This window comes from Notolepis coatsorum (genome assembly GCF_963971535.1).
Source record: "Notolepis coatsorum genome assembly, chromosome: 18".
NCBI lineage: Eukaryota > Metazoa > Chordata > Actinopteri > Aulopiformes > Paralepididae > Notolepis > Notolepis coatsorum.
This window is the reverse complement of record NC_140182.1, coordinates 15210251-15282339: the sequence shown is the minus strand read 5'-3', so window position 1 is coordinate 15282339 and position 72089 is coordinate 15210251. Positions and strand designations below refer to the sequence as shown.

The 72089-nt window shown below is 44.1% G+C and overlaps 1 pseudogene across 1 annotated transcript; it reads right to left on the bottom strand.

Moving 5' to 3' along the window:
• Positions 1-16542: 16542 nt before the first annotated feature.
• On the bottom strand, positions 16543-53165 carry LOC311244844 (annotated as a pseudogene). The gene is made up of 4 exons: positions 53106-53165; positions 51214-52004; positions 49609-49753; positions 16543-16691 (listed from the first exon to the last, which is right to left on the bottom strand). The product of its transcript is annotated as an uncharacterized misc_RNA (transcript).
• Positions 53166-72089: the final 18924 nt, after the last annotated feature.

Genomic DNA, 72089 nt, shown 5'->3' with positions numbered 1-72089 from the left:
GAATAATCAATGTAGCGCATATAGGATTTGACATATTTCTCAAACGGGTTATTATTAAAAATGTGATCCAATTCATACTTGGACATATACAGGTTGGCTAGGTTCACAGCGGCTGGCGAGCCCATGCTGATGCCTCTGTTTTGCAAGGAGTATTTATCTTGGAATTAAAATAATTCCTCGTTATAACTAGGTCGGCTAGATTAACTAGCGCTTCTGTGGAGGGGAGTAATACCTCCCTCGATTTTAAATAAAAACTCAGTGCGTCAAGCGCGTCAGCATGTGGAATGCTGGGGTAAAGACTGACTACATCTATGGTAACTAATAAGTCAGAGGGACTAATGTTACAGGTCAATAACCTGCTCAAAAAAGTAGTAGTGTCTTTTAAGTAACCACGTTGAGAAGAGGCCAAATCCTTAATATGCGTGTCAATAAATTGAGATTTTTTTTCTGTGGCAGAACCAATACCAGAGACTATCGGTCGACCAGGAGGGTTAACCAGATCCTTATGGATCTTAGGTAAGGTGTAAATAATAGGAGTAACCGGGTACTCTACAAACGAACTTAAATTCGTTTTCTGTGATTACCTCTGCCAATCTAAGGCTTTTGAGGATTGTTTTGATTTCCGTAGAAAATCTAAACACTGGGTCTGAATTTAAAAGGGTACCTCAATGTCGTTCAATTGTCTATTGATCTCAGATACATAAGTACTCTTATTTTGGAGCACGATTCCAGAACCTTTATCGGCTTTTCTAAAAATTAAATCATCATTCTTTATGAGTTCCTTAAGTGCTGCAGACTCTGATTCAAGTAAAAGATGGGCTTTGTGACTGGTCTCACATAAATTAAGCACATCATTTTGTACCAATCTGCAAAAAGCCTCAACTGAGGGTGGGTTGAGATGGGGGGTAAAAGCTACGTGGTTTAAATACTTTTCTTTTAGGAAAAAGGGGGTTATCAGGCTCTGTTTCAGGCCTTGCATCAACATCATCAATTGTGGGCACATTTTCATTAGCAACATATTGAGTTCTCTTATCAAACCCTCTGGCGTAAAAGGCTTAACTTAATATTTCTAAAAAACTTAAAGAGCTCTACCTTGGTAGTAAAAGAGTCCACCTTACGTGCCGGGACAAACGATAAACAGTGTCGACCTGAAACACTCCCGTAGCTCCTCCTCGATGTCGTCAGACCACTGTGGGACAGACCTGGTGGTCGGTGGCTGTCTCTTAATGATAGGCCTGTATGTAGATGCAAGCCTCACTAGATTGTGGTCTGACTGCCACTGGCCAAGGGGGGGCAGGGGAGTCGTGCTGAAAGCCTCCTTTACATTAGCATACAGTAGGTCCAGTGTTTTGTCTCCCCTGGTTTTGCAGGTTACATACTGGGTAAAGTTTGTCAGGGTCTTGTTTAGTCTGACATGGTTGAAGTCCCTGTTGATAAATAAATGCGTCCAGGTGTTTTGTCTCAAGCCCCGCGACTGGAGTGTATGACGTCACTTGCCTGCACCGCCACCACGCTCGGTGGGATGTAAACTGTCAGAGCCAGCACATGTATTATTTCTCATGGTAAATAGTATGGACTCAGTGCCAATAGTTCGATGTCGGGGGAACAGATGCGTTCCTTAACGGTGATGTGCCCAGGGTGGCACTATTTGGAATGAACGGACAACAAGCCCTCCGCCTCTCCTCTTGTCGCTTTGTTTACCCCTGTTGATGCGCACCGCCGTGAAGCCCTCTTGTTCAATGATACTGTCCGGTATGTTATTCATTCAATCTTTATTTATACTCGATAATACACTTGAGTAATTAAACTCATTTACAGTGCCGTCGAGATGTTACATACACAAGTGTCACAGTGTGTTCATAAATATAAAGACATCAGACAATCAGAATAATTGAGAGCACATTTTAAAATACATTAAAAAAAAATAATAAAAAATATTTTAAAAAGAATAAAATAGCTCAATTAAAACGGAGGTAATAATTTAAAAACAATTACATATTGTGGTGACCTGATTGGTCATTAAGGTTCTAAACCGACCCATAGACACTAGAGTGTCTAGTTTCAGTGTTTCCTGCAGGGTATTCCATGATGTAGGGGCAAAAAAGCCAAAAGCAGATCTACCAAGTTCAGTACAAACTCTAGGCACTCTAAGTGTAAGCCAAAAACTGGATTGTGTACGACAGGGTCCAGTGGTCCATTCCAATAAAGAACTAATATAATTTGGACAATCTCTAATTATGGCTTTATAGATAAAAAGATTGCAATGCAACTTACGTCTCTCTGCCAGAGAGGCCCACCCGACCTTATTATATAGGATACAATGGTGAGTACCATAACTATCACCGGTGATAAATCTAATGGCTGAATGATAAACAGAGTCTAAGGGCTTAAGAGTGGAAGCCGCTGCATGTCTATAAATCACATCTCCGTAATCCAAAACAGATAGGAATACTGCTTCAACAACTCTCTTTCTACTAATCATAGGGAAGTTGGCTCTATTTCTATACAAAAAGCCAATCTTTTTCCGTAATTTACTGGCGAGAACGCCCACATGATATTTAAATGTAAGTCCTTCATCAATCCAAATACCAAGGTATTTGTATTCTGAAACTCTCTCGATATAAGAACTGTTCAGAGTCGATATATGCAAGTCACTATAAACAATATTTTTGGCTTTGGAAAACAACATGAATTTAGTTTTACTGGCATTAAGCACCAATTTTAGACTAATAAGTGCATCTTGCAGGGCGTCAAAGGAGAGTTGTAAATATTTAGTGGCCAGTTGCACAGAATCGGCAGTACAATAGAGAACTGTCATCCACGTAAAGGTGGCTTTGACAGCTGCTCAGAGATGAGACAATATTATTAATATAAATGGTAAATAAGACCGGGCCGAGGATTGATCCCTGTGGAACACCTTTTGTGATGGGTTGATTGATTGATTGATTGATTTTTATTGTGGAGTAAAAGACAGCATCCAAGGGATAAAAACATGAGAAAGTGCAAGCACTTATTTCCATCATGGTCCCTGATTTTGGACATGGACAGACATCATAAAACATAGAGCATCATAATAAAACATACTAAAACAGAGCATCATAATAAAAACATAGAGCATCATAATAAAACATAGAGCATCATAATAAAACATGGAGCATCATAATAAAACAAAGATCATCATAATAAAAAACAGAATAAAACATAATAGCAACCCCATACAAAAAAAGCACTTCCTACCCTCTCCTTCCTATGGCTATTCTATACTTCACTGGCTAGCCATTTCTTTGTGGCACGTCTAAAACTTCCCCCCTCTTCGATGTTTTTCAGGGCCACTGGAAGCTTGTTCCACTCCAGTGCTGCAGAATATAAAAATGTATTTGTGCCCATTAGGGAGTTAAATCGTGGCAGAATAAAATCCGTACTGCTCCTTCTAGTGGAGTATGAATGATTGTCACGGAATCGATTAAAATAATTAGATAGATATTTCGGACCTGTATTTTGAACTATCTTGTGTGTGAGACCTAATTTGATGTGAATTACCCTTTTATTGACCGGAAGCCAGTTTAGTTGCCTAAAGAAAGTTGGCCCTAGGTGAGTGCGTGGAGGTAGTTTAAAGGCCAACCTCTAGGTTAAACCCTACTGATCAATTATGGGTAGTTTACATCATTGGTATATAATTTTATTATTTATTTATTTCCATTTGACACCGGAAATGCCACTCTGAAAGAGTTAAAAAGGTCCACGCACGAATAACATGCACGCGCGAATCAAAAAAGCTTATCAAAACGCCGACGTCACAACAGGTGTGGCTTGCATATTAATGAGCCGAATCTAATGTTGCTTTTCCACTAAAATAAAGTACTCAGTTTGTCTCCGTGTGGGGAGGCGGGGCTGCTGGTGATCAGCATGAGAGCTCCAGAAATGACACGTGAAAAACTGCAGACCACTGATTGGTCAGAAGAGAGACGCGTGACGTCACTGTTTGGGGAGTCTGAGCGAAAACAGAATGTCCGCGCCGCCATCTTTAATGTCTCGCGTAGGATATCTTTTGCATGTTTGCAGCAAGAAACGAGTGCAATAAAAAAGGATACAGTCACTGTGTATTCTGCCTCATTTATTGATGAAACAAAACCGACATCAACACAATTTGCCACCGAGCGGAGAGTTTAGTCTGACAAAAAGATCGCTGATTAGTTACGCTTGTTGTTGGGGGTTAGGGACGTAACGTTAGTTAGCCTAATGCTAACGTTAGCAGATAGACACGAGAGGCTATCTGTGTAGAATAGACACAATGAGGTAACGTTAGCGTTAGCATAATAGACACAACGAGAGTCTGGTTAATGTTGTTATTGATTGATTGAATGAAAACTGTGTTTTACTCTGGCTTGCCAAGCTCATCATAGCCCCTTTCGTGACTGATGCACCGAGTGAAGCTTGTGGACTCGACAACAGCGGCGGCCGCAGGGCGCCGGAGCCCGCAGCGCTAGTTAGCTCATAGCTATCGTGTAACACTAGCCTTTGCGGGCTCGGGCGCCCTGCGGCTGCCGCCGCCGTCGCGTCCATGGGCCCCCCGGCAGGGCACCCGTGGGGTCGGGTCGGGGTGTACAGAGAGGAGAGAACCATTTTGGGTCGGCCGTTCATGCCGGCCAGCGAGCCGGATGTCGGGATATGTTGTTAGCACAATAGCTACCAAGCTAAGCTATGTTATCTACTAACGTTATAAACACAATGTGTACAACGACACAATGATTTACATTATTACAAATATGGTAACGTGGTTAGCTTTAGAGATGGATGGATGGCTATAATCACGGAGCAATAGTGAGGTGAAACAGATACATTTCCATTCGGCTAGTAGTAGCAAGCATATATCTATGGTAGCAAGGCTCTCTGCCTGCCACTAGCTGTGTGACTATCAGCGCCGCCTGGTGATACCCCTGGTGACCAATACCTGTTGTGACGACATTACACGTGCACGTTATAAACCATTGATTAAAATATGCAAGTGCATGTTGATTGTGTTGGGCAGACAAAATGTTTTGATAAAAACGCTAAAACTGGGTCAATTTCAATACTTTTTTTTACAATTCTTCATGAAAGTCACTGTTGGCCTAGTCCACATTGTTTATTGAACAAAAATACAACGTGGAGGTTGACCTTTAAGGACTACTCTAATTAATTTGTTTTGAGCTGTCTGAAGTTTATTTTTCAGGACCTGTGGAGCGCCACTGAACCAGGAGGTGGCAGCATAGTCAAAGTGACTCTGTACTAATGCGCCCGCTAGCATTTTAAGTGTTGCCTGGTCCAGTAGTTTCCCTTGTCTAGCTAGGAATTTCGTTTTCTGGCAGATTTTAGTGTGGACTTTTTTAGCCATGGCCTCTCCTGTAAGATGTTTGTCCAGTATGCAGCCTAGATATACAACAGAATCCTTGTTTGTTATTTGCTTTTCACCTACTCTTACCTTCATTTCAATATCTTTACCAAGCCGTTTCTTTGATCCAAACAGGATGGCCTCTGTTTTTCCTAGATGAAGAGATAAGTTTGTAGAAGCTCTGATTGGGCATTTAAATAGTTTTGAAACCAACTGCAAGCACCTGTATCAAAGCCAACACTCTGCAATCTTTGTAAGAGGAGAAGGTGGTCAACAGTATCAAACGCCTTAGACAAATCTACAAACAGGGCAGCACAATGCTTTCCTTTGTCAAGGGCTGATACAATGTCATTTATAACTACAGTAGCCGCCGAGATTGTACTGTGTTTTTCTCTAAAACCAGATTGGTGTGGGTTTAATATTGAGTGTTTTGTGATGAATGTTTTAAGTTGGTTGTTTACCAATGACTCCAGGATTTTTGCTAGACAGGATAACTTGGAGATTGGTCTGTAATTATTTAGGTCACTTTTATCCCCCCCTTTATGCAAGGGGGTCACATGGGCTGTTTTCCAGGCAACAGGAACCACACCTGTTAGTAGTGAAAGATTAAATATGTGTGTTATTGGCTTTGAAACCAATGGTGCAGCTAGTTTGAGGAAAAAAGGATCCAACCCATCCTCTCCAGTTGATTTCCTGGTATCAATGGCTTGAAGTGCCTCAAGAACAGAGTTTACAGACGAGGGTGAAAATCATGTCCTATCTGCACAGGGAATGTACAGGGCTCCTGATCCTGTCCACCTGGTGGCCCTACATGGCTATTCTCAAATAGATGACCAGCTTCAATAAAATGTTGGTTTATGGCTAAACAGACCTATTTTTGTTCCGAGATCAAGGATTCACCCTTTCTAATCTCTGTAGGGAGGGAAATTGTGGTTCTGGTCTTATTTAAATTCACTGCCTTCCAAAATTTAGCAGGATCTGAGTAGGAGCTGGTTACTAGTTCTAAGTGATACTCAACTTTAGCCGTTCTCACAGATGCTGTACATTCATTTCTAAGCCGTCTAAATGCTGCCCAGTGTGACTGATCACCAGAGCATCTGGCAAGTGACCAGGCTCTATCTCTCTCCTTAAGCAAGGCAGATAATTCAGGTGTGAACCAAGGGATTAATCTATTTTTTATTCTAAGCCTTTTATAAGGTGCATGTTTATTAGCAATTGAGAGAGGTTTTTGAAAAAAAGTTGAGTGCTACTTCGACATCGGGAATCTCCAATGTGTAGTGGATGTCGCTATGGAATAGGTCAATTAGAAAAGCCTGATCACTAAAGTTTTTCATATTCCTTTTGTTAATAATGCGAGACTGTGATTTCTCTAATCGAGTTTCTAACACAAGCTATAGGACAGTGATCACTAACACCTAATTCAAAAACACCACAAGCACTAATTTTATCAGTCTTATTAGAAAACATTAAGTCAATTATACTTGACTTAGAATAATCTTTTAGATTTGGCCTGGTGGGTTCAGTAACCAACTGAGATAAGCGAATGCTACTACTAATGTCTCTAAGATGGTTTGAATCATTACTAAGCCAATCAATATTAAAATCCCCTAGAACTATCAGTTCAACATTTGAGTACTGAGATAGTAACTCTGCTATCCTATCAATAGAGTTAACATCGGCTGATGGGAGTCTATAGACTCCAGTCACATTAACAGAATTATTGGGTCCCAAATAAATGTTTAAAACAAGGATTTCAAAACATTTTGGAATTGTTAGTGTTTAAAATAGTCACAGAAAAAATAGACTTTACATAAATAGCCACCCCTCCCCCCCTCCCAGTCCTATCCGCTCTAAACGGGTTGTAATTGTCTAGAGTTACATCCAAGTCAGAATCACCTTTCTTAAGCCAAGTTTCACTTAAAATCAGGATATCGGGGTTAGACTGCATGACGAGTATCTTAATATTAAAGCCTAATATTCCAATGAATGATCCCTAATCCGTTTCTCTTTTTAAAAGTAAGTGGGCTGAATAGAGACTCTGAATTGGTGTAAAAATCAATAACATGATTAATAACAGGGGGCTGAATTTGTATTAAAACCAAGTTTGGAGTAACAGCAGTACGACCTAAATGATCAACCGGGGACCTGGTAGTGATTTGAACAGGAATAATGGCAACAGAAGGATTTGGGACTATGCGTAGACACAATATTGGTTACACAAAGAGGATTAAAAAAAAAACATAGATTATTTAAACTACTTACTGATGTGGGTAGCTGTCGGGTCAGAGAGGCATTAATACATGATTTCATACAATCTAATCTTAGTTTCTCAGCCCCCAGATCATTTGGGTGAACCCCATCCACTTTGTATAGGTTCACTCTATTCCAAAACGTGTCGAAGTTGTTAATGAAGGTATGGCCAGTGGCAGTACATAAAGTCTGCAACCAGCAATGCAGGCTAAAAAGGCGACTAAAATGCTCAGAGCCATGTCTTAAAGATGGAATAGGACCGGAGAGGACAGTGTTTTCCTAGGCTCTCTATGGTTAATGCCAGAGACATAAGGTCAGATTGAAGCTTGGTCGATTGCCTGGATAACACATCATTGGTCCCAACATGTAAAATCACTGTGAACAGAGGGATGATTCTCAATGATAGAGGGCACCCGTTCCATAAGATCAGTCACCTTAGCACCAGAAAAACAGTATGATATGGCACAGGGAAGTTTAATAGACCTGATGATGGAGTCACCAATCAAGAGGACTTTGGGTTTGCCCTCATGGAAACCTCCATCATAGATGGAAAGCCTTGGGTGATTTTCAGCTGCCACTGGGACGGTGCGAGTGCAGACCATGAGGGTTGATGTACAGGAGAGCGCTGCCGAGGTGAACTGGGGGAGGAGTGGTCCCTACGAGCTCTCTTATTCCCGGGCTGGGGGTCAGATGGAGAGGATGAAGAGTGGTCCCTACAAGCTCTCTTGTTCCCGGGCTGGGGGTCAGATGGAGAGAATGATTGAAGAGTGGTCCCTACGAGCTCTCTTGTTCCTGGGCTGGGGGTCAGATAGAGAGGATGATCCGCTGCATGAAGCTGGATTGGCCGGTCGTTTCCTAAAGGTTGGGATGTTAGCATATTTAGCTGTTACGAGTGGGAACTCAGTGAGGTAATCCAAGTGCTCAGTCAGAGGAGCATAAGAATTATTCACTGGAATGTCAAATGAAATGTCAGGATTAAACGGGGGCAGAAAACATCTTTCCTTTCCTTCCATTTACTACGGTAGACCAAGTTTCATTTACTACATTTGTATTTTTGTCCTTCAATTAGAACCTTTTCGATCTCTGTAGTAATGAGTTTCAACACAAGTGTGAATGATGGATTCAAAGTAGGGATGTCCGATATTATCGGCCGATATCGGCAGTAAAATGTGATATCGGAAAATATCGGTATCGGTAAAAAAATTACCTTTATTTACCCAGGCAAGTAAGAACCAATTCTTATTTTATTTATTGTCAAAAGTATGCATGTTGGTTTAATTCAACAACTTGTATGTTAATTTTAACTTTTTTAATGATCATATTTTGCACAGATAATGCTTACATTTAGAAAGCCTTTTGAATGCATCCAGTGAAATTATTAGTTACCTGAAATGATTCCGTTTTTTGGGGGGGAAACCCTGCATATATCGGTATCGGTTGATATCGGTATCGGAAATTAAGAGTTGGACAATATCGGAATATCGGTATCGGTAAAAAAGCCAATATCGAGCATCCCTAATTCAAAGTATCTTTTGCTGCAAGAAGTTCCTTGAGGTATTTGGTGTTGTCTAAGACGGGCACATTGCCACTGTTTTGCTTAGAGCAGACACTATTTTCAGAAAATCCATAACAAGTACGTTCATTGTCAGAACTGTTAAAAATATCTACCAGCTCCTTTGTGAGGGAGTGCGTTCCCAGAGCATCCTCCATAATGGGTTTCCAGTCAGGTCCGCTTCAGCAGTGCCCCACACAGTAGAGAGGAGAGGTAACAGCCAGCAGCAGAGGTTCTCTTTGGGGTTCTCTGTAGAGTTTTATTTTTCTGGTGCAGGTCTGAGGCCTACCAGGCCTGGTGGTGGTGGCTGGTAGCCGGCAGCCTGAGGCTGGCCTGATGGTGATGGCTGGTAGCTGGTAGCCTGGGGCTGGCCTGGTGGTAGTGGCTGGTAGCTGGCAGCCTGGGGCTGGCCCGGTGGTGGCTGGTAGCAGGTAGCCTGGGGCTGGCCTGGTAGCTGGTAGCTGGTTGCTGGTGCAGGGCTGGTGGAAGCTCAGCTACAGGCCACAGTCCACAGGGCAAGTAAAAGCTCCAAAAAAGTCCACAAATCGGCGAATGGAAAAATTATAAGATCAAATGATGACTACTACTTACTAAAGGTAAAAAGGTTTTAAAAATGAATGTTTAAAAGTACTAAAAACCAACAAAGAAATACCAAACACTAACAAACATTCAGCACAGACAATGTGGATGCTGCCATCTTGGAAAGGGGCGTGTCATCATTCAGCCAGGATTCAGTAAAGCACAGTAGGCTTGCCTCCCTGTACTCACGTTGGTTGTTCAACAGGGCTGAGAGCTTGTCCGTCTTGTTGGCCAGCGATCGCACGTTCCCCATAACGACAGAGGGCAGGTAAGGCTTAAATCTCCTGTTATCTTTTCTCCTGTCCCTCACAATCTTGCCAGCTCGTTTCCCCATCTGCGTATCCTTATGTCGGTGGTAGATTCCTGAGTGGCGCTGCAACTCTGTCTCGAAAGCAGAGGAGAGCTTCCCGTGGGTAAACCAGCCCGGTGTTGTTGTTGTTGTCCATTGTTCGGCTGCGTTCGGCCTAACTTGCCTAACTTGGCTAACTTCATAGAAGTTGTTAACAATTTGCATTAACTTGGTGTAAAGCAACGCACAGTCACTTAGACGCCTATTAATAGAAGTAGAATCACAAAAAGAAATAAGTAAAAAGTAGTAAATGGGGATAAAAAGTAGAGGGGGGGTGGGAGCTGCTATGAAAGGCTGCCACTCATCTCGGTGCCTACTACATACATTGGGATGTAACAGCTCCGCTTGGAGTTAAGGGGCCAAGAAGAAACGAGATATAGCAATAGCGTTTGACTGAATGGTCAGCTTGGGTCGGGGGTCAGTTGGGCTGCTCAACCTTCTGGGTCGGGTCAGCTTGGGTCGGGGGTTCAGTCGGGCTGCTCAACCTTCTGGGTCGGGGGTCAGCTTGGGTCGGGGGTCAGTTGGGCTGCTCAACCTTCTGGGTCGGGGGTTCAGTCGGGCTGTCTAACCCAACTCAACTCTTGGGTCAGGGTGTTCAACTGCCAGAGGATTTGTTGGCTGCAGCTGTGTCAATTACGCAGGTATTCACCTTGCTGGCAATAGACTGTCGACTAAAGGCCTAGTCGAGCAGACTGTACACAGAGCAGACTCCGCGGAGGTCCGCGCGGACTCTTTGAGCTTTTGATCTCAGCGGACGTCCGCGCTTCAGAAAATAGGAGCTTCGCACTTTGCACTCTGCTGTGGGTCTGCTTTGACTCCCTTTGAGTCCGCGCGGACCTCCGCGGAGTTGCTCTGTGTACAGTCTGCTCGACTATGGGAGGGCCGTAAAGGTCTCCCCACACTGGTCACAGGAGTAGGGCTTCTCTCGTGTGAATGCGCTGGTGTTGATTGAGATTCTTCTTTGAACTGAAGCTTTTTCCACACTGGTCACAGCAGAGACCAGTGTTCTCCAACATAAACCAACCTAATCTATGGTAAAATAAATTACATTACCTAAACAATGAAATGGCAGCTCACCCCATCTGTGCTTCCTGAAAAAGAGAAAAAAACACACATTAGTGATGCATACAAGACGGGAAACATATAACCAAAACAATATCTTTGGCCACACACACGCAAAAAGGCAATTCACTAAAACAAAGGCACATTTCCAAGTACCAACAATACCAAGTTGCCAACAGGCCTAGCCTCATGCCAGAGAGAGAATGAATAAAGTGAACAGCCATGTCTTAAACGGGGTGTGGTGATCAGGGATTGGGTGTTGATTGGGTGAAGGAATCTTGAAACCCATCCACCAATCGGTGATGTGCTGCATAGTAGTCCACCAATGGAGGGGCAGGAAGGGCAGGGACCAATGGTGGAGGACAGGTTCTGGCTGGAGGGAGGAAACATGGAGACAAGACTAACACTGGGGAAGCAAATACATTGGGATGTAACAGCTCCGCTTGGAGTTAAGGGGCCAAGAAGAAGAAACTAGATATATCAATAGCATTTGACTGAATGGTCAGCTTGGGTCGGGCGTTCAGTTGGGCTGCTCAACCTTCTGGGTCGGGGGTCAGCTTGGGTCGGGGGTTCAGTTGGGTTGTCTAACCCAACTCAACTCTTGGGTCAGGGTGTTCAACTGCCAGAGGACTTGTTGGCTGCAGCTGTGTCAATTACGCAGGTATTCACCTAGCTGGCAAATCGCAGAGGATAGTTTCCCCAAAGCTGTCCAGCTCCGGGGAAATGTTGGCCAACATCAGCATCTTGCTGTTCCCTAAAAATAAGGAAGTTCCAGGCACTCTTCTTGTATATAAAAAGGCTTTAATAAATAGCTTAGTTCATTGTAGAACCATTAAAAAAAAACTGAATTCTCTGGAGTCTTTTCAGATTTCTTTGATAAATCCAAGAAAACGCCCACCCCACAATCGCCCTGATCAATGGAATCATGTATTTTTTCAATGAGGTCTAATATTGCCATGTATGTTGTTCTCTTTTTCCTAAAGCCTTATTGAGAACTGAGTATATTTAGCTTGACCAAGATTTACTGTGCATGGAGGCAATCAATATATTCCCTGTTCTAATTTATTGGGATGCACCTGTTGTGGGAGGGACGCCTACTGTCTGAGTCGGGAGACATGCTGCCTGCTGAGAAGATATAATGGGACAGGCCCGGGCCTGCTGGTCCTCCTCCAGTTGCCAGCATGTGTCTCGTGTGCTTTGCGATCCGGTGCTTGCAGGACGACTTTATGTTGACCCATTTTCTATTCACCTCGGTGGCTGTGCGCCCCTCGCCGGATACAGCGTTCACCCCTCCGGTGATTTGGGCCCATGCCTGATTGATTGATTGATTGAAAGGTTTATTAACAGATTGCAGAATGGGTACAGTACAGCTCAATACATACAATACATACCTCCCGTTTGTGGGTGCCCCTGTAACCGGAGCTGACACTACTGAAAAGCACCCCCTTATAGGTCTCTACTCCCGATAACAATACCTGAATTAATGAATGGAAACTTTATTAACGGATTGCAGAATTTACAATACAGTACAGCTCAATACACACAATTGTTAAGGGGATGCTGACCAGAGGAATACGTTTGTCTTGTTTACAAGGGTTCCCCACCTCCATTTCAGCATTTGTGAAATTATTTCGCCGTTGCTTCGCGGCAGGTGCGCTTCCTCCCGTGTCAGAGCCTCGCTTTGACGTTTCAGCGAGAATTTGCACACTGCCCATATTGACTGCCTTATAAGGAGTGTCAGGGCGTGGTTTGTATGCAAATGACTTGGACGGGAACGTGCGTTTCGAGTTAAGACAGAATGGCATTCGCCAATCGGGTACCAAATCTTGTCACAGCTGCGACAGTTTCAGCCACTTAAGACATATTACCAGCACGTTTAGAACTCCGAGTGAACTTTGATTATTGATTTATGTCTCAGTGGTTCCAAGATAATTCTTCCAGAATAACTCTTTGAAAAATTCAGGAGCTATCTGTAGCTACTGCTAGCCGGCTAGATAACGTTAAGACAACGCCTCAGTGAACTATTTAGTTTACTGGGACATTTCATATAAACAGTGAGCTAACGTTGGCTACCGAGCTAACGGACGTATCATGCACTCTACTATTGCTGGAGCATTTGTTGATATCAGTAGCTAGCCAGTTAGATACCGTTAGACAATGCCTCAGGTATTAAACTAAAAGTGAATAGTTGACTGGGTCATTTTGTTTAAAAGGTAACGTTAGCTAGGTAGCTAACGTTAGCTCACAGAGGTCCCATGCACTAGACTAGAGCAGACTGTTGCCGGAGCCTCTGTTGACACGGGTCTGGGAGGGGGAGGAGGAGGGGGAGGGACAGTGCGCTGCAGCTCTGTGCCTGAGAGAGAAGTCAGAGAGTGAGAACTCCTAAGAATTGGATCATGTTTTTCGATCGGCAAATAAAGCATTATCGGAATTCACCGATCTCATATTTATACTGAATATCGGCCGATACCGATCCCTGGCCGATCGATCGGGGCATCCCTAAAGGCGAAACACCAACACAAATTATTCCCATATTTACAAAAAGGACACCATATCTATAGTATCATTAATCCCTGGATAAGACCTGGCTTTGAGTCTATACATATATCCAGCGACTCTCTAATTGGTTCAGTGCTCTCTCCCTGTCCCCTCTTTGAGGATTGAGGGGGGCATGGTCGATTCCTAGAGCTGTAAAATAAATGGAACTGTCGGCATGTTTATCCATAAAATGTTTTAACTATAGCATAATCACAGTTTAGAACCTTAGCTGCATATTTATGCTCACTGAGGCGGTCCTGTAAGCGCTGTTTGGTGCGGCCAACATAGAAAGAATCACATCGAGAACAACACAATATATAAATAACATGGGTAGTTTTACAGTTTATAAAATGTCTCGTCGTGTATACCTGCTGTGTATTAGGATGGGTAAAGCCCTTACATTTCACTACAATGTCACACTGTTTACAGTGGCCACACTGAAACGTACCATTAGGGACTTTAGGGAGCCATGTGGTTCTTTCCTCAGCTGGTAAGTGGCTGTGTGCTAATCTGTCCCCTAGAGTAGCAGCTCTCCTAAAGGAGCACACTGGGGGGCTCTGGAAATATTTATTTCAGAGTTTCATCACATTTGATGATGTCCCAGTTCCGTTTGATAATGTTCCGTATAGCGGGGGCCCGCTGTACTCTATCTAGTGCAGTGGTCACCAACCTTTTTAAGCCCAAGATCACTTTTATTTTTTTTGGTGAAGGCAAGATCTACCTATTGAAGCGTTGAGAGAAAAAGACAGCCAAGATTGTACTTTAAACTAAATTACTTTTATCTGCCTGTATTCTAATTACATGCAATGCTTTGGTCCAACATTAAAACGTCAGTAGAACTGTAATATGTACTTTCTCAGTCAGTGCTAAGTGCAGTCATCTTATGCAGCATCACTTTTCACATCAAAACAAAAGTAGAACTGCAATGTGGACTCTCATATTATTAACATTGACAAACATATTTACAATTAGCATTTTATAAAGTAGAACTGTAATGTGTACTTTCTCAGTCAGTGCTAAGTGCAGTCATCTTATGCAGCATCACATTTCACATCAAAACAAAAGTAGAACTGTAATGTGGACTCTCATATTATTAACATTAGAAAATGCTAATTGTAAATGTTTGTCAAAGTAGAACTGTCATATGTACTTTCTCAGTCAGTGCTAAGTGCAGTAATCTTACGCAGCATCACCTTTCACATCAAAACAAAAGTAGAACTGTAATGTGGACTCTCAGGGAAAGATAAAAAAAAAAGAAAAAAAAATTCAGGCAAAGATCGACGGGTTGGTGACCACTGCGCTATATATATATTATTCCTAAAATTGCTGCACTTGGTCTGTGGAATAGCTAATACAGGATTTTGCTGCTTAAACGTGTATATTCATTGATTCAATCGTATACCAAAATTCATTTGAATTGAAAAACGTTGCTTTTCGCATCAAATATTGATATGCGATTAATTTCTATTAATTAACTATAAAGTCTCGAATTAATTCGATTAACATTTTTAATCGAGTCCCACCACTAATATATATATATTTTAATTGACAACCCAGCTAGGAAGGAGGTAGGGGAGGATGGATAGAGGTGGATGGAGACTGATGGATGAGGGCCCTGGAGGAACAGCAGTCAATTGAATAAGCTACATCTGAATCATATACCTGCCAGACATCACAGAAGGGTTAGTTTTCATTCATTTCTCAAATGGAATTGGTCTCTACTGTAACTCCATTTGCATTTCCCAGAGAATGTTGGCCAACTTTACCTTCATAGGAAACTGCCCGCTTGAAATGGACCGCTAAGTGGCTCTTCAACTTTATTGGTTCGAATAAGGATGCATCACAGAAAGGGCAGTGAAAGTGCTGCATCTCTACTTATTTGTATTTACTTAATACTTATGTTATTGGACATCACATACCACAGAGTTTATTGTATATAAATGCCTGCTTTTATCATCCTGTTAATTGTTGCTTTTTATTAATTTATGTTGTGGAGCAAACAGTAAGAATCCCATTGTAGCAAATAAAACTATCCAAATCTGAAAACCGGCATCATTTACATTTAGCCGACGCTTTTATCCAAAGCGACTTACAAGTTCTGTACGACATCATCCATCAAAGCCCTTTGAATGGCCATATCTATTGAAAACTGCATGTCCTTCATGCTATGCGTGTTTGGCACCTCATCAATAAACGGATATCCACTTGTGCCACTTAATTGACCACCATCTTTAAGAGTACTGTACGACTTATGGCAATATCAGCACTCCCAAGTAACCACATTCATAACTGCTGCTAGATGAATTTCTTTTTTTTTAAAGATTTATTCATGGTCAGACATGACCGACAGAGGAGGAGAGGGTTAACGGGAGAAGAAGTGGGGAGGACATGAGACAAATGATCCCCCGGGAGCGGGAGGCTAACCCGGGACGGCTGCGTGGGTGTGCGAGGCACCATGTGGTGCAGCCATGAGGGCACCCTGCTAAGCTGTATTTTGAGAGAAGGAGCCGCGTAAGAGAGGTTGTGCAGTTGGTGCAGTTGGTGACACAAGAGAAGGGTTAAGCCTTTCACTGACAATACAGAAGGTTAGCCCTTTACTATCACACAACCGACGGCGATGCTCCATCATTAGCTCTGCGGCTGTGGAGCTAATGATGGAGCATTGCCGTCGGTTGTGCGATAGTAAAGGGCTAACCTTCTGTCGTGTGGCAGTGAAAGGGTTAAGATGGCGATGACAAATGTAAATAAATGGTTTAAGGAAAGACTCGACACTCGCATGTATACTTTTGATAAAGTCAGTTTAATAGAAAATACATAACACACAACAATCATATATACAGGTTAAAAAGGGGCAGAGCTCTGTGGGCGTGGCTGGAGGAGGAAGGACCGGGACACTTGGGAGAGCAGGGGGTTTGGGGTGGGACGTTCCTCCGTCTCCTTCAGCTGGGGTAGAGGGGCAAACACAAGTTCAGTCACTGCTGCTCCATATCCTGTCAGTGGTTTTCAAACTTGGGCACCCAGTAGGAGGGCACAAAGTTACATTTTCCATTTTCTTTGGTCAGTGAGGGCCCTTTCTCACTCACCCTATTCGTTTGTATTCCGTTCCGTTCTGGCCCGTTCCGAGATCTGATGCGAACTCCCCCCCCCTAGCGTTAGCTGTTAGCTTAGCGTTAACCCTGCAAAACTAACAGCAGCTAACATTATCTCATCGTTCGTGGCAATTATATTACATGTCATTGATCTACTGGTCGACCACGGCCGACTGGTTGGGCACCACTGGTCTAATAGAAATAAATGCATTCAAACAAGAAACTAATGTATAGAAAATAGCATGGCAAACAAAAATTGCCAGGCCTAAAGCGAGCCAGGGAAGTGCTGTGCGTTTGTAACGTGGCTTCATGTTTTCATCCACTTGTTTTTGGTTGAGGTCTGAACTCTCAAATTGCCCATAAATATCGTTTTTGTGGGTATTCTCCAGTTGTTGCATGACAGTAACGACGTGTGTGTCACGCCCCCCGCACCCGCACGGCCCGATTCCGAGACCACCTAATCCAACTGATCCCGTTCAGCGGGGGGTAAAACGAATCAGCGCCGTTTCGCATCCCAAAAGGGGTGAGTGAGAACACTCCCCCCCGTTCCCGGGGGCAGTGATTCGATCCCCAAACGTGAGTGAGAAAGGGCCCTTAAAAACCGACCAAAGAGCATAGGTGTGACATCGAATTATAAATGGCTTTTTCCAGTGTTTAGCATTGTTAGGGGTTAGTATCAATGGGTCTGTGTCTCTAAATACCATATTGGCGGATTGCTCTCATTCAGTTGAGACAATTTCCTCCTCCAGTTAATTAGGTCATTCTGATTTGACTCACTCGGTGACGTAACTGGGAGATGGTGGAGCAGATTGTGATCCGATTGGCTCTGTGGTTGTAGCATTCTAGTGCATAAGTACACCTGGTCATTCTTAGGGCTAGTGGTGGGCTACCTGGTTAAAAGTGATTGGCGTTCTAGGGTGCTGGCGTTGGAGAGAGCTGAATCTAGGATCTTAGGGGAGTAGTTACGCTCCCTAAAACGGGTATACATCTCTCTGCGCCGAATTTCGAAATCCCTGTCGTTGTCACATATTCTATGGAGCCTTTGGAATTGTCCAAACGGTATGTTCTCTATCATACTATCTGGATGGAAGCTATTGGCATGGAGTGTGGTGTTTTTGTGTGTCTTTGCGATAAGATAGTAGTGTGTAAATAGCCCCTAGTATCTTTACTGATTGTAAGATCTAGGAAGTTGATTTTATTTTTATCGTATTCCAAAGACTGTTCCACATTGCTATTTGTGCTGTTCAGATACCTATCAAATAACACCAACTCCTCCTCTGTTCCATTCCACCATAAAATCACATCTATGTAGCGAGCCCACCAGATTAATTTGTCTCTGTATGGATTACGTGGATGAAACGCAAAATCTTCTTCCCACTTGCCCATATATAGACCCGCATAGGAAGGACTAAAACTGGCTCCCATGGCACATCCTTTCACTTGTTTGAACAGATTATCCTGAAATAAAAACGCATTCTTATAGTGTCCATTCTGTTAGGTTTACAAGGAAATCTGTGGGTGGTTCTTGTGGCTGTGGGCGTTTGTCCAAATAGTGTCTTAAGGCAGCCAAACCTGGTCTGTGGTCGATTGATGTATGCAGCGCTGTGACATCATCACCGCTAATAATGCATTCGGGCCAATGTTATGTCCCTTGATTTTAGTAAGGACGTCCGTAGTGTCTTGTATATATGCCGGGAGGGATGGAAGCAACTGCTTGATGTAGAAGTCCACGTACTTCGAAACGGGCTCTGTGAGGGAGTCATTTCCAGAGATGACTGGTCTTCCTGGTGGATTTGTAAGACTCTTATGGACTTTGGGCAACATGTAGAAAGATGGTATACGGGGATTTGGTTTAAAAAGGAACTTAAACTCCTGTTCTGAGATCAAATCGTCTGCTTTGGCTTTAGAAAGCAGCTATTTTAGTTAACCTGTTAGTGTCAATAGGGGATTCCTGGCTAAGTAAGGGATCATGTATAGCTACGAGGTCATTGTGGCAAAATAATTGACCGACACGGAGTTTAAAATACAGAGGCGCCTCGCCGAGGTGTTTTAAACGTCAGTGAAGGTCAATTCTTTTGCTACAATGACAGAGTATAGGCTATACATTATCCCGCTTATTACATGGCTAACTTACTAACAATATACCTAATTCATTTTACGCGATCAAATGCAGACTCAGTTCTGTTCTGTTGCTCCCGCTGTCATCGCCGGCAGCTTGCTGAAACAGTGTCAGTGGGCTTGATTACTCCAGCTGCGAAAAACAATCACCGGTGGTTATCGAAAAATAATTCACCGCTGTCGGGGGCTATTGACCAATCACAATCAAGCATTTCGGCGAATGTTAAAACACCATGTAATAAGGGGAGATAATGGGTTGGGTCCCGTAGCTGTCGATAAGCTTCCTTGCTGTATTGTTCAATACCACAACTCCTCCACCTTTTGTCCGCTCTTTTGATCACTGTTTTTGTTGTCCGATAATTCTTTCAATGCTTCACGTTCTACTTTTGTCAGGTTATGTTTACTAGAGAGGTTGGGGCGGTGGCTATCTATACCAGACTGAGTAGAAGTTGCCGGTGTGGGAGATACCTTGTACCATGCCTTAAGTGGAGGTTTCTATAAAAACGAACGGGTAAAACGGTTCTATTTTTAAGTCAGTCATTCACTTGATTGGTTGGGGCAAAGGTAAGTCCTTTAGATAAGACTTTTGTGTTTTGTGTGTTATTCGGAGAGCGCTGTACCTGATAGGTTAATCACAGTTGCTGACTTCGACTCCGGGTGTAATAGTCTCGAGGTGGATTTCTTTCATCCCCGCCTCGTCCTCTTCTTCCTCGGTATCCTCTGTTGGTTAGCCGATTGTCCCTGGGCCCTTTTGAACGGGAAAGACTTTGGTCTAAATCATTTTCAGTAGGTTGGTGTTGAGCATCGGAGTCATCGTCACTTGTGAGGTTGAACGACACAGTCTGTGCGGTATCCTCTGCGCTGGGGTTCCTGGTCACGTTGGGGTGTCGGTCTATGCCAGGCATACACCTTCTTCTCTTTGTAGTCCTTCTCGTCCATTTGGAATTTGTGGATCTTCTCCTGTTTGTGTAAACTTGCTAAGATAGTCGTTCAATTTAGTTTCCAAACGTGTCAATTCTGGGTCCCCATTGAGGGCCGTCAGCTTCTCGTTGATTGTATCAATTTCTTGTTGGATGATTAGCCTATCCTTTTTAGATTCCTCAATTAAGAGGAGCATTAAATCTGAGGAGCATTTGGACAAAATGGCTTCCCATTTATTTCTAAAATCTCCATTGTCCTTTGAGCCATAGGCTGGGAATTTCTTAATTCTAAGACTTCTAGGGATATAGTCTTTCTCCAGTAGTCTGAGTGTTATGACGTCCTTCTCCTTGAGGCGCTTGAGTTCAGCATAGAAGTTATTCATATCTGCATTATTAGGAGAGTCTGTGACTGTAAAATTGTCCAGAAGTGTCGAACTGGTGAAAATACATCTCCATCTTCCTCAGAGTAGGAGAAACCAGTTTCCATGGTGGGAAAAAAGTATTAAATATTAAAATGTTAAATGTTGACGCACAACACCAATGGTGGAGCTCTTCCTGAGCAAAACCCAATTGCTGATACAAACTTGAGCAGCGTCTTCGTGGTGTGAATCCAGTGTTTTTTTTTAAGGTGCTCTTGGATGAGGGGAGCCAGTTGAATCTTGCTGTTCCCTTTGGACTTGATTTATTTTCTTATGCACTCCTCATTCCACCTGTAAAAGTAGTTTTCTTGTATTAAAATTGTATTTTTCCCTTTCTCCTTAGTGTCTGCTAAGCAGTTTTTGTAGTTATTCTTTATGAATAACTATTATGTTAGTGACCCAACACTCGCTCAGCGCAGCCTTTATGTATGTCTCATTCATTCAGACTCCCAACATTTTTATGTTGGTCTTTTGTCATTGTGGGTCAAATATTAATGCTGTGCATGTAATGCGCTACCTAGCATTTCCTCAACAGGCAGTGTGGTAGTTATCGCAGTGACATTAGAAAGTTGACATTTTGCAGCCAATTAGGCCAGGAATATGTCCCTGCTTTGCCAGCTGTTGCTGCTAATTGCAGTGTAATATATTCGTAAGGTTCAGGTCACTTCGAGAGTGCTCCAAACGTTCTTGCATGACGAGAATGCAAAACCAGCAATACCACAGGCTTGACTCACTGGAGGGAGGATAATTGGGGTTAATGCCAGGTCCAACTTTGGTTGTTGTTTACACTCAAATGAGTGTTTGGTTGTTTCTTTTTCATTCATGTTTTAAACTGTCGGAAGTATTCTTAACGATCCCTAGACTTTTAGGGGCCATTGGCCAAATAAAAAATGTGTTTTTGACCTATGTACCATCGCTCCGGGACAAGTGTTACGACATAGTAAAGGGCTTTACAGCAAGTGGCTAGCTGTTGGTGTATCTGGCAACACTGGCCTGTACTTTACTGTTTTACCGGCTCCCCAATCAAGTTTGGCCCGGCCTCGGTTAGGGATGGGCTTCAGTAATTTAATCGATTACTCTCAGCTATGAGAAAAACCGATCTTAAATTATGAATTTTTATGAAATTATGTAAAACAAAATAATGTATTTAATCTTTTTCTTTTTTACACTTGTTTCACATGTATGTATGTGTAAGATTATAACTGTTTGTTGGTTTCCTTAAACATATACGTGAATGGACAAAAACAAGTTAAAGAAAAATATATAAAAAAAATTAAATATATATATTTAGTTTTTTTCCCCTTTCATCCACTTTTTCTCATTTTTCTATTTTTCTCCCATCCCAATTTCGTATTTCCAATTCTCCCCTCCCCTGTCTTGAACGTTGCTCGACTATGCCTCCCACTGGTCGGTCATAGGGAGGATGGAAGCCTTGCATCACAAGGAGGCAGCCTGTCGCATCATTTCACCAGACAGCGCGGACTCTCAGTGGCGAGGTGTAACGCATGGGAGGCTCACACTACCCCCGCTACTTCCTGTCTCTGCTGTGCAGGCGTCCCCCAACCGACCTGTAGGAGTCGCTGTCCACAACGTCCAATCCCCACCCATCGACTTTGTTAGGTTTTAAAGTTCAGACTGGAGCCACAAACCACCAGGAGAAGAAGGGTTGCAATCAATATCCATTTTATTTAGCTGGATAATGATCGTATGCTGTTTTCAGGTTGATTGCCATGGTTATGAATAAAGACAAAGAAACGGATTCAAATATCATGCCAGATAATACATCAAACATAAATATTGCCCTTAAATCATAGTATACAATTTAGGTATATTTGAATAATTACTAATTAGCCACATATTTAGGAACTTCATAATATTAAACAAAACAAAACATGCATATAAACACAAATGCATCTGTTCTTAAACATAGTAAAGAAAACACTGGGACTTACATTAAACAAAGTTCAACAGACTCATGGCAGACATCTGGCAACACACAGCAAACTCACACGCCTGCTGTGCATGTGTTAAGACAAAGGGAGAATGAGAGAGAGAGTCCTGGGTGTAATGGGAGGAAGTGAGGGAGGAAGTGAGGTCAGTGCTACCGCAGGTGCCACTGAACACCTTGTGGTGATGTTTCCTTGTGGAGCGGAGGGGAAGTGTACCTTGCAGTTAGTCACAGACTTCCACCCGCTACCTCTGCCAATTGAGATAGTATGACGACTGGCCCAAGCCAGAGGCAATGCTGACACCGGGATTCGAGACCTCTCCTTTTTTCTGAGATTTTTCTCCCCATCCCAATTTACCTCTCGTGCCAATTCTCCCTCCCCCGTCTTGAACGTTGCTCGCATATGCCCCCCACTGGTCGGTTGTAGGGAGGATGGAAGCCTTGCATCACGTGTCCCCTCCGATACACATGGAGGCAGCCTGTCGCATCTTTTCACCTGCCAGCGCGGACTCATTGGTGAGGTGTAACGTGTGGGAGGCTCTCACTACCCCCGCCATTTCCTGTCTCTGCTGTGCAGGCGTCCCCCAACCGACCTTTAGGAGTCGCTGTCCATAACGTCCAGATTACCACCCATCGACTTCCACCCGCTAACTCTGCCAATGATTAGTATGACGGCCAGCCCAAGCCGGAGGCAACGCCGACAGCCGGAGTCGAACCTGGTGTCTCTTGCGTTGGTGACGAGCGCAATGTCTGCTGCGCCACCCAGCCCCCCTAATACACGATCACTCGAGTATAGCATGCGATCAATCGATCTGGATTTTTCTTTAAAATGTCCATCCCTAGCCTCGGTACACTAACTCAACACACCCGAACGTTTTATATTCGCGGTCTAGAGAACCATGACTTAACCCTTGTGAAAGGGTTAACCCTTTGTCTTGTGGCAGTGAAAGAGTTAACCTACTGTATTGTTGCAGTGAAATGGTTAACACTTTGGTAGTGTGGTAGTGAAAGGGTTAATTCATTAATAATTTTCTATCTTCTATTTTTAGCTCGCTCTCTGTCCTTTTCCATCTATTTATCTAACCTTACAGGGATACAAACGTGCTATGTGATGTTACCTAGCGGTCTTATATATATCTTGGCCACTAGATGTCCTCCTTTACACGTTGTGTAAAATCAAACTACACTTCCCAGCTCACGCCAGCCCCTGTCAATCATCTGACTTCCCACGTGAAGCTTGTCTTTTTATGTGATTTTCGGGATATCTCACGGTTGGGACAAACCTGAATGGTATTGCCATAAAATAAAAACAAAGTTAGTTTCTTTAACTTTCTGCGAACGTCTAGCAAAAGACTGTTGCAATCTGATGAAAAATGGCGGCGGTATTTACATTATAAAAAAGTAACTGGGCGGCTGGGTAGCGCAGCGGACTAAGCGCTTGCCTACCACCGCAGAGACACTGGGATCTAATCCAGCTGTCAGCGGTACCTTTGGCTTGGTCGGTCGTCCATACTAACACAATTGGCAGTGTTAGCGGGTGGGAAGCCGGTGGGGTATGTATCCTGGTTGTTGTAAACGGCGACTCCTACAGGTCGGTCGGGGCGCCTGCTCAGCAAGGAAGGGAACTGGGGGAAGTAGTGTGATCCTCCCACGCGTTACACTCCCCCAGTTAGAGTCCTCGCTGTCAGGTGAAAAGAAGCGGTTGGTTGACTCCACATGTGTCAGAGGAAGCGTGTGGTAGTCTTCACCCTCCCAGACCGACGGTAAGGGGTAAGTGCGCAACGACCAGGAAGGGAATTGGTATAACGACTAAATTGGGGGTTGGGAGAAAAATACGGAAAAAGGGGGGAGAAAAAATAAGAATAAAAAAATAAATAAAAAAGTAACTGTAGATTTCATTCACGTTTTTTGCTGCCCTGTCAGGGGCACCTGGTGATACTAAATCCAGATTGAACTCTGCCATTGGAAAGGGGAGATCCAATCCATAGATGTATGACTTGACCATAATAAGGTGATTTTTAAGCCTGATATTCTATATTCATATTTCAAATGGCTTGTGTCCGGATGGCACATTTCAGTACTGTTATCTACAAAAAAACCTGTAAATCAGCTGCCCTTTATTCATTTGCTTAGATATTTTGTACACGTGGTCTCAAGAAGGTGCTGAATGAGCTCGGTGGCAATTCTTCACGTCTGGTCTGGTGTTAGCATGGTGTTATTCACAGTCCTAAACAGCTGGCTAATGTTGACATAAACTACTAGCTAGCGCTAACATTATCCATCAAATGGATCATATAATATATAATAATCATATTTCAAATTGCATGTGTCCGGATGGCAGAATTCAGTACTGCATCTACAAAACCTTCCGTTTAATCATCTTCCCTTTATTCATTTGCTTAGATTTTTCAGGTCTGGTAAATTTTAGCATGGTGTTATTCGGTCAAAATAAAAAAAGAATTTGGTTCATTACAATTTACTCAAGCCTAGTAACAGACACAGTATTTCTGACACTGGGAATACATTCCCTGAGATCCATAGATGTCCCTAGAATCTGATATCAAGAACATGCAAATGGACCATTAAAAAAAAGTTTGTAAATGTTTATTCTACATTCTTATGGAATGAATGAGATAAAATAAATTATAAAATAAAAATATATATTTTAATTTTGAGTTAATTTCGATTTGTAGTGTCTAATTTCCCTCTGGATAATTAAAGTATTTCTATTCTATAATGGAAAATATGTCATTTTCAATTAGAATCCAACTGGAAATATTCTACCGATTTGGACAGAATAATGTCGAACATGAAAAGTCAGATTTTAGTTTAAATGTTAAAAGAATAGGAGAAATTTACTTTTTACACGATAACCTAAGAATTCTATACGCTGTGATACAAGAAACAAATTTTGTTTTATTTTCCATTTTAATTTATTTTATTCTCAAACCCAAAAACAAAAAACCTTGGGTCAAAGGAAAGGAATCGAAGGACATTCTCATATTCCACAAACAAGTTAAGAATTGATGAACATTCTCACTCCTCGCATACGAGAAGGAAGTGAAGAAAAAAAGGACATGGTCGGTATTGAAGTAACAATTTATGTTCATATGGTCAATAGAATTGATATTATCGTGTATTTTTGATTAATTATAATAATTAATTAGTTATTCAACATTATTATAGCATTATTCAGAATGGCTAAGCTGAAAACAGTTGGCTTGACTTTTGTAACCAACTGAAGTGATCACACACCCACTCTCTCACATAACCCCCCCCCCCCCCCCGTAGGAACCAGTTTTGACTGATTAACAAGAGACACACACACTAATGCATGTGACAGAGATTAAGACTCACACACCCGGGATAATGCCGTTAACATTGAGTGACAGAAACCCCCATCCCAGAGACTCGCACACACCCAGACACCCCCACTCAGCCAGAGACCAAACCAGTTTACCCAGGTAGTGATAAACGAATCACATCACAGCATTTAGATTCGGTTGAAACACATATAAGCCACACATCTTGACATTAGAGGGAACACTCGATAGAACCAAACTATCTGTCATGATGGACCACTGTTGCTGTGTAAACCTATGCTTGTTGTATGCTGAATTAAATCACCTTCTTCACCAACTGAGCCATTGCCTCTGAAAACCATCTCCAGTCTGAATTCTTCTTGAAACCAGCGCCCACTCATCAAATGATACTTCAATATAATGTTGTTTGCTGGAGCCACTTCATCCACAACAGCGTACCCCGGTCAGAGAGCGGACACAAGAGTCAAGAGAACAGTCCTTTGTATTTTTATTTTAGGATTCTGTTGTTGAGAGTGATCTCTCAAAATGGTGGTGTTTCAGAGTAACACATAAAAACAAGGAATTATAATACATGATACACCATACATAATTAGCAGAGGTAAAGGTCATATGCATCATGCACCATCCACTGCCTGCATTAGGCCGCTAGGTGACCCATATGCAGGACCACGGCTAGTCGCTACCCCGTGCCATGCCCGGCCCATGCGGCCAACCGAGCCAGCGCCAGTGCTGACATGCCAATGGAAATATGCCATATAGCATAGCCAGCTGGCTAGCACTAGCTCAATTAGCGGCACAGACCAAACGCAACACAAAGCAGCAAACCCCAAGCCATAATCATACACATAAATCACAGCGCCCCAACAACACACAATGCAGGCTACATATGACATTCACCTAGCATAAACCACAGGCATTACATTTTGGAGGCTGGCGATAACTTACTTCCTCAAGGACGCACTCTGTCTGCAAATGGAAACGCAGGTGCCGGCAATTCACCACCTGTATTTAATTAACAGACTAAGGACCCTTGGGCTGTCTTCTTCTTCGTTTGATTGATTGGCGGTTGGCACATCCTTCAGGGTGCATTACCGCCACCTCCTCTAGCTTTCACACGGTCATAACTTTACAATACCGCCATCTTCTGGCCCCCTTTACCTCCCACAATGTCCATTCTGCGTTCACCATCCTGAAGTGCAGCTAACGCTGCTTCCCCCTAACTGAATCCCCCTCCGCGACACATGCTTCGCCTCCCGTGGCCTGACTCTGAACTACTCGCTCACACGCACCCCCCCTTCTCTAACTCTACTTGATCAGCCACCCTCTGTAACTCCCTTATAACATCCTCCACTGTCAACCCCTTCATACCCAAGTGTCCCACTGCTGCTTGAACTACCAACTTGGTCCTATCTGTCCTACCACTAACCGTCGCCGTTGTAATCACTACTCCTGCCACAAATGCCACTATATCCAACTTCTCCCTCCACACCCTCCTCTTCTCCTCCTGTACCTCCTCTACTGTCGGATGCCCTTTCCTAAAACCCAGTTCCCTCTCTTGCTTTCCCTGATCCTCCTGCACTATCCTCACTGCCAACTGCCCTTCTCTAAACCCCTTTCCCTTGTCTTGCTGTCCCTGTCCTACCTTCCTAGCTGCCTCCGCATATGGAATCCTACCTTCCCTTCTCACCTGCTGGACCACTACCCCTCGTCTCATCGCCTCACAACCCCAATACCCTACACCAGGGGTGGCCAACCTTTTTTGAACCAAGATCTACTTTTTTATTTACCACCTAGCCCGAGATCTACCAGCCAAAATTGTATATTGTAAGCAGTCATTTGAGGCTTTATAAAAGCAGCATAATGAACACAAATCTGTCAGTGCAGAGTCCGACCTCATCTTAAATAACAAACAGCATTGCTTGTTGTAGTTAACAAGGAGAGGAAGAGTTGATTTAGCAAAAAAAAAAAAAAAAAAAAAATCTTTTTTTTAATAATCAAATTTTATTAATCAAGATCTACTTGAAATCAGCCCGCGATCTACCTGTCGATCGCGATCGACTGGTTGGGCACCACTGCCCTACACTATGCTTCCCACCACAACTACAACACCTCGGCTCCACTCCCTGGTCACACTCCCGGGACTCCCCATACTTATGCTCCCCACTACATCTACCACATCTCTGCCCCTTCCTACACAACTTAGCTATATGTCCAAACTCCTGGCACCTGTAACACCTCAACGGTTTCGGCACAAACTCCCTAACCCTATATGCCATAAACCCTACAAATACCACTTTCGGACTAACCTCACCCTCAAACTGAATGACTATCGTCCCTGTCGCCTCCTTCTCTGCCCCTCTTCATCCTTTCTACACTTAACTTTCCCATTACGTTCGTCACTCCTCAACTCTCCCAACAGCTGCTCTTCACTAACCTTAATTGGAATTCCACTAATCACCCCCTTGCAACCACCATCCTTCCCCTCTCCTACTATCACTACTCTACTGACATTCACCTGGCCAATGCTCTTCATTTCCCTTGCCTTCAAGTTAAAGTTCCTTTTTATTGCCACACGGCCAGGCCGGTGGAATTCGAGCACGGTGCAGGTGGTAGCTGCGACAATACACCAGTCCACAAAGACATAAGAAGACACATGGAACATAACGTAACATAAACATAACATAACATGCATAACATAACAGCAGGGGGTAAAATTAGGAGGAGTTGGAGTTAAGTAATTGTATGGCCTTGGGGAAGAAACTGTTGTTGAACCTAACTGTGCGGCTGCCCAGTGACCTGAACCTCCTACCAGAGGGGAGGAGTTGGAAGAGGTGATGAGCTGGGTGCAGGGGGTCACTGATGATTTTGTGTGATGGTGTGATGTTTGTGTATGGAGTCCAGGGTGGGGAGTGTGCAGTTAATGATTTTTGTATCCCCTTTTATTTAATTATAAAAGTACATCACAGCAATAATCAGAGTGTATCACCACCTCATGACATAAGTACATACAATTTTGTAATACTTTTAAATGAACAAACATGTTCTACTCTCCTTTCATGTTCTACACATGCCTTCTCTATTTAAACGACCACATCAAACAAGAGGTGGACGCGGGCAAATACTGCGGCATGGTCATGCTGGAACAAAATTATAATAATTAATAACGTAAACAAACAAAAAAAATCTGATCAGAGTGAGCATGAACCCTTTCACTACCACACTACAGACAGTTAACCCTTTTACTACCACACTACAGAATGTTAACCCTTTCACTACCACACTACAGCAGGTTAAGCCTTTCACTACCACACTACAGAAGGTTAACCCTTTCACTACCACACTACAGAAGGTTAACCCTTTCACTACCACACTGCAGAAGGTTAACCTTTCACTACCACACTACAGACAGTTAACCCTTTTACTACCACACTACAGAAGGTTAACCTTTCACTAAGGTTAACCCTTTCACTACCACACTACAGAAGGTTAACCTTTCACTACCTCACTACAGAAGGTTAACCCTTTCACTACCACACTACAGAAGGTTAAGGTTAAGTAACGTCATGAATATTCAAATAGGACATGTCATGGTCGAGGCGGGAGAACCACGCGACGTGACGTCACAACACTAGTTCCCAGTGGCGCGCGGCCCCCTGCTGCCATGGCGTTCATATGGCTTGAAAACTTCGCAGAATGGGTACAAATTGTACAATAATACAGTGCGGCTAAACACGACGCTGGGAATCGTGTCAAACGCTGTCTGAATGCGTGTACTCTGATAGTCAAACTATATCAATGGACCCAGTAATAATAGTTGAATGGGGGTTTTCTTTTGCCCCAAATAAAATGTCTAAAAAGCAAAACATTTGTGAATGTCTCATTTCACTTGGATTGTGTTAACTAGTCTAGGTGTTTGTTACTAAAAGAAGAATAGCACTATAATGTAATGTTATTGACTCGCCTCCTGATTCTACACAAGATGGTTGAACAGTCTGCTGTAACTAGCAAGAGAAACGATGGTTAACTTAGCTAACTTGTCGTGTAAAACATATATACATCCATGGCTTATGATGACCCTTTCTATGTGTAGTGTGTGTTTGGGTGTGTTGCCGTACCATACAGTGATGGAGAGTGAAATGATGTTTTGTATTATGGCTGTGTAGAATTTAATCATTAAAGTCTTCCTAACCTTGTACTTCTTGAGTTGTCTCAAGTGGAATAATCTTTGATTGGCTGTTTTAAGTAGATGAGTGGTGTGATGATCCCAGTTGAGTTTATTGCTGATGTGTGTTCCTAAGTATTTAAATGTGTCTGTGGCTGAAATGGGTTGGTTATTGATGAGCATGGGTGTTTTAGTGGGTGTGATTTTCCGAAAGTCAATGATGAGTTCAACGGTCTTGCTTTCGTTGAGTATCGGGTTGTGTTCTCTGCACCATGTTGGTGTCCGCTCCACCTCCAGCCGGTAGTCATCCTCCTTGTTGTTGGAGATCAGCCCTAGGATGGTGGTGTCGTCTGCGTATTTCAGCGTTTTGACTGAGGGGGATGCTGATCGGAGGTTGTTTGTGTAGAGGCAAAAAAGCCACGGGGAGAGAACACACCCCTTCTCTACCTGCACTACACTTACACATCCTATAAACAAGTTCCCATCGTCTAACACCCTTGCATACCTTACCCCTCCTAACTTCAATTCAATGATGTTAGACAACATACTCTGCTCTATTTCCCCAACTCCGTCTCCTCCCTCAAATCGCACCACTACATTCAACCCTTCTACAAAATCCTTCCCTCTGCCCTCATCCTCTGACCCACTCAAGCTATCTCCCCTCTCTTTCTTCCTCTTACTCCCCTTCCCCTCCCCTTGGGCTGTCCAAAGTAATGCCTGAATGGAAATAATAATACACAGTATGACAAATAGTGGGGACTTTACAACAGTCGGTATAAAAGGACTGCTTTATTATTTTAAAAACAAATGCATAAAAAAAAGGATAAAGATAATTATCACTATTTTAATAATCGATAGATAAAAAAAACATCAATACATTTTACAGTTTTAAAACCAGATGTTACGAGTGCGCTTACTCGGCATGGTGAACCCAGGTAGCAGAGTGAATACGAAGAGACAACGTGGTGACGATAACAGTGTTTACTCACAAAACAGGATACACGACCCCAGGAAAGAGGCTTTCATGTGTCTCTAATGGGGATCCTTTAATAAACATAAACATAAACGACTGACAAACACGGGTAACATTTAGACAATGAACCAGCAAGTCTCTGCTGGTCCAGACACTTAATATACAAACGCTAATTAGAGACCAAAGGTAATTGCAAACAGGACACAGGTGTGGTAGACAAAACTAACGGAACACAGAGCACAGAACATGGAGCACAAGGGGAAAACAATAACAATAGAACAAACTGAGACCAACAGACTAAAACACATTTACAAAACACAGACAGGGGAACACAATGGAAACCACAATGACGCATAACAAACATAAATGGCAGATGACAATGTTAATTAGGTGTGTGAGCTGATGCCAGATCTGCCACATCTGGCTCAGCCCACCGGTTGCCAATGTTTTATTGTGAAGGGTATTGATGGGGGGTTGTGAATGTCTGAGTCCTGGACCAACCGAACCGGGCCGAGGGTTGCCGGCTGGTCCCACAGGAAGTGTTACAGTTTTACCCCACAGGCTCTTTGTGGTGTTGGGGGTGGCAGGCTGGAAACAGGCTACAAGTCAAGCAGTCTCTTATGAAAAAGTATCATGGTATTTCCCCAAAAAGTTTGATGGTATTTCCCCCCAAAAAAGTATGATGGCATTTCCAAAAAGAATTATGATGGTATTTCCAAAAATAAGTGTGGTGGTATTTCTGATTCTTTAGTCACTGCCATCATGGTAGGGGCCAACGAATTATCGAAATACCATCAGTATAATGGTTGAAGGTGGATTATACCATGGAATTATTAGAGCACAAACTTGGTACCATGACGATACATGATTTACCATTGTAATGTATTCATACAATGCCCAGTACCATGGTAACGCACCGCAACCAAACCATGCTACTTTCTTGTAAGGGGTGGAAAGGACGTAAAGACGACACATTATGGAATGTGCTTTTGTATATGTTTTGGTTAACGTTTGGTTTGGGAAATCCATTTATGGTGGGCCGGTTTGATATTGTGGTGGCCACAAATAAATGTATGCAAAACACTGCAGTCATCATCCTGTGGTACAGGACCCACTGTTTCAATGCCCTCTTCTCCAATCTCTAATTTTAGGATCAGATCATCTTCCCGTATCTCTTATTTTAGGATCAAATGATCTCATCTCTTATTTTAGGATCAGATAATTGTATCTCTTATTTTAGGATCCGATAATCTTCTCATTTCAACTTTTAGAGGCTGCGCAAGGATCTTGTTTCTCATCCACAGCGAGGAATGCATCAGATTCATGATGTTACATATAGAATTAACCTTATTCCATCTGAATGGAGTGAGAGAGGGGGACGTAGGCTTCAGTCTACACTCTGCGCAAGGCTGTTAAACTTGCTAAGAGGACATATGCTGAGAAACTGGAGACACAAATGGCACAAAACGACACAAGAGGCTTGTGGAGGGGACTGAAGACAATAACTGACTACAAAGTCAGCGCCCCCGCAATGGGGAGCGACGACGCCTCTCTAGCGGACAAACTCAACTCCTTCTACGCTCGGTTCGGTGTAGACAGTGTCGCCGCTAGCCCTCTGGCTAGTGACGTCACTGGCGCACCGGCTGTTGTGGAGGGGGGGGGCAACCGCGGGGGGGCGGGGGCGCTCTCTCGTTGTCGGAACACAGTGTGAGAAGAGCATTTATGCAGGTGAACACCAGGAAGGCTGCAGGCCCAGATGGTATAACAGGACGCATACTTAAGTCCTGTGCAAACCAGCTTGCCCCGGTGTTCACCGCCATATTTAATCAATCCCTGGCGGAGTCAGTAGTCCCTGCCTGCTTCAAGATGTCTACCATCATCCCTGTACCGAAGAAACCCTCCCCAACATGTCCAAATGATTACAGACCGGTGGCACTCACCTCTGTGGTCATGAAATGTTTCGAGAGGCTGGTCAAGGACCACATTTGTGCCTCTCTCCCCAGTGATATGGACCCTATGCAATTTGCATACAGGACAAACAGGTCCACTGATGACGCGGTCTCCCAGGTACTGCACAGCACTCTCTCCCACCTTGACCGTCAGAAGGGGGGCTATGTGAGACTGTTGTTCATTGACTACAGCTCAGCGTTCAACACCATAGTCCCCACCAGACTGGTGGACAAGCTGATCGAGCTAGGCCTGAGCTCCGCCCTGAGCGCCTGGGTACTGGACTTTCTGAGTGAAAGACCCCAGGCGGTCAGGGTGGGGGGTCAGACCTCCAACACCATCACCCTGAGCATCGGGTCCCCCCAGGGCTGTGTTCTAAGCCCCCTGCTGTACTCACTCTACACACACGACTGTGTGGCCAAGTTCAGCTCCAACTCCATTGTGAAGTTCGCCGACGACACGGTGGTGGTGGGGCTGATCTCGGACAACGACGAGAAGGCCTACCGGGAGGAGGTTGAGGTACTGGAACGTTGGTGCCAGGACAACAGCCTGCTCCTGAACATTGGTAAAACCAAGGAGCTGATCGTGGATTATAGGAGAGGACAGCGGGAGACACACACACCACTGAGGATTAACGGGGCTACCGTGGACAGGGTGAGCAGCTTCAAGTACCTGGGGGTCCACATCTCAGAGGACCTGACATGGTCAACACACATAGGCACAGTAGTAAAGAAAGCGAAGCAGCGCCTCTACCACCTGAGACAGTTAAGGAAGTTCAGAGTATCGGGGAAGATACTCCAGTCCTTCTACTCAGGAGCTGTAGAGAGCATCTTGACCGGAAACATCACTGCCTGGTATGGGAACAGCACGGCACAGGACAAGAAGGCCCTACAGAGTGTGGTGCGCTCAGCCGAGCGTACCACGGGTATTGCGCTACCTCCCCTGCAGGCTCTATACAACAAGAGGTGCAAATCCAGAGCCTGCAGGATAATGAAAGACCCCCACCACCCCAATAAAAGCCTGTTCCAGCTGCTGAGGTCAGGCAGACGCCTGCGAATTCTAGAGACTAAGACGGAGAGGCTTAGGCTAAGCTTCTTCCCCCAGGCCATCAGAGCCTTGAACAATGAACATTGAGAGACACAGAAACTGAACTATCCACACACAAGTACATACACGACACGCACGCTGAGCACGCTCACACACTAGCAGCCACTTTAACACTCATGCCGCACACACGCACACTTATGGCCAGAGGAAAGGCCACTTAAAGTAGTATAACATCAGGAACAGTGTATTGCACTACTAAAGCTAACTAGCATGTCCTATATGCTCTGTAAATACTAATGTACAGATACCGAGATGGCACACCATGTACCTGTTTATTGCACTGTTTTATTGGATTCTATTAATATGTTGTACCACTGTATTTTTATTGGATTCTATTATATGTTGTACCACTGTATTGCACATCGTCGCGGGCAAGACCAGCCGCATTTCATTGTATACCTGTATGCCGTGACAATTAAAACTCTTGAATCTTGAATCTTGGTAGTGTTGGTCATTTGACAGTTGTCTGTGGGCTTCTGATAAGTACTGGATTTTATCCATTATGACTATTTGTGAACCCTTATCTGCTGGCTTTATTATTATGTTCTCGTTTGAACTTAAAGTTTTGAGTGCAGTTTTTTTCCTGTGCAGTGAGGTTTAATCTCTTTATTTGTTTTACCCTAAGTTGGAAAGGGCCTCCAGATCACTCTTTATGAGTGTCTGTATGTTTTGTGAGACCTCATTGATTGCAGGGACCCAGGTAGAAGGTTTAGTAAATGGAACATGGGGGACATTGGTTTCATAATTAAAAAAATCCAAAAGTTTCAATCTCCTGTGGTAGCTATGTAGGTCTCTTTTTAATTCTAAGCGGTCTAATCCTGTCGGGGTAGGGATGAAGGTCAGGCCTTTCTCTAGAACCCTTCTTTCCTCCGCCGAGAGGACATAGGAGGTGGATAAATTTGTAATGTTGGATTGTTGGGGGGTCGTATCAGCACTATTTCCCCCCCCCACTAGTTTAACTGGTCCATCCAGGAATTAAAAGTGGCCTGTGCTGTTGCTGGGGTCCAGTGCACGGGGTCTCTCGGATTCGTTGCGAATAGGAGTCTATTCAAATCATTTAAAAATGTGCACCTATTGCTTATGATATCGTTGAGTGCTGCTAGCAGGTGTTGATGGTCTGGGTCCAACCTATCTGAGAAATTGATCAGCGGGATATAGACTTCTGCTGAGGGGAAGACTACACTGCATGTTTTGAGAAGCTGTTGGAGTTGCTTCCATGTAGTGCTGGTGGTTTGATTCCGTAAACAATTATTTAATCCTAAGGGAAGTATCAATTTTTCTACTCCCCTACAGGGAGTCTTCTCCAGTTTTTTTTAGAATTAACCCATTAGGACCCACGTGACACAGGTGTCACACATACTTTACATGTCCTGGAAATGTCCATATAAAGCGTTTTTCGTGATTTTACCACCTCATGAAGTCCCAAAGGGATACCAGTGGAACATCCTGGTGGGGTCATGTGACCGATCATGTGATGTTGTGCTCCCATAAACCACCTTTCCACAATGATGACTGATGGTGGTGACTAAATTACAGAAGTAGTTCACATTCAAAAGCTAGATTTTTGTTGCTAAAAGGTAAGATTTGCCCATTTAAGAATTATAATGCTTACATAACATGGTCTTTATGATATATAACCTGTTGTGAACACATTTCTTGAATAAAATGATAAAGAAAACAATTGATAAAAATCGCTGTGACACATACGTCACACCGGGCATATCACCTTAAAATGTTCATGAAAATTTGCTGACACACATGTCACAATGCGAACAATTATTATGATCTGCTCAGTTAATTTGTCTGATTCAATGATATTTAGTTAAAATATTTTATATTGTTCAAAGCATATTAAAACAAATATCAGTCATATTTCAATGTAGTGCCCTGTAGTGCCCTGTTGTACTCTGTAGTACCCTGTAGTGCACTACATGGGAATTAGGAATAAGTTTAATGCTTAACGCCCAATGTGACATATGTAACTTTTCAGATATTTGCCATTAGGGGGTGCAATTTTGAAAATAAATTCAGAATGTGTTCTTTGTAGTCTATTTAGTCAGTCTTATGCCCCTCATAATTTTCCTTGAAGTAGAAATGGGTGTGGGTTCTAATGGGTTATATTCAATATAAATGGAACGCCAGAGACTGCACAATAACAATAACTACTGCCAGATCTTGTGGACGCAATGAGGACATAGTATCAGGTCAGAGTCCTGAAATATTTTATATATATATTTTTTTTTAGACAAACTTTTTCAGACAATTTCTATAATATCATCTTTATCAGTGAAGTGGCGGAAGCTAATGAAGACGGGAGGCTGGGAGCAGAGCCAGCAGGTTACCTCTCAGAGTGCAGGAGATGGATTCATGCAGCTGTCGGTCAGCCTGGTTGAGCTGCAACAGCTTGGCTGCAGTGTTCTTTGATCTGATTAATTGGACCTCTGCCTTGTTACGCACCCCAGTAGGGAGACTCAACACAAGGCCACAGTAGGTGAGGGTGCAGTGACACAAAACTCAAGAGACAATTTGCAAAACAATAATATTTATTTCACAAAAACACAAATCAGCAACACAGAACAAGGAGGACCGACCAGTGGCACCAAATGAAATATCAAAAGTAAATAAAAGCCCACCCCCCCTTACAGGCGCGAACGCCCAAAAGTACAGGTGGCGGTGCTCACTTCTAAGGCTGGTGTCTTTAACAGTAGGTCACCTACAGTACGTGATGCAAAATGTAGACCCAGGGTATCTTCCTGTCCTCAATGTCCCTGTGTGCGAAACAAAAGATTAATACCAAAGAAAAAGAATCACCATAGGCTGGGTGATACAAGAGAAATGTGCAAATACCAAACTATAATTACTTAAACACAACACTATACCACACTAATGCCAAAGGCCACAGCTCTACAGAACACACAAATAGCACAGACCTAAACTAAACTCCTAAACTAACTAACAGCACAAAGTGCCAGAGCCTTCACCAGCTCTATACCAAAGACGCACAAAGAGCTCCCACACAGACCAATTATAGTTACCACACCACAACCAAACAAACCAGGGAGCTCACTAACACTGAAACAAAATGGGTATATGAAGGAAGAGAGAATGTTGATTGCAGAATCAGCTTCACCTGCTGCTGCACTGGGGTGAGTTGCTGATTGACCAGCTGCTACTGGGACTGGGAGACACCCGAGAGTGGGATATGTTACACAGGAGGGAGACAAAAACAACAACAAACAAAACATGCCTATATATACACAACAGATAACGTACATTACTCCCTCTATATACATACATAAGGACACCGTCCGTAACAGGGCCTCTGCCTTCTCCTCTCCAACCTTCTCTGGACTGGCCTCCCTCTCCTGTATAAATGCATTATGAAACGCAAACAAAGCAGAGTTTAGTGTACGCTCACGGACAACGCACACATACAGATGTCCCGTGCTCACATCCAGTTACTGCAAATGTGTTCAGGCGCGAGTATCTGTTTGTGTGCATGTGCATGAGGTCACTTCCTATGACTTGACCTAGTGGACACGTTACGGTCTTTGTTATAAAAGAAAAAGGAATTACATTTATTTAAAAAGAGAAATATTTTAACCTTAAGGGCCCGTGTCGACCGGGGACGTTTTATGAGTTGTCAGCTCCTTTCTGTCATTAATTTCTATGCTACAGACGCGACAGGCGTGCTCCTTTTCCAGCGCCGCACCTCGGGTTTTAGCGCTCTCGGCGGCCAGTGTTTTTGGGCGGAGCGCTCCCAGCGCCTAAAGTTGAAACTAGTTCAACTCCAAGGTAACTTTTTTTTTTCAACCGACCAATCAACATCGAGCAAGTGGCGGAGCCGCGGCAGTCATGAGACTCAGGAAAACGCTCTGAGCATGCATATTTTTGCTTTTCAAAGCGGTCCGCCTTGAAAAAAACGTCCCCGGTGGACACAAAGCCTAACTCATTTTGTAGTGGCCAAAATCCAAAAGGTCTGTCCTATAACTATTTTAATCTTCCTTTCTTGGCCACTTGTAGGGCTGGGAAGCAGTGTCAGACTCGCAGTCGCAGAACAGAAACCACTGCACGTTTTTGTTGCTCTTTTTGCTCTTTTAATGGTCCAGCAAGAACAAAATATGAAAACAATATCGTACATAAAAATAAAACAAGAGATCCTAATAATCTCTAACAAAGGTTGCGTCTGCGTTGCGTGTCAATGACAGTATTGCTGCTGCCTGCTGCCCTGCCGTCACACGCCGCACCTGTGGCTTATAGCGTTAGCCCCGCCCCATTCACCTGAGCAAAGCGCCCCACTCACTGAAACAGAGAAATGTATTAATACAGGTTCAGAATTAATCAAAACAAATAAGCTTGAATGCGGCTCTTACACATTTCAATTCAAAATTCATACAGAAGTCATTTGCTTTTTTTTGACCTAGAGGCCTCTGGGAAGTGTGTTTTTGAATAATTGCCGACTTTCGCGATCACAACAGAAAAACGAAAACTAAAATCTAACTAATAACACTTTAACCTATTGGTAAACTAACCAGTATTGATGATAATATACATTATAACTGCTGTTGTGATATAGTTATGATGTTTTCTGTAATTAATTAATCTAATTAATGCGATAAACTGACAGCCCTAGTTATTTTGTCATGTTATCATGACTGAACAGGGTGACATGCGGACACGGATAAATTTGAGGAACATAATGTACTGCATTTTGAGCAGGGCTCTAGACTATGTAGGACCTTAATTCAGGGCTGCGAATGCAACCTGAAAACCTTTTTGGGGCAAAGTGTGTGTTGAAATTGTACTTAGTGCCGTGGGGGAGAAATTGCATGGCTTTGCAACCATGTTATCCAACATATGTCGGGTCTACTTTCTTTTATGTTGATTCACAGTCGGGAACACATGTCTTTTACTTGATCTGCCAACTGTCGGCGTTCGTTTTCCCCCCATGAGAACCTCGGAACACGAAACAACCTGCCAACTTTTTCAGACTGTGCGATGACTCCCCGAGGAGCCCTATCTAAGCACTGCAACCGGGGAGCCATTACGGCTCAAAAAGGCCCCTTTCTATCCACCATCCCTCCTCACTTGTCTCAAGGTACCCTTCAGTTACTAAGCCTGTGGGGGATTCATTTCAGCTTAAACTTTTCATGTTGCCCCAAAGACCCCCTTCCCATTAACCATTTGTCCCTCGACACTGCAAACGCATCTGTCCTCTGTTGTTCCTACCATTTTGGCTCCTGGGACCCTCCCCTACAAAGCAAGGGGAGACGTTGGCCCACTGTTTGCAGACGTGCCATTGTACATTCATCCAAATCACTGAAATGTGCCACCTCCATGTGGTGCCCTCGGCTTTTGAAGCTAGCATCTCTCCGTCTCTAATTGGAAGATGAATCGACACTCGACGTGATTTAGTGGCATTAATGTGTGATATTCATCCATAAATGTTGACCGGTCAGCATACAGGATGCACTGTTGTGATGGATAGGCATTTTTCAATATGTTGTTGACGATGCCGGTTGGGCCATCTGGAGGGAAACACGTTGTCTGTTAATCAGTCATCTGGAGGGAGTTGATTTTAACATTATATGTGGCTGCGCTTCTCTAATTGCGCTTTCCCACTGCATGGTACCTACTCAACTCGACTCTACTCTACTCAGCCTTTTCGGTTTTCCATTGCCGAAATGTGCGGATGGTAGCCTACCGGGTACTTTTTAAAAATGTTATTGCTCGGTCGAACTCCCTGGTGAGGTATACTGTAGGTATATGCGGTCTTCAGATGAAACTCGTGAGTTTGTGGTTTTCGACAATGGGATGCAATATGCTTGCCGGGCCAAGTGGTTAAAGTCCCAAGAAAAGTCACAAGTCGCCAGGCAACTCAAGTTTCAAGTTTTTTATTGTCATACAGAATACTTTTGCATGAAATGCTTCTTTCTGTTTTGCTCCAGAGTGTGCTAGATAAAAATAACAAGATGGTGTAAACTAGTATATAAGTATAAAATAGAAAGCACAAGTGTAAACAACAAATAGTAGTGTAGTCAGCTACTATACAGTACAGTGTAGAATGGTGAGGTATAGCTTAGCTTGTGGTGCCACGTTGTGGTGCTGAGGTGCACTGAGGTGCATGGGATTGATGCCAAATATATAAATATATAATATAAAGTATAAATATAAAGTGTGTTAGTGTCAAAGTGGGTGCTACAGTGTTTATTTAAAGTGAGTGTGCGTGTGGATGGTGTGTTGTGGGTGTAATTGATGGTCTGTTATTGTTCATTGAGCATCCTGATGGCCTGGGGATAGAACTGGGTGAGGCGTCCTGAAGCCACACGGGCCAAACCATTTAGCTAGTTAGCTAGCAAGCGTGATATACAGAGACCTTTGGGAATTAACATTTTCCTCAGATAATGTATGTTATTGAATTACTAAGAAATATTATGACTCCATGAGCTCCCAAGTCAGTGGAATAGTAATATCATGCTTTTCATACGTTTTACTTATTCTACCATGGTCCAGAATTCTCTTTCAAAAGTGGTTGCCAGTGGTTAGCCATGTTGGAAGATGGATAACTACACAAAAATGTTGTGCAACAACACACCAAACACTCTTAAAACCTTAATCCGTCTATTCATAGTATTCGATCAAAGGCATCCTGGTCACAAATCTAATGGCAGGTGATTATAATAAAATGACAACTGAACTGTGGCCAATAAGCAGTGGCATTGCGCAATACCCTATGGCAAAACGCGTCATGAGAATACGAGGAATAGCGGAGATGCCCAAACCTTTTGATGATGCCAAACCATAACATGAGTGCAGGGCCGTGGGCCAAAGATGTGACTGGTAATTGGCAATTGTAATGAGTTAATGACTATGATGATTTATTTTGTCCCTTTTTTAATGATTCACCTCTAATCACTCCTTTAAATTAGATTCAAATGTATTGTCATTATACAGCATTAAGTGCAGTACAACAAAAAGAGGTTTGGCATCCAACCAGAGTGCAAATGTAACGGCAAAGTGATACAGGTATAAAGACCCTATGACGGTACACTAAGTCATACTGACCAGCAGTATAACTAGTAAGAGTAGGCAAGGAATATGTATAGATATAGTACAGATATATAATTTTTTTAATATGGTAAATTTATATAAATATATACAGCATTATTGTACATGCTATCATACAGACGTATATGGGTTATATGCAGGTATATACATAGGTATAAAATGGATTATATGCAGGTATATTCAGACTGATGTGGATAAATATATATACAGTAAATATAAATATGGTGTATAAACTTGTTGAACACACACAGGAGACATGAGACCCACAAGCCATGAGGAAGACTCGGCCAGAACCACCTGGAGAGGAGTCACAGAACAGGGGGGAGGTGGAAGGGCTGTCATGGCAACAACTGGATCGGAGGGGATGGAAGGGCCTATATTCTATCAAGAATCTAAAGACCTAAGTTGTTGAACTGTCGAGACATATATTCTGATATACAATATCACGAGCATCAATGTGAATAACATGGACTACGAGACTGTATACGGACACCTTAAATATGTACCTAAGAAACGGCAAAACTAAAAGCCTTGACGATTTAATAAATTAGCACATTTTATAGGTCTCGGTTCAGAATGACATGCGTTGGCAGGTTAAGTAAGTCAAGGGCATCAATTCCAACCTTTGATGGTTTATCCAGAAATACTGCACATTGTGAGTTGACGTGGACGATATAGACAAATTAAATATGGAAAAAGAGGCACTATAAAAAGGCACTGACGTGTTAATTAACCCTTGTGCCTCCATAGAACTGCTGACACACACTGGGCGTAGGAGATGAAATGATGGCTCATGTTTAAAGCCATATAATTTTAACTGTTTACTATTTTTAAAACTTTTTTCCCCTCATGATTAACAGTAATAGCATAATCTCAATATATCTCAACAGATTACTCGTATTTCGGAATTATAACCACTCAAATCTGTGTTTGTTTGATACAAAGTTTTTTTTCATCGAAAAAAAAAACGGATAAATGTTTTTTTTACCATATTTCTACATTTCCGCCGCAACATTACTCAACGAAATATCTCGACGAAATACCTCTGAATACGAATAAAAAAAAAGATTAAAGATTCGATGACTAATTCGGCCAGAAACGGCTTTGAGGCGAAGCGTTACTAAGCGCTCATAGATACCTAAATGTCCTGCGGGCGGTTCCAAGTGGTTATACGGCTGGAATCTTGAACTCTGGTCGCTGGTGGGAGGAGGACCAGACGTGCTCCGTGCAGTACACTTCCTCGTTGGAGCGCGCCGGCTATGGGGGGCTCGTGTTTCGGCTTGTGTAATGATAGTTTGTTATCAGCGAGCCATATGCAGATTTTGCTTAGTTCTGAGCTGAGGGTTTTTTCAACCTGTAATTTGTTCTTGTCAGAGACCAGCAGGGCTGAGTCGTCCGCAAACAGGAACAAGTTGCAGTCACAAGCTGACGACATGTCATTTGCATAAATTAGGAACAGTAGCGGACCTAGTATGCTTCCTTGTGGAACACCACAGTTTACTGTGAGGGGGGGGGATAGGGTACCGTTTACCTCCACCATCTGCTCTCTCCCCTCCAGGTAGGATTGCATCCAGCTCACTGATAGACTATCAAAACCAATTGCTTTTAGCTTGTCAATCAGAATGGTGTGATTGACAGTGTCGAAGGCCTTTTGTAGGTCCAGCATGACCATGCCGCAGTATTTGCCCGCGTCCACCTCTTGTTTGATGTGGTCGTTTAAATAGAGAAGGCATGTGTCAGTGGAGTGGGATGTTCTGAAGCCAGATTGGAATTCGTAGATTAGATTTTTTTCCGCAAGGTATTTTTCGACCTGTTCGTATACAATTTTTTCCATGACTTTCGAGATGGAGGTAAGGATAGAAACAGGGCGGTAGTTGCCTGGGTCTAATTTACTGCCTTTTTTGTGCAGAGGGGTCACTCTCGCAATTTTGAAGTCCTTGGGGACGTGTCCCTGTTTTATAGAGAGGTTTATTATGTGTGTGATGACTGGGGTGATGGCGGCTGCTGAGTCTCTGAGGAATTTGGAGGGGATGTTGTCATGGCCAGTGGCCTTGTTAGGTTGGAGGGCGCTCAGTTTTTTGAGTACCTCATCTGTTGTTACCATTTCCAGTTTGAAGTAGTCTTTGTGGACCCCTAGGTTTTTGTAGTAAGCTACTATGTGTTCTACCCCATAATGCCCTGAGTGGGAGGGTAGTTTGTTTACCAGTGTTGTGGCTATGTTTGTGAAGAAACTATTTAAGTAATTGGCTACATCCAGCTTTTCTGTGATGAGCGTGTTGTCCGTCTTTATGTTTATGTTTGAGAATCTGGTTTTAAGTTTTTTACTGCAGCCTAGTTGGTTATTGAGTAATTTCCAAAGTTCACGCGGTTTGTTTTTGTTTTCCTCGGTTTTGTCATTGATGAATTTTTTCTTTGCTGTTTTGATCATGGAGTTTACATCATTTCTTAGTCTGTTTCTTTGCAGTTTTAGTTCAGTCACGTGGGCTTGGAGTTCACTGCTCGTGCTTATGTTAAGCTTTGACTGACTTTTACGAAACTCAGAGCATTTTTTGTCTCTGGTTTTCATAGCGGTCAGTATTTCAGCGTGCATCCACGGCTCAGCGCGATTTTTTACCCTGGTGGTTCTTAGGGGGGCCATGTTGTTTAGTATCGTTGAAAATTTGGTTTTGAAGCCAAGCCATGTTTCTTCAACCAGTGTACCATTGAGCTCATCTGACCAGTCCAGACCCTCCAGTTCAAGGTTAAAGGCCTCGCTAGAGTAGGTTTTTAGGTCTCTAGATGTGACTGTTTTGTGACAGCCAGCCTTTTGTTTTAGCTTTTTGCGGGTACAGAATATCATATAATGATCACTTAACCCGCATGCTATAACCCCTTTATTGGCGATCTTCGACTTGTCAGAGGTCAGGATGAGGTCAATGGTAGTCTGAGTTGACTCACACACACGTGTGGGTTGTGTGATTAGTTGGCTGAGGCCGTGCAGATCACAAAACCTATTGTAGGATTTGAAGACGGGTGCATCTTTTTGTTGCATATCCGTGTTCCAATCCCCAATAAGAATCATTTCTGTATCCTCAACTCCAGCTAAGCACTCATCCAACACGTCATAAAAGCCATTTTGGTCTGGCGGTCTGTAAATTGTGCCGACTAGAACAGATTTAGCCCTTTCAAATAGAATTTCTACAAAAACAGTTTCAATAGCCTCATGATCTAGGTCTGTACGGTTAATAAATTTGGTGTCTTGATGGATGTACATACAGACACCTCCTCCATGCCTGTTCCTGTCATTGCGGACTAAAGAATAGTTCTCTAATTCAATTTCCGGGTCTGTTACTGATGGGTCCAGTTTGGTTTCTGAGAAACATAGTATGTTTACCTTTCCGCTACTGAAATGATTTCTTATTTCTGCCAGTTTGTGCCTGAGGCTATGACCATGCCGCAGTTTTTGCCCGCGTCCACCTCTAGTTTGATGTGGTCGTTCAAATAGAGGAGGCATGTGTCAGTGGAGTGGGACGTTCTGAAGCCAGATTGGAATTCGTAGATTAGATTTTTTTCCGCCAGGTACTTTTCGACCTGTTCGTAGACTATTTTCTCCATGACTTTCGAGATGGAGGTAAGAATAGAAACAGGGCGGTAGTTGCCTGGGTCTAATTTGCTGCCCTTTTTGTGCCTTGGGGACGTGCCCCTGTTTTATAGAGAGGTTTATTATGTGTGTGATGACTGGGGTGATGGCGGCTGCTGCGTCTCTGAGGAATTTGGAGGGGATATTGTCATGGCCAGTGGCCTTGTTAGGTTGGAGGGCGCTCAATTTTTTTAGTACCTCATCGGTTGTTACCATTTCAAGTTTGAAGTCGTCTTTGTGGACCCCTAGGTTTTTGTAGTATGCTACTATGTGTTCTACCCCATAATGCCCTGAGTGGGAGGGTAGTTTGTTTATCAGTGTTGTGGCTATGTTTGTGAAAAAGATGTTTAAGTAATTGGCTACATCCAGCTTGTCTGTGATGAGCGTGTTGTCCGTCTTTATGTTTATGTTTGAGAATCTGGTTTTACGTTTTTTACTGCAGCCTAGTTTATTATTGAGTCATTTCCAAAGTTCGCGGGGTTTGTTTTTTTTTTCCTCAGTTTTGTCGTTGATGAAATTTCTTTTTGCGGTTCTGATCATGGTGTTTACGTCATTTCTTATTCTGTTTCTTTGAATTTTTTGTTCAACCACGTGGGCTTGGAGTTCACTGTTTGAGCTTTTGGAAAGCTTTGTCTGACTTTTATGAAGTTCAGAGCATTTTTTGTCTCTGGTTTTCATAGTGGCCAGTATTTCAGTGTGCATCCATGCCTCAGCGCGATTTTTAACCCTGGTGGTTCATATGGGTGCCATGTTTCTGTGAATTTGGTTTTGAATCCAAGCCATGTTTCTTCAACCTGTGTACCACTGAGTTCATCTGACCAGTCCAAACTCCCCAGTTCTAGGTTAAAGGCCTCTCTAGAGTAAGTTTTGAGGTCTCTAGATGTGACTGTTTTGTGACAGCCGGCCTTCTGTTTTAGCTTTTTGCGGGTACAGAAAATCATATAATGATCACTTAACCCGCATGCTATCACCCCTTTATTGGAGATCATTGACTTGTCAGAGGTCAAAATGAGGTCAAGTCAATAGGTTTGTGTCGAATCGCATACCCTTGTGGGTTGGGTGATTAGCTGGCTGAAACCGTGCAGATCAGAAAATCTACTGAAGGCCTTGAAGACGGGTGCTGCTTTACGCAGCATATCCGTGTTCCAGTCCCCAATAAGAATTTTTTTCTACCCCCTCCACCCCAGCTAAACACCCATCAAGTGTGTCATAAAAGCCACTCTGTTCTGGTGGTCTATAGATTGTGCCTACTAGTACTGGTTTCGCCCTGTCTAATAAGATTTCAATCCAAACGGTTTCAATTTCATCATGGTTAAGGTCAGTACGGTTGATGTATTTGGTATCCTTGTGTATATACACACAGACACCACCTCCATACTGGTTCCTGAATCCTATCCCTCCTGACTATTGAGTAGTTTTCAATTTCAATCTCTGGATCCTGTACAGATGAGTCTAATTTTGTTTCTGTGAAACACAATATGTTAGCCTTACCGTTTAAAAACAACTGTTTGATTTCAGCCAGTTTAGGTCTCAGGCTATTTGTATTAAGATGAAATATGTGAAGTCCATTTTTGCTGGTAATCAGATTGATGTCGTCACATTTGAGGTTACTCTGTTAATTTGTGTCCTGTCCTGTGGTGGGGGGAGGGGGGGCGTTGTTGCTGTTTGTGCCGTGAATGGGGAGGGGGGGAGGGGGGGATTCTTTGTCCTTTGCTGGAGTCTGTATTCCTCTGTGTGAAAGCCCGCGATGTGGGGGGGGGGGGACTGGTTGTTTACAGATGTGTCTGTTCGTACTCCATTGTGGGGGAGGGGGGGGTGCCTTTTGTCCTGGCCCCGGCCCGGGTAGACTAGCTGGCATGGCGGGGCCAGCCAAGCTAACCGTCAGGTCCTTGGTGGTCTCGATGTCCCGCGCCGCTCTCCCTCTAGCCTCTCGCCAAGTCTGCTGGGGCTTCGGTGAGGGTGTGTCGCCGCATGCTGGTCGGCTGGTGCAGCTGCTGGCTGAAGCGTCAGTTGTGGCCGGTGCCGGTGTGAGGAGCGATGCCTCGCTGTTTTGTCCCCGCGACGTGCTGGGCGCCTCGGTTGTGAACCCCGGTTCCTTCCCTCTCGCTGTGGCCTCTCGTGGGTTCTTTTGCAGAGGCGGTAGAGGAGGAATGTTGCCGTTGATCAAGTCGTTAGCCGCCGTCTGTGTGGGTAGCAGTTGATCTGTTGTGCTGGCGAAGCTGGCTGCTGCTTCTTGGGTCAGCAGATTTAACTGTAGTCTCTGGTTCCGTGTCATTACGGGACCAGGGTTCTGATGTATGTCACCCGACATGAGCAGATATAATAAAAACATTGATCTCTTATTACACTTGCCTGTCGGGGGTAATTTCTTTCGTTCCGGATTTGCAGTAAGTACTGTGTGGATGGTCGTGGCTCCGAAGGCTGGATGTTTCCTCTCCATGCCCGTTAATAAGTAGAAGTCGCAATGGGACTGCTGATTTGCGTTTTCGCTACCCTCCACTTCTGTCTGGATTTGCTGCTTGAGTTGTGAATTCGGGTACAAATCCATAATCCACAGGAGGGAAAGTATAAAATGCGCAAAATACTTTTTTGTTGTTGATCTGTTGCGTTGGTTACGGGAGCTGCGTAAAATGCGACCGTCCATGTTGAAGCCAGAAGTAGATTAGCAACCAATCACATGCGGCTCCCTTTGTGTGTGTGAGCGAGAGAGAGAGAGTTCTCCAACTTGTGTGAGTTGCAGTGATCTCCTGGTTGTTCCCCACCTAGGTTATCCAACGATTGCGCTGCTGCAACTAGAAACACTGGCCTGGCCTGCTTCTAAGTTCAGTGGCCTCACTAAAAAAATATATATATTTTTTTTGCAATCATGACCCCCACTTTGGGAACCCCTGTGGTAGAGGTTTTCATGGTTTTCATGGTCTACTCACTCTCTTCTGGGATGGTCTCATCCTCCACCTTAGACTCCCACTGGTGGGACAGAGTTCAGCCTGTAGGTCTGATTGGTTACTGGGCCGAGGGGAGAGGAGGGGAGAGGTGGGGGGCCGAGGGAGGAGAGGTCGAGGAGGGGAGGCACGAGCAGAGTGATCCACCGCTAAGAGTTGTAGAGGGAGAGGAGTTGGGAACCCAACGTCTTCCTACTCCTATTGCATGCACAGAGAAGGAAAAGGTATGCATCTTCTTGTCTAACTCCAGGGTAGATGGCAAATAAGCTAATTTCCCAAAATGTTGGAGTTTTCCTTTAATGCGCGAGAGGGCGCTAGAACGCCACTGCTTTAATCAATGGGGGGACTGCGAGATTTGCAAGTGCTTAAATATATCTTAAATTATAGCTATGGGTCTAATACACCAGTCGATTATCAGTGAGTTGCTTCCAGTCAACATGTACAAAACTGATTGTTTTTTCATCCGTACATTTTCGTTTTATACCGTTTTGAATATGAGTAGTTTTGGTGATTCTTAGTAATTCCAGGAAAAGACGCGATAATAGCCCTTTAGTGGAATACACTAAACACGTGGTCATTTTTCTCCTGATTATCGAATCTTCCTGAAATCAACGCTAGATCATCATTATTATCCTTCCTCATGCAAGAATAAAAATTGCCCTGGACCGCGGGCCCCCCCCAACCTCCTGCACCCAACGGCACACAGCCACACACACAGACGGCTTCGATCGGGGTAGAAAGACATATCAGATCAACGCAAGCTTTTATATATAGTGTTCTTACCTGGTATCTGATGTAATGCAAAAGAAATAATTAGTGCTGTCCGGTGATTATTTTTTTTTAAATCTGGGGCCCCCCAGTAGCGAACCACATAGCACGCTCAGCCGCGACACGGCCGACCCGGGTTCGATTCCCGAACCCGTCGTTATTTGCCGAATGTCTTCCCCCCACTCTGTCTCCCATTCCTCCTCTGTCTCTCTCTACTGGACTGCCCAGTAGTAATAAAGCGATAAAACGCCAAAAAAGAAATCTTAAAAAAAGAAAAAATGTATCTAATTAATTACAGGATTTGTAATTAATTAATCTCATTTTAATCGCATAACCATTTTAGGCCTGATATTCTATAATCCATATTTCAAATGGAATGTGTCCGGATGGCAGAATTCAGTACTGTAACTACAAAACCTTCTGTTTAATCATCTTCCAAATTCACTCTGAAAATCTGCTCCGCTCTGATAAACTGACTCTTCGGTCAGAGTGTCCAGTGTGCACTCTGAGCCCTCGAATTTCCAAACAACTTGAGCGTGCTTGCTCTGACACTGGTTGTAAATAGTTACAAGTGTTGTATGTGCCTCCCTGTATTGTAAATAGTTCATATGTGTGTTGTCACTACTGTATGTATAATTGTAAATAAGTAAATTTATGTGTTGTAAATATTGTTAAAATTTATTTACCTAATTTATGTGCAATCGTTTAATTTCAGCTCGGTGTAGAGAAATGCACCGATACTAACAACCGCCATACTGCACGCGTCTATGACAACACTGTTACCACGTATCCGTGACACGCGCCCCCCGCGACAACACTAGTTGTTACGTACCCCCGTGGGGAGACGCAACACAAGGCCACAGACAGGGTAGGTGAGGGTGCAGTGACACAAAACGCCAGAGACAAATTGCAAAATAATTATATTTATTTCACAAGTAAGGATCAGCAACACAGAGAGCAAAGATGACCTACCAGTGAGCACCAAATCAAATATCAAAAGGAAACAAAAACCCACCCCCCCCTTTACAGGCGCGGACGCCCCAAAGTACAGGTGGTGGTGCTCACTCTAAAGCTGGTGTCTTTAACAGTAGGTCGCCTACGTGATGCAGAATGTAGACCCAGGGTATCTTCCTGCCCTCAATGTCCCTGTGTGCGAAACAAAAGGTTAGCAACAAGAAAAACAATCACCATAAACTGGGTGACGAGTTAATTAACAAATACACAATACAGGTTATGGGTAACAGAAAAATATACAACAGGCAGGATCACACAAGGTACAGTACTATGATAAATGGCTAAACCACCAGAGCCTTGACCAGCTCTTACACAATCGTTAGCTCAACATAGCTGTAACTGGCTCATGTATCAAACATGAGCCCCACAGAGATTTAACTAGCTCTCTCACAAATACGAGCCCAACAGAGCTTTAACTGGCTCATGTAACAAACATGAGCCCAAACACAAATCAAATGAGAGTCCTAACGCAACACCACCAGATAGTTACCAACATACACCGACCGGGCTCTCGCTAACATTGCATACACAGGGATATATGAAGGGATGTGGAGGTCAATTAGTCTGATGAGCCTCAGCTGCTGTTGCTGCTTCTGCTGCTGTTGCTGTTGTTTGGAGTGGGATGGTGATTGACCCTGAGAGTGGGATAGGTTATACAGGAGGGAGACAAAAAAAACAACAATACAACCCGCCTACATACATAACACATATTATATATATATATATATACCACAATATAATATTACATGCATACATAACGATATAAGGACAGAGTCCGTAACACTAGTAGTTTCGGGGGGCCTACCACCCGCCCTGAAAAAAATCCTAGGGGAAACACTGCAATAGACACTTTTTAATTAAATAGCACCATGACAATTGTGCTACAAGAGATAATGACAACGGTTATCACATTGTAATGGAAAACGAAATACCATCAAATACCATCAAAACTGAGAGATATTGTGATATGCTATTCTGGCCACATCGCCCAGCCCCAATTTGACCCATCTCAAATCCCACCTGCTTTTCTTGATCCTCCAATCACAACTATTGCTTCCCTCACAAACAGTTGAGATTGGAGGATCAAGAAAAGAGGGCGGGATTTGACATAGGTAAATTTTTTATCATTTATTTACGTCTACATTCTCAAACTGGCAAGGGACGTAAATAATGTAAATGCATCGATATATTCAGAGAGCCTGCGGTTACATATTATGCACTTAGCTGAAGGACTCAATTGTCCCCAAGAATACTATTTGAATAGGCTGAAATTAAGAGCCCTACGAAGATATAAAAAGCAACGTCACCTCCACACGGTGTGGCTTGCTTCCAATGATAAATGAACAGATGATGAACAATACTGAGAACAGCTCGACACACCTCCAAGTGAGACAGATCATAGACAGCCTATATCATTAACACAAAGTGTGTACTCCACATCTACACAATACAGTGTTCCCACAGTTACTCCACCATTAGAGGCAAATACAGAAAACTCCACCCGTTTTCTACCCAGAAGACAACACTGCTTCTTCCTCATTTGAGATTCAGTGGTGATTGGAACATTTTCTGCATTATTGCCATTTAATGAAAAGAGTGATGGGGTTCTGTAACCTCTTCACAGGATAAATCAAGAGCCTCTAGGTGGCGCTATACAAATAAACAGTCAATCACATGTTGCAGAAGATCATCTGATCCACATCGAGTGATGTGGAAAACCAGAAAACAAAACTTCTTTCAAACTAAAAAGTACTTTCCCTTTTCTTTTACAGGACTATTTTCTTATCTACATTCTATTTCCATTGTATATATTTTCTCTGTTGGAGGACAGGAGCCCTCTGTAGATCAGTTTTGTTAGAGTATGGTCCAAAATACTCAATATGTGCATCACATCACCCTGTGGGATATGGCCCACCAGCTCACAAAAAAGGGGAGGGTGGGGGGCTAAAAAGAAAAGGGGAGGGTGGGGGGGCTAAAAAAAACAATCGATTGTGTCATTGGCAGAGGTGATGTTTACAAACGGACAGATTAGATCCCTACGATGATTTGCACCTCTGTCCTGGTCTACTGCTGGTGGCTCGTGATCGGCTTCTACCTCAACATCCTCTTCAGCTTGGTCAGTGGGCTCTATGCATACATTGTGCAGGATGCAACAGGCAAAGACTGCTGCGCTGATGTTTCCTGTATCCCTCGTATGCAAGCATCTAAGCCTCCTGAACTTGTTCTTGAGGATGCCGAAGGAATGCTCGATCACCACACGAGCAGTATTCAACCTCTTGTTATACCGCCTCTGCCTAGCAGTCGAATGCCTGTTGTCCCTGTAGGGCTTCATGAGCTGGGGCATTAGTGGGTATGCAGAGTCCCCAATGATGTGCATCCCATCCGGCACCAGGAACTGGGAATCTGCTTCTAGCAGCCGGCCAACCTCCGACACCCGAAATGCTCATCGTGCCAGCTACCAGGGTCGCCCACACTAACGTGACAGAACCGCCGATGGCTGTCACAGTACCCAGTGAGTATGACTGAATAGAACCCTTTCCTATTCAGATACACCACTGGGTTCTCGCAGTGTGGCCTCACAATGGGGATGTGGCAGCCATCCACGGCACAGACCGTGTTGGGGAATCCTGCTGCCCTGAATCCTAGCTCTGAGGAATGTAGCGCTTCCCCTGTGGGCCAGGAAATGTGATGGCCCAGTTGTGCATTCACTAGTGCACAGAAGTCGTGCAGGTGTTTGCACACGGTGGATTTTGTTGTGTTGAACCGATCTGCAACACCCCTATAGGACTCTTGATTAGAGACCAGACATGCAAGCACACTGCGATTCAGTGGCAACTTTGTGTGCAGTGTGTTAGTATACACAGGGCCAATGGCAGTCATCAGCTCCTGAATGGTTGAGGAAAGAGCAAAGGGGAGTGATTTTCATTCAATGGTGTAGCAGCATAGGCTTTAATACTGTAATAGCCAACATAGAATGTCTGCTGATTGTATACATACCTCCACGTGCCCACGGGAGAGTCTGAAGGGGTATAGCGTGGGACCACCTCTTCGACAAAATAGTTGATCTTGGGAACCGATCTAGAACAGAAGGCAACTTCAGCATAATGTTTACTTTAACTACTACTATCTCAGTGTAGGCTAATACAAATGGCAACAATGTACTGGACGTGCATTGGCGACATTTTAAGTAGCCTTGCTTGGACCTTGTTGGAAATGTATTTACAAATATATGGCATGCACCATTTGATTGATCTGTGAAGTGCATAATTTAGGAAATGTGTCGTGATTGTACTGTGATTGTACTTGTCGTCTTGTCGATAGGGCAAACAATATTATGAGGGGGGCAAATGTGTAGGAGTTGACAATATGTATTACACTTGATCAAGTGGAGCAAGATTGGCCCCCATTTCTTAAGAGGGGTGTAGTATTACATGATGTAGAATCTACCTATTACTGGAAATGCTTTGTACAACCACAACACTAGATTAAACGCTTTTATTCAATTGCAAAATCACTGAAATAACACTTGTACTGCTACAGCAGATGAATGAATGAATGAAAACCTTATAGATTGCAGAATGGGTACAATACAGTACGGCTCAATACACACAATTGTTAAGGGGATGCAGACCAGAGAGACTTTCGTCTTGTTTACATCAGGGTCCCCCATTTTCAATTCATAATGATAGATTACCTCCACGGACAACGTCCATCATGTACATCATCATGCTGTGGAATAATATAATGCCCTCATGTAAAGACATTCCCCTCCCCGTGATCAGCTGAAAGGACCCAGGTAAAGACCTGGATTGTTCTCGGGAGGAGCCCTATATAGTTAAAAGGGGGGGGAGGTGGTCCCATTTGATAGGTCAAATGGGGGAGGGCGGGGGACACAGGATAGATACAGGGGAGGGGAATGTCTTTACATGAGGGCATTATATTATTCCACAATACCCATCATGTCTGGTCATGCAAGAGTTGTCTGACTTCAATGGCATCGAACTCGTCAGCAACAAAGAACATGCGTGCAACGTGTTGTTGTGCCATTACGACTAGGCGAGCAGAACAGTCTCGTGCAGGAAGTGTCCGCCTTTTTAACTCCTCCCCCGGCTACTCGTCTATTTTCGAGGCGAGCTGAAATCCATCTCGAACACGCCTATTGACTTAGGGAGGCGCCTGGATGTGTGTCGTCTTCCAGGCTATATCTCACTCATCCCAACTGACTGCCCGCAGGTGCACTCAGCAGGTGCAATCAGCCCAATCAGTGAAACGAGTGGCATCTGACTACGCGATTTTGCTAATTTTGTCAGCTGACCTGTTGAATGTAGCTGTAGCAGAAAAACAATAGTTGTTGGCTAACATTCTGTTCCTCGGTTGTGTAAAATAATACATCTATCTATCATCATCAACTCATGTTAATGAACGGTAACTACTTGGTAAATCATTTGTAAAGGAAGACATAACTGCTCAAATTGTAGTAGTAGCTAACGTGACTCACCTACCCAACAATATCCGTGCTTAACACAGTTAACAGCCACATTCCGCAGTATACAACCTAACTAATATGATTTAATGACCATCTACCATTCACAGGGTTCGAAATTAACGGGGGCTTGGGGCAAAATGCCCCCGACAGTTTACTAATTATATATATATATTTATCCGGTAATGGTGCGTCTGTATCGTACGGTTCAGATGACGCGCAAATAAAAAAAAATCATTTGGTGGAGGTGAGCACTGGCTGCTGCTGCTGCAGCAGCACTGCAGCCGAGCCAGGTGCTAGTCAGTTTGTGTACAAATGGCAAGCACAATCTAAATCGATCTTCATTACGACTTTAAAAACATAGCCATTAACATTACATAGGCATGCACACATCTTGCCATAGCGTTAGCAGTTTGTACAACACAACGCACGTTTTAACTATAGAATCAGCCCGCGAGGTAATACAGTCAATGAAATGTTACCGTAGCTACTAGCTAGCAGAGGAGGAAATGGGAGTCTGAGAGGCGGGGTGTTTAAAGACAATGATGGGCGTTTATTCAACATCCAAGAAGGCTAACATACAACTGTGTTTTACTAACTCCAACCGGGACTATTGCCGCTTTCCCACTGCATGCCATCACCTCCTAACGTTACCGGAGCTGATAATAACATTGCCTGAGCTGAAGGTGCGTGACACTAAAATGTCCGTGGGGACCCGGCGCCAACCCATAGATAGTTCCAACTCACCGAATTACGTAATCCACCACAGTTGCACTCAATATTTAAATAATATTAGTCTAAATAAATGTGGACAGATGCATAATCATTTCAAGCAGAACACGAATCTTTCCATTAAGAACTGACAATCAGGGAATTTAAACATGGTTGACATTGTTTTTTTGTGTTTATATTAAAGAAAGGAAAGTCTAGTGCTGGCTGAGCATATTGTTTGTTTGCACTAAGTTAATACTACAAATGTAGCCTATATTTTTCAGTCAGTTCGGTCTTTGTGTGCCAAACATTATTTAAGGCTGTAAACACTAACACTGTAAACTTTTTTTTATTTTTTTTAATAAATGAGAAGCATGTTTAGATTTGAGTGTTACATTTTTTTTTATAAAAATTTACGTATATCGAACCGAACTGAAAACCGTGACCCCAAAACCGTGATACGAACCGAACCGTCCATTTTGTGAACCGTCCCACCCCTACCGTTTATCATAAAAATTCAGTGCCCCCGAAATACAAAAAAAAGCCGCCGAAAATCAATTAAGGGGGGGGCAAAAAAAGCCCTTGAATTTTTTTTTTTATTTCTAACCCTGACCATTCACGCAAAACAAATGTTAGTCCTAACCACCTAACTAGGATCACCTGGGTAACACTAATTACCCCGTCTAAAAGGTGGGAAAGGTGCAGGACAGCTCCCGCAGCCTGGGTGATCTGATCGCATTTTACCTCGTTCAGATCCGTGCCGCCCGTCATGATCCCCGATACAAATCTAGCCAGGTGGGCGATGTTCGACGCCGCAGCCAGCGATTGTGTACCAGCGATGAATGACTGGTCACCCCAATAAGCCAATCGCCTAGCCGATTTCCCCTGGAGGACCGGCTTGCATAGGGGTTCCCACACCATATCCGGACAGAGGAGAGCGGCCATCGGACTGTCAAGCCGAGGCACGCCCTCCCCCATACCTTTGACTAACCCCGACACCCGCGTAACTGGTACGTAGGCGGGAGTTAGTCCCATGATGTTGGACACCGCCTGACCCCGACGAACATAGGCCCCCATCGAGGGGAAAAATGGGTAGACAGCGTCCACCCCTCTCACTGGGGGACGCTGCCAGGGATGACCTATGAGATCATCAGGTGCAGGCAATGGCAGCGGCAGCGGCACGCCGTTTGCGGCGGCGGCTACCGCCATGAGCTCGGGGAAACAAAGCCTGCAGTTCCCCCTGCGGACCTTCCTCCACCGACCCCGCATCCCTCACATGCAGCAGGCTGCGACTGGTTAAGGAGCCGCAGTCTGATGTGGCCGACAGTAGGGCATCCTGCTGATGTGGCCAAGGTGGTTCCTCGACATCCTCGAACAGGGAGCCCCATGGAGCCATTTCCCCCCCTCCGGGGTCTCCTGAGGAGGGATACTCTCCTCCACGGGACCATCATACAAGAATCCGTCCGCCTCTTCCATGAAGTCCTCAGTTTCCATCGGAAATCCAGAGCCGGACGCATCCTCGCTGGTCTCCAGCAGTTCCCCAAACCCAGGCCGTTCGCGTCTGCACGCTACCATCTTGCGACGTGAACGGGCAGACGCGAAAAGTTTGCGTCGCAAATCCTCTGGCTCCAAGACAACCCCCCGTTCACCAACGGGCGATTCCCCGGAACCAGAAGAACCAGAGTCGAGATCAGGCCATCGCCGGAGCGACGGCACCGACTCCTCGGCTCTTCGGAGAGGCAAACTATCCATCGGCTGTCTCCTGGGCTGGGTCGGCAATCACGAAAGTGGCAACAGCCCAGCACCAAGGCGCACGACTGAGGCGGGAATGGAGAACCGCTGGTGAAGAGTAGGTCTAGCGGGTCTACTCTCCGCGGAATACATTATGACCCAAACTTTTTCTTTACAACAGATGTGAGAGAAGAAAAAATTAAGCACAATGTAAACTCGTCACAACTCTTTTCAACACGTCAAGTGGGGTACTACCAGGCACTTCCTTGTGGTGAAAGCGAGAAGGAGGAGAGCAGGTGACCACACACCTGCTTATGAAGTTAAGCTGATGAGGGGTGTGGTCAGACTAATACTGGTATTAAAGGTACATTTGTGGAATTTATTCAGTGCACGTACGTGAGAGAGTGCAGAGTGATGCCAAGCAGAGCCCCTAATGAGAGAACAGTCAATCGCATGTTGCAGAAGATCATCTGATCCACATTGAGTGATGTGGAAAACCAGAAAACAAAACTACAGGGAGTTCAGTGTCCGTATGGCAGTGGGGAAGAAGCTGTTTTTAAAGCGGGATGTTTTGGTGGTCAGGAATCTGTAGCGCCTCCCGGAGGGCAGCAGCTGGAAGATGTGGTGTGCTGGGTGAGTGGGGTCAGAGATGATTTTTCTAGCTCTTCTAATTGTGCTTTGGCGGTGGAGTGATTCGAGAGATGGGAGGGGGGTGCGGATTATTTTGGAGGATTTATTGATTATTCTTTGGAGTTTGTTTTTGGAGTGAGTGTCCAGACTGCTGTACCAAACTGTTATGGAGAAGGTGAGGATGCTTTGTATGATAGCCTGGTAGAAGCGGAGCAGGAGATGTTTTCTGACTCTGTATTTTTTGAGCTGGCGGAGGAAGAAGAGTCTTTGATTGGCTTTCTTTGACGGGACTATTTTCTTATCTACATTCTATTTCCATTGTATATATTTTCTCTCTGTTGGAGAACAGGAGCCCTCTGTAGATCAGTTTTATTACAGAGTAGGGCCCAAAGCCTCTCGCCATAGTCATTGACCTATGCACTGGCATAGGGAGTTGGTCCCTGGGCGCCACACTGTGGCTAGCCCACTGCTCTTAAAAGAGAGGATGTGTTAAATGTAGAGGACTGGTTCCTTTTATACGTTCTCTGTAATAAAGAGATTCTAATTGTTTATATATTATATATCTCAACCCACGTCAGTTCGAGACGACGCAGAGGACGGACCGACTCTCCTCACCTTCTCCCTCTCCTTTTTTTTTTTTTTTTTTTAACTTTATTGCCAACAGCAATACAATGACGGTACAGTACAGTAAAAATGGCAATAAAGACAGAAAAAAGGGGGGGGGGAATAAATAAAATAAAGTAAACATTTACAAATAACTAACCTTGATTGGGTCCCTCCTCCAAAACATTCCTGCCTACTCAAATATACCTACACATTTCCCTCTCTGTATATACATACCCATTTCCCTCCATCCTGTCTCAAAGCAGTGTCCCTAAGCCTACCCAAGATAGTAATTGACCTCCATCTCTTCTCAAAGAGAGGCATCTTCAGCTGTAGATGGGCTGTCATGTGTTCCATCATATGTACATGTTTAACTTTCTGTTTCCATTGAGCAGTCGTAGGGGGCTCAGGTTTCATCCAGTTAATAGTAATAATTTTTTTTGCAATCAATAAGATGTGTAGTATATATCAAATGTCTAAACGGCAAAACATTTGTGAATGTCTCATTTCACTTGGATTGTGTTAGCTAGTCTAGGGGTTTGTTACTAAAAGAATAGCATTATTATAATGTAATGTTATTGACTCACCTCCTGATACGATGTCATTTTGCACAAGATGGTTGAACAGTCTGCTGTAGTTGAACCAACTAGCAAGAGAAACGATGGTTAACTTAGCTAACTTGTCGTGTAAAACATATATACATCCATCTATCTATCAAGTCAACTCATGTTAATTAACGGTAACGTTACTTTGTAAATAATTTGACACTTGTATAACTTATAAGTATATAGTACTGATCCGTGTCCAACACTCGTTCACTCTGTATTTCTAACGGAAACAACATTGGGTCCAATATTTTCTCCTTCTTTTATATCCTTCCAAAACGTCTGTATTTTTGGGCAGTCCCAGAATATGTCTATGATCCCCAACCATACCACATTCTCTCCAGCATTTGTTGGTAGTCCTTTTTGAAGACGCATGCTGTCAATGGAGTTCTGAAGAATCTCATTTTGACCTTCCACAAATTCTTTCCATAACTGGCTTCCGATCCCCCTGTGACAGTTAAAACACATGGCCTCCCAATCTTCATCCTCCATGTTACGACCCCTGTGTGTCTAAGGGTAAAGGGCTGTAACATAACAGTTGGTTGACAGAAAAGATGGACCACGTTTGTAAACAACAATGATATTTATTGAGAGGCAAAGGAAGCACACGTAGCTCAAGGGTGAGCCCAGGCCAAAACAACAAACAAACGCCACTATACTCCAAATAAACCAATCTAATCTATGGTAAAAGAAATTAAATTACCTAAACTACCCTTACCTAACTAAAACAGGAGAAAACAATATCCAAAGTAAATGGCAGCTCACCCCATTTGTGCTTCCTGAGAAAAGAGAAACGCATTAATGATACATACAACAAAGGCAGAATATATACAAAAACAAACTATAGCTAACAATGCTCTCTCTGTGGCCATACACACACAAGGCAATTTCCACTAAGCACAAAGGCCAATAAACGTAATGCAAATGTCAAAGTCAATGTCACAAAGTAACAATAGGCCTAGCCTCATGCCAGAGAGAGACTGAAGTGAGAAGCCATGTTTTAACAGGTGTGTGGTGATCCATGATTGGGTGGTGTTGATTGAGTGTTGGAATCTGGAAAACCATCCACCAATCGGTGCTGTGCTGCTATAATGGAAGGGCAGGCCTGGCAGGGACCAATGGTGGAGGGAACAATGGCTGGAGGGAGGAAACAAAAATGGAGAACACGCACGCATGGAGACACACACTGGGGAATATATACATTGGGATGTAACACTCCATTATTGTATACATCTCTAGTTCCCATTTTTCTTTAATATGTAGAGTGTCATCAAGACATGTCTATCCTTAGATTTTGGTACATAAGGGATATTTGTTTTCTTGTCTATCGGGCGTTCACAGTCGTATAAAATGGAATTCTATATTAGTTGGTTCTTTCTTAATAGTATCCCAATCTGTGTGTTTAGTGACATAATTCCTCATTTGTAGATATCTGTATAGGTCACTTGATGGTAGAGAAAATCTGTTTTGTAATTCTGAGAAGGATTTAAATGTATTCCCATCAAATAGTCTGTCAATTGTAATTAATCCCTTATCCGCCCACTTTTTGTATGCGTTATCTCACATGGATGGGAGAAACTCTGTTTCCTACTATGGGCATGGCCCTTGACAAAGCTATGGTACCTTTTATGTGTTTTTGAACTGTATTCCAGATTTTCAGTGTGTTTGATCCATATATTAGTTATTCTAATTTTTCCCTGCGCTTTTTTACTCATAAATGGTAGGGTGGATATTGATATTCCTGGTATGGAGTTTTGCTCCATAGAGACCCAACCGGTTTCCATATCCTTTACCATCCAGGCCACCACTGCTCGAAGCTGAGCAGCCCAGTAATAGTCTCAGGTTGGGTAAGCCCAGGCCACCTCTCTCTTTTGTTGACATCAATATTTTTTGTCGTATTCTTGCCCTCTTTTTTTTGCCAGATACATTTTTATATCAGTTTTTCCAACATCTTAAATGTGGATTGTGTAACTCTTATAGGGATGGATTGAAATAGGAAGAGTAGTCTTGGTAGGATATTCATCATCACTGACTCTATCCTGCCAAAAAGGGACAGGGGTAGTAGAGTTTATCGTGGTTTGAGGAGAATAGTTGTGTAGTCTTGGGTGTAAGAACAACACCAAGATATCTGAATCCCTGTTTGGATTTTTTAAAAGAGACCAAATCATCTAATTGGGATGGCCATTCCCCGACTATCATCATGGCTTCGGATTTGTTTATATTTATCTTATATCCTGACACTTTACTGTATTCACTTAGGCTATGTAGAAGTGCGGGGACAGAGGTAGCAGGGTTTTCCAAAAATAATATCGTCTGCGAATAGTGATAATTTGTGTTGGTCATTTCCTTAATCATGAATTCCTCGTATTAAGGGATTAGTCCTTATTAGTTCAGCTAGTGGTTCAATGCTGAGCGCGAACAAGGAGGGCGAAAGGGCATCGCCCTGGCGCGTACCGCGCCCCAGAGAGAAGAATTCCGAGCAGTGTCCATTTACCCTAACTCTAGATCTGGGGTTTTTGTAGAACGTTTTGATGGTGTCTGAATTGAGGTCAGTACCTTTAAATCCACACAGGCTGATTGGACGATATGACATACATTGGGTTGGGTCTTTGTTGTCTTTATGTATTACACTTATCACTGCATCCAGCCATGACCTCGGTGGGTCCCCTTTGTCCAGGGCATAGTTGTAAACCCTGCATAGCACTGGCGTTAGCTCATTTACAAATATCTTATAGTACTCTCCTGGGAAGCCGTCTACTCCTGGGGATTTGTTATTTTTAAGTTTAAGTATACTCTCTTATTTCTTTAATTGGAAATGTTATCATATCTGCTTTGTCTACTGTTAATCTAGGCAGGTTGATTGAGCTAAAAAGGATTCGATCTTCTCTTCCTTGTCTGGTTCATCTTCTTTTTTATATAGCTTCTCATAGTATTTAGCAAACTCCTGTGATATCTTTAGGTTGGGTTAGCATCTGGTCTCTGATTGGGCATTTTATCTTGTGTACTACTCTATTGGATTGTATTTTACATATATTGGATTGTATTTTACGTATCTGAAATGCTAACAGGCGGCTTGCTCTGTTTCCCATTTCATAGTATGTCCTATTTACAAATCTCAGTGCTCCCTCCGCCTTGTATGTTAGCAGATCATCCAATTCTTTCCATTTTCTTTTAGTAAGCCCAGAGTTTCCACATTTTTGGATTGTTGATGTGATCACATTCATCAATACAAGTGCTATTTGTTTTTGTGATAAAAGAAAAATTAGAATAAAGACATGAATGGAAATAAATCATGTTTATCTTGAAAAATATAAATGAAACGAGGTGGAAGCAGACAGTAAAGATACAACGTTAACTTTTATTAAATGTTTACCATATTTACTTGTTTTCACACTTCCAGGTCCAGGGGACCAGAACACCACATATGTAATATGTGTCACAAGTGTGTCGTTGCATGCCGATTAATAAAGACTTCTAAAAGTCCTGCATTTTAATATAAATGTGTAGGGGGGCACAGTGTGCACTCAATGAACAATGAACAGAGCCGAACACGGGTCAACGAGGCCAAGTGATTCACATCATGTCCCCCTCCTTCTTCCCCTCTCCCTCTTTCTTCCCCTCTCCCTCTTCCTTCTTACATTTGTCAAACAAATCCCAAAATCACATCAAGTCACTTAATATCTTCTCCTCCCTCCTCCATCGCCTCCTCTCCGGCACCTCCCTCCTTCAGCTGCTCTGCTGGACCTGGTGTAGCAGAAGAGAAAACATCCGGGAAAACATTCCGGGAGCTAACGTTGGTACTCTCCTCCGAAGAGTGTCGTCGCATCTCTGCTCGACAGTCCCTCTGGGGTTCCACCTCTCCTCTCCCCTGTGCTGTTCCATCCGCTGTGGGACATCTCCTTTTACATCTGCTCTCGTTCATCCACTCTCACTCGGATATCAAACTTCTGAAGCGTCTGAGCAGCCTCCGTCAGAGTAGTGTATATCTTTACCCCCGAGTCCATGAAGATCTTTAGCTGTGCCGGGTACATGCATCTGGCCTTGATGTTCTTCTCCCTCAGCTGCTTAATTACGACACGTACCTGTGTCCTCTTCCTCTGTAATTCCTGGGAATAGTCATACTTGATCTGTTTCTGACCATGCTTGTTTTATGATCATTTCCTTCACAGAGTAGTCCACAAACTTTACCACTAGAGATCTCGGGGCGGCAGCTGGGTCTCTTTGTTTTGTTGCTAGGGCTCTATGGGCTCTCTCTATCTGCAGATCCATCTCGGGCATCGATGGTATGGTTGTTCTAAACATTTCCTTCAGAAATGCCTTCACGTCTCCTCCCTCGCTTCCCTCTGGTATCTGGTATATTCTCAGATTATTTCGTCTTGACCTGTTTTGTAAGTCTTCACATCTAGCCGTCAGTTCCACGTCTCTATGCAGCAGGTATTTAATCGCCCTCCTGTACCCCCCCCGTCTTTGTCCTCCACATAGTTAAGACGTTGCGCCGTTTCATCTGTTCTCTTCTCAAGGTCTTTAATTTGACCTTTCATCTCTTGCATCGCTAGTTCCAGCTTCGTCAGTGACGCTTTAGTCTGACGGTGTCCTTCCTTGTTTTCATCTCTCAATTTCCCCATCTCCGCCAGTATCATTTTAGCATCCGGGCTGGTTTCAACTTCAGCTACTTCTCTCCTGGGGAATTGAGGTTGTTGTCTCCATTTTCCTCCTCTCCCACTCGCGCCGTCTTGTTGAGATATACTCGTGGGTCTGCCGGGCGATGACATGTCAAGTTTGTGCACTTTTGCTGAGTTTTAGTTAGTTACGTTAGTTAATGGTTTGTTAAATTGACGGAGCCCATCTGTACCGGTGCTGTCTAGCACATGACGTCACCGGAAGTCGGGGCTCCCTCTCCTTCTCCACTTTCACTCTGATCTTTTGCTCCTCCCACTGTATACGGCCGATATAAGGTACTTGTTGACTATCGGTCTCGTGCCGGTATTTGGCCTTAGATGGAGTTTACCACCCACTTTGGGCTGCATTCACAAGAGAAGGTATCGGTGTCCTCGGCAGAGGAGGGCAAGGCATCGCTGGACTTTACCGTCTCTGGTGACTTGGGGCTGGAGACGTCAGGAGAGACGGGGGATTGCCCAGCAGCTGGCTGTGCTCGCAGGCTGGGAAGAAGAGCTGGCTCAAGAAGCGGTGGGTCCTCTGGATCCTCAGGTCAAGATCACTTTGCAGGGCGTCCCCTGCCTCTTCCTCTTGCACCCCCTTTGCTGCTCCACCCTCTATGGGCCCTGTATTGGAAGGGTTGCTCACAGTAGCGGCGCTAACTGGTTGCTCACAGTAGCGGCACCGGGCTGCTCCTGAAGGGGCTCGTCCTCTCCATCCCTACTCACCATGTACTCCAGATCAATGAAGGGATCATTGATAGCCACAATCTCCACCTTCTTGCCCTGGAAAGCAGCACGGGTCACCAGGCGACCGATACGGCCAAAGTTAGTCTTAAGTCCTCGTTTGTGAGATGATCAGCCTGTCTTGACTCCGGGTGTTCTGGAGGGTGGGAAGCCCCCCTCCAATTGTGCGTTCCGCTGAACGTGTCACTCTTTGTAGTCTGCTTCTGTCTTGTGCAGTGCTATTCCCAAACCAGGAGGTGATGTTGCCAGTCAGGATGCTCTCTATTGTACATGAGTAGAAGTTCTTAAGGATCTTCTGACTGACTTGGAACTTCCTTAGGCGCCTGAGGAAGTAGAGGCGTTGTCGTGCCTTCTTCACAACACTGTCAATGTGTGTGGTCCATGTCAAGTCCTTGGATATGTGGGCTCCGAGGTACTTACAACTGTTCACTCTCTCAACCGGTGCCCCGTCGATGCTGAGGGGGCTGTAGTCCCTGACCCCGACCTCCTAAAGTCCACAATCATCTCCTTTGTTTTGCTGACGTTCAGGGAGAGTCTGTTCTCCTGGCACCATCCCGCCAGGACCTTGACCTCTTCCAGGTAGGCCCTCTCGTCGTTTGCAGAGATCAGGCCCACCACTACTGTGTCGTCAGCAAATTTGATGATTGTGTTGTTGCTCCGCTGAGCCACAGTCATGTGTGTACAGGGAGTAGAGGAGGGGACTCAGAACACAGCCCTGTGGGGCCCCTATGTTGAGGCTGATGGATGAGGAGGTGCAGTTGCCTGCTCTCACCACCTGGGGTCTGCCCGTCATGAAGTCCAAGACCCACTGGCAGAGGTCATAGTTCAAGCCCAGGTCCCTGAGCTTGGCTATGAGTTTGGAGGGGACTATGGTATTGAATGCTGAGCTGTAGTCGATGAATGGCATTCTCACACTTGATGATGTTCTTGACCTTCGTCCGCTTTTCAGATATGGGCCCAGGTACTCCAGCCTGTGCTTCCAAAATGTTGTCATGGTCCCCCTGCAGGGATGACCTTGGCTCTTGGCCGTCGTGTCTTCCAAGGGAACCCTCAGTCACTGAGGAATCAACCTATTGACAGTGTGGGTACAAACATAACATATCATTAAGTAGCCTTAGTAGGGGGCATGTCATTTTTGGTTTGGTTAGGCATTACATGTAACTCTGTAAGGTACAACAGCATTGTATTTGTGGTATACTTTCTTGGTAGGTCGTTTGAAGGGGAATTTCTTGCGGATTGCAGTGACGTATCCCCTTTTTCTGCTGGTGTTCCTTCCACTTCTCTTTGATCACTCTGAATGTCTGCATAAAGAAGTAAGAAGTATAGATGGAAGCAGTCACTGAGAATTTAAATGGCTTTGTAGAGAAATGGGAAGTAGACCCATTAAATTACCTGAGTTAACCTGCCAAGGGATGTCTCGAGATTGTTTGATCTCAACTACGGCCCTTTGAATGTAAAACTAAAGTCAGACATATTAAGATGGGAGCCTCATCCCCTTTTTAAATTTAAGCTCCAGGGTGGACTCAATTAAGATGAACATCCTACCAAGATTGTTATACCCATTTCAGACCCTCCCAGTGGAGATACCCACTAAGCAATTCATGGATCGGGATAGATTAATATCGAGATATCCATGGCAAAAACGAAACAGAATCTGATATTGAATGTGAAATGACAGATTCAACTAGCAGCAATAGTGGCAGATAGTGAATTAATAGACATGACAAAGAAAAACAATCCTTGGATTAACGTAGCACTGAGAATTTGGCAGGACGTGATAAACATTAACATTTAGTCATTTAGCTGACGCTTTTATCCAAAGCGACTTACAAGTTCTGTACGACAAGGCGGCAAGAAGGGTACAACTATCAGCTGAGTAACAATGTTCATCAAAGTGTTGCGTGTTACAGTGTAGGTTAGTTTATTAGGACATAATCTACTATCTAAGGCAGGGGTGGGCAATTATTTTTCCCAGGGGGCCGAATGAGCAACTGAAAATATGTTGGGGGGGCCAGGCCAAAATTCCAAACTCAATTATGCATAATATACATTTTATTTCTATATAAAAAGCAGTAAATGGCATTGTTTTGACCGCTGGTAAGAGTGTATGTTATTTGGCAATTCAAAGGTGATGTTGGCTTTCAAAAATATCATTTATTCAAATAGAATTTCCAAAATGATAAACAAAATGTGAGGGCATTTTGAGTTTCATATACTATTGAAACAAGGATTTTCTTAGCTTTCTAAAGACATCACATCATCTTATAGCAAAAATAAACAAGACATGTCACTGAACTGTGTAAAGAAAAGTGTCCCAGTTTTGTAGCCTTTTTTACTTTACATGCCTATATTAAACATTTAATGTTTTCAGAACTGTGCAAAAAAAAGAAAAAAATATCAAGTGTCCCATTTCACTTGTTATATTTCCACATTTTAGTGTTCTTCAGTTCTTTTTTTTCATTCAGTGTGAGAAATCCAGTCTCCGAGCTTTAACAAGTCCATCAAAGTCAGGTTGCATGTCTGAGGTGGAGATGCGAAGCACAGCTGCCAGATGTTAATCAGTGAGAGGGGATCTGTACCTGGACTTGGTAAACGTCATGACTGAGTGTCTGTTCACATATGTAGGTGGATCCAAAGAGAACCAACATCTTCTGAGCATGTCTCCTAAGCGTATATTGTGCGTGTGAACGTTGACATGAAAAAAAAGTAAAAAAAATATATATATATATATATATATATATATATTTTTTTTTATTATCATGTAATCTTTCGTGGGCCGGTCAGAATCATCCCGTGGGCCGTATCCGGCCCGCGGGCCGTACAATGCCCAGGTCTGATCTAAGGTATGTTCAACTGCTGCTAAACAGAGCTCCCTGGGTTTAATGGCTATCCATTGTTTTCCTTTGCTGCTTTAGCCGGGAAACTTCACACAAATTAGTCAGTGCACTGCTCTCTAAAACAGCTTTAACAGCTTTGCAGAAAACAGCTTAACATATTCTTACAAAAAAATTGTCTAACACACCTGACGGCAAGTGCTTTGAAATTGCTATAAAAAGCTACTTGGTCCGAATAGAAAATATGGCTCGTTATTATATTTTTTGTGCCATTATACTTTCCTCGCATATAGCAAGATCATGTAAAAAATAACAGCGTGCAGTTCACCAGAGTCCTTATCTGGACACATGGCCGGGTCATCGGGCTGTTCTCGAGTTTGCTGTGAGTAAACACCGGCAGGGGATCACCTGGACGTTCCTTAATCGCCCCTACAAGCCAAGTTAATATCTGACATTAAGGTACAAGATAAGTCCCTCTCGACGACTGCTTTGATTGGCAGAAAGAGCTTAACTCAGTGGGCTTAGGCCAGTTTAATAAGACTCTTCTTTATGGAGCTCTGAGGGGATATTCATATCCACCCTGTGTGCCTGTAGGACTCCCACCTATCAGGCCGGAGCAGCGCTGGGAACATTCACAGGGTGTTGGAGGAAACCCTTCTCACATACTGGGTGAATTGAGGTGTTTAGTTCTCACGGACTTGTGGAGTTGTTGAGCACATCTGGAATAGTGCCACAGGTTCCAGATTCTTCAGAGTGGGAGCTCACAGGAGACTAAACCTGCCGCGAGAACTCATAACACCAAGACCGGGTCAGGTGGAATTAGAGGCTGTATGCCCCCTGGTGGTCAGGTGGAAGTAGAGTCTGTAGGCCCCCTGGTGGTCAGGTGGAAGTTGTGGCTGTAGGCCCCCTGGATCCTGGTGGTCTCTGTCCACCGTCTTCCTCAGGTCCACGTCCTTCACACTTGTGTCTCTTCAGAACGTGAGACCCCTCCCACACTGTTGGCAGTGATGAGGCTTCTCGTGTGTGTCAGCAGGTGTTGCTTCAGGTGATGTGCTTCAGGCTATATAACCTACTGAAGCCCCTCCCACACTCTTCAGTGGTGGGGCTTCTCTCCTGTGTGGGTCAGTTGGCAGGGGGGGCGGGGTTAGACGGGGTCCCAAAGGAAGTGGCTGGTTGAGAGGCTGTGGAGGGAAGGAGCCTCTCTGGGTGGATCTGTCCACTTCTCAACAGCTGGAAGTACAGATCATTAACCTCTTCAGGTGCTTGTGGAGGAAGATCTCAGGTGTAGCAGTACTGACACTCAGCAGGACATGGAAACACTGGAGACTGGGTCTTCACTCCTTCAGTAGAACTCTTATTGTCCCAAAGTTCATCGAAGATGATGCCCAGATATGCGGCGTACTCATCTCCGTACCCGACCAGCAGCTCCTCTCCTGAAGTGACACGACACCAAGACCGGTAGAGAATCTGTCCACGGTGTTGGAACGCTACCGGGTTCTGTTCCTCCTCGTTACGGCCACAGTTCACATACCGGTTCAATTCCCGCTCCTCCCGGACAGCGTGTCCAAGTGTCCTTGAGCAAGACACTTAACCCCTAATTGCTCCTGATGAGCAGGCAGGTTGGCACCTTGCATGGTCGCCTCCGCCGTCTGTGTGTGAACGTCAGACCACCGTGCAGCAGCAGCAGCCCTGCATATTAGACAGAGCTATAGTGTGTCTGTCTGTCCAAAAGGTGATAAGTCCTCCCTCCTTGGTTGATGATCCACATCTTTACTGCAGTCTGTCGTGCCATCTTTGGTCTTCCTGTTCCGATTGTGTGATTTCTCATTTTCAGTGTTTAATGGTATAGGAACAACAGGTTGTGTGTGTGTTGTCTTTGTGGACGAGTCACAATAAAGCTATAGCTGCGCTTCTCTCCGGCTTCTAATGGAAGCACACGTCAATCTCGGCACCATCATGTGAAGTCCCGCCTCCTCCCATCTGAGGTCCACGTGACTGTTCTTATTATCGCAACGTCACCAGGTAGCTGTGTGGCGTGAGGGGATCCCTCAGAATGTTGAGATGATGTGCATACGATTCTGACTTCCCTCCCAACAAAACGGACGGGAGATTAAAAGGGTGGATAGGAAAGGCCAGGGCCTTACAAATTATTTCTCATTCGTCCACAAAGGGGTGTTCCAGAGCTTTGAATCTCTACAGAGAATACACGGATTGGAACAACTTATTTCTTTAGATACCTTCAGGTACGACATTTCAACCAACATCTAGGTCGGTATAAAAAGGACTGCTTTATTATTTTAAAAACGAATACATTTAAAAAAAGGATAAAGATAATTATCATGATATATTTTAATACAGTTTTAAAATACAGTTTTAAAATATCAATACATAATAGTTTTAAAATATCAATACATTTGAACAATATAAAATATATTAACTAAATATCATCATCCTGTGGGCTGAAGGTGGCAGAGGGACTGCAGGGCGGAGTAGACTGTGTCTCGCTCCGCCATGACAGTCTGGAGACGGGGCAGCTGCAGGCCAGAGGAGGTCAGACGCTCCCATCCCCTTGGGGAGGCCGCTGATGAGATCATTGATGGTTTTGGCGGAGGAACAGATGGTCTCTCTGTAGGTGTGGAGGTCGGAGTGCCTGCCTTTGCCTGGTGAGGGTGGGATGAGAGATGAGAAATGAATTACGATGAATTGAAAATGGGGGACCCTGATGTAAACAAGACGAAAGTCTTTCTCTGGTCTGCATCCCCTTAACAATTGTATGTATTGAGCTGTACTGTACTGTACCCATTCTGCAATCTGTTAATAAAGTTTTCAATCAATCAATCAATCAGACTGGTCAGTTTTACCCCACAGGCTCTTTGTGGTGTTGGGGGTGGTAGGCTGGAAACAGGCTACAAGTCGAGCAGTCTCTTATGAAAAAGTATCATGGTATTTACCCAAAAAGTTTGATGGTATTTCCCCCCAAAAAAGTATGATAGCATTTCCAAAAATAATTATGGTGGTATTTCTGATTCTTTAGTCACTGCCATCATGGTAGGGGCCAACGAATTATGGAAATACCATCAGTATAATGGTTGAAGGTGGATTATACCATGGAATTATTAGAGCACAAACTTGGTACCATGACGATACATGATTTACCATGGCAATGTATTCATACAATGCCCAGTACCATGGTAACACACCGCAACCAAACCATGCTACTTTCTTGTAAGGGGTGGAAAGGACGTAAAGACGACACATTATGGAATCAAGTCAAGTCAAGAGTTTTAATTGTCACGGCATACAGGTATACAATGAAATGCGGGTGGTCTTGCCCGCAACGATGTGCAATACAGTGGTACATATAATAGAATCAAAAGAAGAAACAACATTGTGCAGTAACAGATAGCAGGTAACATGGAGTGACATCTCGGTATCTGTACATAGTTATTTACAGCGCATGTGTGACATGCTAGTTAGCTTTGGTAGTGCAATACACTGTTCCTGTTATTCTAATTTAAAGTGTCCTTTCCTTTGGCCATAAGTGTGCGTGTGTGCGACATGAGTGTGTGCCCGCTCATGTTAAAGTGTTAAGTGGCTGCTCGTGTGTGAGCGTGCACAGTGTGCGTGTCGTGTGTGTGTTCATGTGTGCTTGTGTGTGGACAGTTCAATGTTCTGAGCACTCAATGTACATTGTTCATGGCTCTGATGGCCTGGGGGAAGAAGCTGAGCCTAAGCCGCTCTGTCCTAGTAGCTGGGATTTGCAGGCGTCTGCCTGACCTCAGCAGCTGAAACAGGCTGTTATTGGGGTGGTGAGGGTCTTTCATTATCCTGCAGGCTCTGGATTTGCACCTCTTGTTGTATAGAACCTGCAGGGGGGGTAGTGCAATACCCGTGGTACGCTCGGCTGAGCGCACCACTTTCTGTAGGGCCTTCTTGTCCTGTGCCGTGCTGTTTCCATACCAGGCAGTGATGTTTCCGGTCAGGATGCTCTCTACAGCTGAGTAGAAGGACTGGAGTATCTTCCCCGATACTCTGAACTTCCTTAACTGTCTCAGGTGGTAGAGACGCTGTTTCGCCTTCTTTACTACTGTGCCTATGTGTGTTGACCATGTCAGGTCCTCTGAGATGTGGACCCCCAGGTACTTGAAGCTGCTCACCCTGTCCACGGTAGCCCCGTTTATCATCAGTGGTGTGTGTGTCCCCTGCTGTCCTCTCCTATAATCCACGATCAGTTCCTTGGTTTTGCCAATGTTCAGGAGCAGGCTGTTGTCCTGGCACCAGCGTTCCAGTACCTCCACCTCCTCCCGGTAGGCCTTCTCGTCGTTGTCCGAGATCAGCCCCACCACCACCGTGTCATCTGCGAACTTCACTATGGAGTTGGAGCTGAACTTGGCCACACAGTCGTGTGTGTAGAGTGAGTACAGCAGGGGGCTCAGAACACAGCCCTGGGGGGACCCGATGCTCAGGGTGATGGTGTTGGAGGTCTGACCCCCCACCCTGACCGCCTGGGGTCTTTCGCTCAGAAAGTCCAGTACCCAGGCGCTCAGGGCGGAGCTCAGACCTAGCTCGATCAGCTTGTCCACCAGTCTGGTGGGGACTATGGTGTTGAACGCTGAGCTGTAGTCAATGAACAACAGTCTCACATAGCCCCCCTTCTGACGGTCAAGGTGCGAGAGGGTGCTGTGCAGTACCTGGGAGACCGCGTCGTCGGTGGACCTGTTTGTCCTGTATGCAAATTGCATAGGGTCCATATCACTGGGGAGGGAGGCACAAATGTGGTCCTTGACCAGCCTCTCGAAACATTTCATGACCACAGAGGTGAGTGCCACCGGTCTGTAGTCATTTGGACATGCTGGGGAGGGTTTCTTCGGCACAGGGATGATGGTAGACCTCTTGAAGCAGGCAGGGACCACTGACTCCGCCAGTGATTGATTAAATATGGCGGTGAACACAGGGGCCAGCTGGTTGGCACAGGTCTTGAGTATACGTCCTGTTATGCCATCTGGGCCAGCAGCCTTCCTGGTGTTCACCTGCATAAATGCTCTTCTCACACTGTGTTCCGACAACGAGAGAGCGTCCCCCCCCCCTCGCGGTTGCCCCCCCCCCTCCACAACAGCCGGCGCGCCAGTGACGTCACTAGCCGGAGAGCCAGCAGCGCCACTGTCTACACCAAACCGAGCGTAGAAGGTGTTGAGCTTGTCCGCGAGGGAGGCGTCGTCGCTCCCCATTGACGGGGCGCTGACTTTATAGTCAGTTATTGACTTCAGTCCCTGCCATAATCCTCTTGTGTCGTTTTGTGCCATTTGTGTCTCCAGTTTGTCAGCATATGTCCTCTTAGCAAGTTTGACTGCTTTGCGTAGAGTATAGACTGAAGCCTTATACTCCTCCATGTTTCCTGACTCTCTACCCAGGTTGTAGGCGGTGGTACGAGAGTTCAGAGCTGCTCTAATAGTGCTATCCACCCACGGTTTCTGGTTTGGGAAAATCCGCACCGTTTTCCTGAGGACAATACCATCAGCTATTGTTGTTATGTAGCACACCACTATGTCTGCTAGTTCACTGACGTCACTGGCGCTTCCTATAAACATATCCCAATCCGTGTCTGCAAGCACGTCCTTGAGCGTGGCCTCTGATTCGTCGGTCCACTTCTTAGTCTCACGTGACACGACGGCGTCACGTGATCTCTGTTGATATGCCGGAAATAGCAAGATGGAGTCATGATCGCTCGAGCTTGTGGACCCCGTTAATGGCGGAGCGGCTACTGCCTTGTAACCCGCTTTGAACGGGGAATAGCAGTGGTCGAGTGTGTTCTTCCCTCTGGTGGAGCAAGCGATGTGTTGGAAAAAGGACGGCATCACTTTCTTCAGGTTGGCCTGGTTGAAATCGCCGGCCACTACCATCGCTGCGTCTGGGTGTTTGATCTGGTGTCTGTTGAGATGATCGTGTAATTCGCCCAGCGCTTTGCCCGTATT